The sequence below is a fragment of the Vipera berus genome, assembly GCF_964194415.1.
Source record: "Vipera berus genome assembly, chromosome: 2".
Taxonomy (NCBI): Eukaryota; Metazoa; Chordata; class Lepidosauria; order Squamata; family Viperidae; genus Vipera; species Vipera berus.
The window spans coordinates 113523182-113595270 of record NC_138203.1 but is presented as its reverse complement, the minus strand read 5'-3'; the positions used below and the strand labels follow the sequence as shown (position 1 = coordinate 113595270).

Genomic DNA, 72089 nt, shown 5'->3' with positions numbered 1-72089 from the left:
AAAGTTTGGGATAAGATGTATTATTGGTTAGACTCGAGGAGAAAAAGTCAGAACAAAGAAAGCTCATCTAGAAGACAAAAAGTGTAGATTCTCAACTCCAAAGTGAGCGTAAAATAGAGATCAGAAAGAATATGAAACAAGAATGGAAATGGAAGTTATGTTGTAAATAGATGTAAATATGTATGTAAATATATAACTATGTAAATAGTATAAAATGTAATATGTAAATGATATAAAAGATCAATGACTAGGGAGATATATGGTATATGGTATAGTATGTATGGCAAATAACAGCCAGAAAAGTCACACTGTGTTCAACCTGTTTTTAAATGTTTACTTAATAAAAAATATTTAAAAAAAATTAAAAAGAAGAAACTCATTTTGTTGGATAGGGCCCATTGTTCAAGTTTGTCAAGATCTTTTTGGATCCTGAGTTTGTCTTCTTTGGTGTTGGCTACTCTTGCCAGTTTGGTGTCATCTGCAAATCTGATCAGTTCCTCTTTAATTCCCTCATCTAAGTCATTTATGAAGATATTTAAGAATAATGGGCCTTGTGATATCCCACTGCTTACTTCTCTCCATGTGGATGTAGTGCCATTGAGGACTACTTGTTGAGTACAGTTTGCCAGCCAGCTACAGATCCATCTGGTGGTGATGTTGTCTATTCCATCTTTTTCTAGCTTACCAAGGAGTAGGTTGTGATCTACTTTATCAAATGTCTTACTGAAATCTAAGTATACTATGTCCATAGCATTTCACTGGTCTATTAGTTTAGTCACTTTATCAAAGAATGAAATAACATTGGTTTGGCATGATCTGTTTTTAACAAACCTGTGCTGGCTAATAGTTACAACTTTGTTTGCTTATAGTTGTTCGCAGATCTGTTTTTTTATTATCTTTTCTAGGATCTTCCCAGGTATTTATGTTAAACTGATTGGTCTGTAGTGTCCTGAGTTCGTTTTTTTCCCCTTTCTTGAAGATGGGAACCACATCAGCCCTTTTCCAATCCTCAGGTACTTCCCTGGTGCTCCACGATTAATGAAAAATATGGTGCAATGGTTCTGAGATAACATCTGCCAGCTCCTTCAGAACTCTGGGATGTAATCTGTCAGGCCCTGGTGATATATATTCATCATACTGAATACTATGAGTTAAGAAGGAGGTGGGTGAAGGAGCAAAGTAGCTAAGCCCTTGCTGATTGGACCTTCATTGCTTTTAAACTGCCAGAGGCTGCTGGGAAAAGCTACAATACTGTGAATTAAGAAAGAGGTGGGTGGAGGAGCAAAGTAGCTAAGCCCTTGCTGATTGGACTTTCATTGCTTTTAAACTGCCAGAGGCTGTTGGGAAAAGCTACAATATTGTCAGTTAAGAAGGAGGTGGGTGGAGGAGCAAAGTAACTAAAAATCAAAACAGCGGTGGTACAACAGGTCAAGGTAGTTGTGATGATAACTCAAATAAATGAAAAAAATTACAAAAGAGATGGTTTGCATCCATCCAAGAAAAGGACTGAATTACTTGGCAATAAATTCACAGCTTTTCTGGAGGAATATTTAAACTAAACAATAGGGACAGTGAGCTAATTGATACAGAACATCCCTGTCCCTGGCAATCTAAGAAAATAGGGGAAGTCAGGCACCACACAAGTTATGTAGCAAGTAAACACAGGATCAGTCATAAAGGACTCAAATGTCTATACTCCAATGCACAGGGCATGAACTAGAAATTCAGGTAAATGAGGGCAGATATGATATTGTTGCCATTATGGAAATATGGTGGGATGAAACCCACAAATGGAACACACAGCTAGAGCAGGGCTTTTCAACCAGTAGTACAGGTACCACCTGTGGTACATTGGTACCTGGTAGGTGGTACACGACCATACTAGAAAGGTGGTAGCGGGGGAGGGGAATGAGCTGAACTGGTGGCAGCACCGCTCAGGCCTGAGCAAGAGATAGCTGGAGCTGCAGGGCTGTCAGGGCTCAGTGAAAGCACCAGGATCAGTGCTTCTTCGGGGCTGTCAGGGCTCAGTGGAAGCACCAGGATCAGCAATTGATTCATATTTATGATGGTCACAGTGTCCCAGGGTCATGTGAAGTAACCAAAACCTGCTGCAACCACCCAGCAGGGGGGGGAATAAAAACCAAACACCCCACCCCACCCCACCCCTGCTGCCAATCCTCAACAGAAATGCTCACAACAATGAAAACCTTGGACAGGAGGAAGAGCACCACCGGGCAGGCAGGCAGGTGTCTTGCTTGGCTGTGTCTTGGGGGGCATTTTTTTCAGTGCCATTGTAACTTCAAACAGTCACTAAGTGAACTGTTGTAAGTCGAGGACTACCTGTACTAATTAACATCTCACTAACAGAGATGAAATGATAGAAGGTGTTGAAGCCACAGGAACCTTGTGGGGAAGTGATCATGCAATATTGGAATTCAACATTCTGGAAGCACAAGCAATAGAACAAGTCAAACTAGAGTCTTGGATTTTAAAAGAGCTAATTTCAATAAACTTAGAGAGACCTTGGGAAGAATTCCATGGATGAGAATCCTAAAGGGGGGAAAAAGAAGCTTGGGAAATTTTGAAAAGTGAGATAATAAAGGCCCAGTCTAGCACAATACCAACAAAGAAGAAGAAAAACAGCTCTCAAAAGAAATCAGCATGGCTGCATAAAGAACTCTCTGATAAATTGGAAGATAAAAAGGACAAGTATAAAAAGTGGAAAGAGGGGCACATAACTAAGGCAGAATATCAGCAAATAGCCTGTGCCTGCATAGATGAAGTGAGGAAAACTAAGGCTCAAAATGAACTAAGGCTTGCAACCAAAGTAAAAAATAACAAAAAAAGCTTCTTTCAACATGTAAAAAACAAGAAAAAAGTTAAGGAAATGATTGGTCCATTAGTGGGGGAAAGTGGCAAGAAGGTGACAAGCAACAGGAAGAAAGCAGAACTATTTAACTTGTTTTTTGCATCTGTCTTTACGCAAAGGAAAAAAACAGTGCAACCTATCAAAAATAGTGCCATAAAAAACAGAATAAAAACACAAGTTAAGATAGGCAAGAAAATGGTAAGTGAGCACCTGTCCAGCCTAGATGAGTTCAAATCACCAGGATCAGATGAATTACAACCCAAAGTTTTCAAGGAACTGGTAGATGTGATCTCAGAACCACTGAACTATATTTTTCAAAGATCCTGGAGTACTGGGGAACTACCAGAGGACTGGAAGAGAGCTGATGTAGTTCCCATCTTCAAAAAAGGGAAAAAATAGATCCAGGAAACTACAGACATATCTGTCATGGTTACTATTAATGAGACAGTTCATACAAAATTCAGGCATTTTTTATCTAAAAAGTCTTAACAATGAAACGCAGCATTGGCACTCATGGATGGATGCCAGAATCTGAAATCTCCTCCTCTAAGCCCATCATATCATACACAATTCCCACCCTTATTTACATATCATAAATCACATTATCCAATTAGTTTTACATATGAAGTTTCACTTCCCTTTCTGTGCACGGCTATTTCTTATCTTCTCAAAATAGCTGTTTGACATTTCCCTCCCTTCTGTGATTCAAAGCAAAGCAGTTTAAACAAAAGGCTGCCTTTTATATTGTCAGTGCAAAAACATGTCAATGTTTCAAGCATTGACATCCGCCCCCCCTTACAAAAAGAACAGATCCTGTAATGTAAATAATAATAATAAACCTTTATTGTCAAAGTACAACATGTGTACATTGAGATTAGCTGAGCCTCCCCCTGTGCTCTCTCACCCCAACACACAGTGACAACAAACCCTCCATCCCACCACACTATGTGAACCAACTACACCACACACCGGCCTCCCAAGTCAACTCTGCATAAGATTACATCCCGTTCAAAAGCCTAACAGCCCACGGATAAAAGCTGTTCTTCAGCCTGTTGGTACGGCTGGCTATATTCCTATATCTCCTACCGGATGGTAGGAGAGTAAAGAGATACTGTCCAGGGTGTGAGTCATCCCTGAGAATCTTCCTCACTCTTCCAAGGCAACGAGCCCTGGCGATGTCATCCAGTGGTGTCAGGGAACAGCCCACAATGTCTTGTGCTGTGCTCACTACCCTCTGTAATACTTTCCTATCCGCGGCTGTCAGACCGGCATACCAAACCACAATACCATATGAGAGGACGCTCTCTATGGTAGACCGGTAAAAGAGGGTCATTAGCTGTTGTTCTACCCTGTTCTTCCGCAAGATCCTAAGAAAGTGAAGCCTCTGTTGGGCCTTTCTAGCCACCTGGGTTGTGTTAACTTTCCAGGTCAGATCTTCACAGAGGTAGACTCCCAGAAATTTAAAGGAGGAGAAATTTAAACAAACGGAGAAATTTAAACAAACACAAGTTAAAGAGCCTTGGTGGAGCAGTGGGCTAATGCCTCCTTAAGTAACACCAGCTGCCTGCAATTAGTGCAGGTTCGAGTCCCACCATGCTCAAGCCTTCCATCCTTCCGAGGTAGGTAAAATGAGGACCCAGATTGTTGGGGGCAATAAGCTGACTTTGTAAAAATGCCGCTTGGGGGGGGGAAAGCCCTAATAAGCAGGCATATACATAGAATGAAGGCTATTGCTAAGCACATTGATTTGTGCTTCTTAGATTGTAAGCCACCCTGAGTCTTCGGAGAAGGGCAGGACATAAATGGGATTTAAAAAAAAGTTAGGAGCTGGCTTTTGGTTTGTTGGGGTGTTTCTCATAAAACTTTGATAAGTCTGTCAGCTTTCACATCACTACATTTCACACAAATGGCTTCAGACAATGGGTATCCCTTCCATTGTACTAGGTACTGCAATTTTCCCTTAAAGATTCTAGAGTCAAGAATACGTTTCACTTCATAATAGGTCTGACCCGCTACTATGAGGGGTCCAGGTGCCTTCTTAGGGGGCGGTCTTAAAGTGGAGGCCCGAAAAGGATTCAGTCAGCTACAATGGAAAACCAGGTGAATTTTTCCCAAAGGTCTGGGGAGTTTCAATTTTACTGTGACTGGAGTGATGATTCTCACAATGGGGAAAGGCCCCAAGAATTTCGGTCCCAATTTCTTGCTGAGTAATTTGAGACATAAATATTTAGTTGACAGATAAACCTTTTCCCCAACTTGGAATGTTCTTTGGGGAGCCCTCTTTTTATCAGCCTGTTTTTAATAAGTCTCAGAAGTCTTTTTTTAATGCCATTTTCATGTTTCTCCAAACCTCTTCCCACCCCTCACCCATTGATCAAGTGTCTGAGAGGTGGAGGGCACCTGAGGGTAGTCAGGCATCAGGCTGAACTCTTTTCCTGTGGCTACTCTGAAAAGCATGCAGCCAGTGCTGCTGTGAGCAGTATTATTGTAGGCCACCTTGGCGAAAGGGAGGAGGTCAGTCCAGTTTGTCTGTTGGTAGGAAACATAGCATCTGAGGTATTGCTCCACCATTTTGTTAGTGGATTCTGCAGCCCCATTGGTAGCTGGATGAAAAGCCGATGATAAGCCTTGAGATGATCCAATTAATTTAAGGAAATTCCTCCAAAATTTCGCTGTGAACTGCACTCCTCTATCTGAAATTATTTGCTTAGGGGCTCCATGCAGTCGGTAGATATGTTTCAGGAACAATTCAGTCATTGTGCAGATGGGACTCCTTTACAGGTGATAAAGTGAGCCTGCTTCGAAAGCAGATCAATCGCAGTCCAGATGACAGTATTTCCTCTACTGTTGGGTAGGTCTACAATAAAATACATACTTATTTCTTCCCATGGTTGAGAAAGGTCTGACTGCAGTAGCCCAGGGGTTTTCCCTGGAATTCTTTTCATGGTGGCACATACAGCACAACTCCTGACATAGTTTTCCACATCTCTGTAGGGAAAAGAATTCAGACCTGGGTCGATAGAGATGCTCTGAACCAGCTAGGCAGCCTCGTCTCTCTAAAAAAAACCTGAGCAACTGCCTGCTGAACTTTTATTCACCTCCTTTTTCTGAATACCAAATACAACATTACATAAACCCCATCAATCTCAAAAAAATAGGATACATAGTGATAATTGGATATGTAGTGAGAACTATTCAGGTGCCTATGAGATCATTACAAAAACAAGATACTAAAAGATATATGTGAAAGCTCTATCATAGCGTTTCACAAACCTCCCACATGCCATCCTGTGCGAACCAGGAGCGTGTGCTCATCACTGTAATTCACGTAGAGGCCGATAAGAAACGTTTGGGAAAGTTGAAGATTGGGAGGCCAAAAACTGGCCGTTTCCACATTTCCCCTTTTTTTGTTTAATTACAGAAGCAGAATGTTCGAGATAAGCTTGCATAACGTGTAAATCTTTGGCGTTGAAGGCAGAGCTGTGGGATCGTCTAACAATAAGTGAGCGGCACAATGCTAGCAAAGAGGGAATACATTGGATACAGCAACACAAACTAATCAATATAATTATAGTTAAGATACCATAAACAAATAAATGTTTAAGCCAAGCTAAATCTGGTAGCCAAGATGTAAGCCACTTCCAAATACCCCATCCTTTGTCCTGACGAATTTGGTGAACAAGTGTTTGCAAAGCAGATATATGGTTATGAATGGCATTAAAATTATCAGTTATATTAAAGCACCACATTTCTTCCACTGCTTCACACCCTATATCATGTAAAAGCATAAGATAATCTATAGCAGCCCTATTTTCTAAAATTGCATGGCATAACTCTTCTGTTCATCATTTAATTGTGCAATCCCAGATGAAGTATGGTTCAAAGCTTTAGCTACAAGACATGCAAGAGAATTAATATTTCTGCTATTTCTAGCAGCTAAAGCACGAGGAACAAACAAAGCCAATGCTAAAATTTCCTCCTTGTTGAAAAGGCGTGTGGAAGAATCACAGGTGGAGTCTAACTCATCGCCACTGTACGCACGCCTCTTGACAGGAGATGCTTGCCCGATGGTTTTACTGTCAGGCATGATGAGCGCTAGACGGCTCAAACAACATAAGGTTGGACTGGACAGAATGTGTTCTCTGTCCACATGAAAAAAACCATCCATTGGGAAGAGGAATGTGACCCATAGGATACATTAACCATAGGATACATTAACAATCTGAATCACCAAAATTATAACAGCTACGGGTACAATTAATGATTCTAGCACAAGTGATATTCTCATGATGAATGACATTTGGAGTAATCATAGAAAAAGCATTTTTTCTAAGTCTATAAGTTGGAGAGCCCCAATAATACATAGTATCATAGGTGGTAGATATATTAAAATTGGCAAAAAGAGTATAATTTTGAATAGTAGTAGCTGGAGCACAGACAGGAACAATGCAAGAGCTAGTAACTTCATGAGCAGAGGAAGACATTTTTAAGCAAAAATTACTCTGACCAGAAATATTGGCCAGTTGTATCCACAAATTGAATTGTCCTCTATTTGCTAAATCTTCATGAATTCCTACAGCTGAAGGAATAAAAACCAAAAAACACAGCAACAGTCCAAGTGCTGAATTGGTGTTAAGTCGTGCGATAATTGCCGACAGGAATAGTTCTGGGCTCGGCTCTAGCTGTGCAGTAGTAAGGTCACGAAGGGCATCTACACTGAGTGTTTTTAACATTCCCCATGTCACTGGTGGCTGAGTTCCTGCTGGCCGCGAAGGTCTTTTACGCCTTCGTGGTGTTTCACCCATTGGGTTCGGGTTCAATGTCAGGGCTGGATTGAACTCTGGGAGTGGACTGCTCAGCCTCTGGTGCCAGCTCATGTTTGGCTCGGAATGGCTTCACACACCTGGCAGGCACCCACACCGGTCCTGTAGGAATAAGAACAGATGCATAACCCCTTCCCCAAGTAATCAATTCAGCTGGTCCCTTCCAGGTTGGCTCGGGCAGCTCTTTATATAGCACTTATATAGCACAGGGGAAGCTCCTTACTAAAATGTCTCTCTGCAGGAGTATAAGCTTGATTAGTGATCGTTAAATGATTCAAAGTAAATAACAATACTGGAATCAAAGTTTTAAGATCTGAGGGAGTAATTCCCCTTTCTTTTAAATGTTTAAACAACAAAGTTTTAAATGTACGATGTGCATTTAACCTGTGCAGACTGAAAAACAAAAGGCAATTCCTGAACTTGGCCTGAACTATAGTTCAGCTCGGCCTGAACTATAGTTCAGCTTGGCCTGAACTATTGTATGGAATGCCATGTCGGAGAGAAATATCCCAAGTGCTGCAAAATTGAGAAAAAGCATTAGAAGTATACGCAGGAGCGTTGTCTGTCTTTAAGTGGTCGTCCTATGACAGCCATGGCAGTGAGAAGGTGCTGAATAACATGAGAGGCAGTTTCGCCGCGAAGATGGGTAACCCACACATAGCCAGAATAAGTATCTATGCAAACATGAAGATAAGAAGCTGGAGAAAATTGTGGAACATGTGTAACATCCATCTGCCAGAGAGCATTGGCCTCAGTTCCTCTTGGATTAACAGCATCAAAGGGAAAAGAGAGGAGGGAGGAGGAGCAAGAAGGACAGGCTGAGATAATATCACGAGCCTGAGAAAGTGGAATATTAAAGGTAGCACAAAGAGATTTAGCATTCTGGTGAAAATAGGAATGGCTAGTCAAAGGGTCAGTAAAAAGTGAAGCCACCTTAAAAGAGTGGAGAGCAGCATCTGCTCTGTGGTTGCCATCAGAAATAGTATCAGAAAAACCTGTATGGGAGTGAATGTGAGCAATGAAAAATGGGGCAGTACGGTCACGCAGGAGAGTTTGAAAAGTAAGGAATAGAGAAAGCAAGTTATGGTCCAAAAGTGGGGATAGATAAGCAAATGCAATATGGTTAAATAGATTGTAAACATATTGAGAATCCACAATAAGATTAAAAGGAGTTGTAGCATGTAATTGAAAGGCTAAAATCACTGCAGCAAGTTCAGCACGCTGGGCAGATGTTTGAGAAGCTGTAAACTTAGTTTGCCATTTGCCATTAACTTGCCAAACAACCACCCCACGGGTACGAGACCCATCTGTGAATAATGTAATAGAATTAGGAAGAGGGGTAGAAACCTGTGCAGACTGAAAAACAAAAGGCAATTCCTGTAATAAAACCAAATGTTGGTCCTTGGGGGGGTTAAACAATACAGCTCCCACATAATCTACAAAGGCAATTGCATAAGCATTAGACATTTGCATAAAGAAATCATGCTGATCCTTGGTGCAAGACAAATGAATAACTAAAGGATCAAAGCCAGTTAACTGGAGTGCGCGATGCAGTACCTTCATTAAAAGATCAGAATATAACACATCAATGGGAGACACATTTTTAGCTGGTGTGTGTGGCAAATACAATCATTCTACAATGCATATAGATTTAAGCGTTTCAGGAAAGAATAAGATAGCAGTTGGCTGTAAAGGAGTGTGCAAAAGCGATGCAGAGAACGATCCTAAAAGAGGAGCTCTGTTAACCATAACTTTGCGAAGGGCAGAATTTATTTGATGAAGGCAATGTCGCATTGCCGTGGAGACTGGAATTTTATTGCCAGGCAATAAAAAATGGACGCAACAAAGCAGTAGTTAACCCTAAAAATGGTCTAGCCCAATTAAGATGACCTAAAAAACTTTGCAATTGTACCAGAGTAAAATGAGATGGAATGCGCAAAGCTGGAACAAAAGGAGAAGTAGACTGAAGCATCCGATGACCTAAATATAGGAAGGGAGGTTTTATTTGAACCTGTCATTCTATAGCTCTCTGCAATTTATTAACAAAAGACATATAGGACTCATCTGCTTCCTGGCGAATATTTGCAAATGACCCTAGAGGTGTCCTGCTGTCTGGGATACGATACCAGGCATCTTTGACTATCTGGCCAATTTGTTGAAAGGTGATGGCTGGCATTATGATCTGCTGTGCAGTGGTTGCATATTGTCCCTCCCCAAGCAGCATATCAACATCGATTGCCAGCTGTTGCCCAAGATTTTCCATGGCCTTTATATTAGCCAGGTCACGCCATTCTTGCAAAAATAATACATACTGTGCAGGAGTCATCATAGCAGGAGTCATCATAATCATTTACCATAGATTGCCAATCACAGGGGCACATGTTGTTATTACCTTGCAAGCCATCCAAAAGCCCTCGCATGAAATTGCTTTGCAACCCATTTTCTGAACACTTCTTTTCAGCTCTTTGTAAACTTCAAATGGGACAGACTCATGGACTCGCTGATTTTGAGCGTTTCGGACCACGGGGCAGACAGCCATTAATGGCAATGCCTCCTGGACGTCCTCTGAATTTCCAGAGGCCAATGCAGACCGCACCATTTGCTGAATAGCAGTCTGTGTTTGAGGCTGTTGAGGGTCCAAATTTTGCTGACTCTCAGAGCTCCACTGCCATGAAGAATTATTATAAGACGGCGGTGGCTGAGGGTCTGGGGGGTGCAGGATTGGTGCCTCAGGAGTTATTAATTTTGGAGGGTACAAGAGAGGATTGGACAACTCAGTAATAGCTTTACAGCAGAGTTGCCAAGTGTGTAGTACTGATACTGGAGTGGTTGCAGCCCGATGCAAATTTTGCCCAATTTCTTGCCAATCATTGGGACTAAGAGACCCATCTGCAGGATACCAAGGGCATAACTTACCAATCATCTTAACCAGCTCTTCCACATCCTCTTTATAGACTTTAACTGTTTGCGTAGTCCTTGTCAACAAATAGCAAAGGTCAGATACCTGTTTTTTCTGTCCTGTTGAAAGAGAAGTCCCCATACTTACCTCATTGATTCCTTAATACCGGAATGAATAGTTGAACGTGTTCGTTTAGCTCCTGCTGAGCGAAGGTAAGCCAGATGTTACAGTGCGCCTCACATGGGGCACCATGTTCTGAACCAGCCCTCTTCTAGCAAACCCCTATTCAAAAGAAGAGACTGGAGAGCGTCCAAGGCTAAAAGGCTTCTGCCAAGATTTAATTACGCAGTTAACAAAAACACTAGAGCTTGTCTTCTCAAGCGGAAAAGTTGCTTTCAGCAACCAGCCCCTCCCCAAACACTCCTTTTATAGAGAGCTCAGGGCGTGGTCTCCCTGTGCCTCCTCCCGAGGAGTCCCACATTCTTTCTTTGTTTGTTCCTGCTCGACTGCCTCCTGCGTCGGGCGTCCTTGAACAGGGCCAGCTGTGGGTCATCATCTTCCGCACTATCGGGCTCACGCAGCTGAGAAGAGGGCCCCGGCTGGGAACTCTGCCAAGCCTCCACGCCATCATCAACCGGTTCGTCTCCCACACGGTCCTCCTCCCCCTCATCTGAGTCCTCCGATACATCGGACCCGGCTGTCGGACCCACCGGCTGGCCCTGAGTCACAACACACCAGATGTAGGGATAAGAATTCAGACCTGGGTCGATAGAGATGCTCTGAACCAGCTAGGCAGCCTCGTCTCTCTAAAAAAAACCCTGAGCAACTGCCTGCTGAAATTTTATTCACCTTCTTTTTTCTGAATACCAAATACAACATTACATAAACCCCATCAATCTCAAAAAAATAGGATACATAGTGATAATTGGATATGTAGTGAGAACTACTCAGGTGCCTAAGAGATCATTACAAAAACAAGATACTAAAAGATATATGTGAAAGCTCTATCATAGCGTTTCACAAACCTCCCACATGCCATCCTGTGAGAACCAGGGGTGTGTGCTCATCACTGTAATTCACATAGAGGCTGATAAGAAACGTTTGGGAAAGCTGAAGGTTGGGAGGCCAAAAGTGGCCATTCCCACACATCTCATTTTAGTCCCGGCCACCAAAATTACCGGTGGATGAGGTGTAGTGTTTTTAAATATCCGACGTATCCAGCCTGTTTTACATCATGGCTGTGTCTGAGAGCATTGAGACGGAGGGTTTCAGGTAGATACAATTTTTCCCCCATGTATGCCAAACCATCCCTGCATGTTAGGGAGGTGTGATTATCTTTGAACCATTGATCAGTAAGGAGTTCTCGTTTTATCTTCTTCGCTTCTGGGTCATCAGGATTATGGGTTCTGCGAGATGTGAGTGAGTTGTGCTGCAGGTTGTGAACTGGGGATAATTGCCTCATAGACCTCTTCACATTTGCTTTTGTACTGTGGCAATTGGAATAGCGCATCAGCTAGGAGGTTTTTTCTTCCCGGTATGTAGTTTAAAGTAAAATTAAAACGTTTAAAGTACTGTTCTGTTCCCCCCTCCTGGAGTACAAACAGACAAGACTAGCAAGAGTTAATTCTACAGACTTTAGTTAATTGCCTTATGATAAGGCCTTGGCAGCAAAATAGGCTCGTTACCTCAAACTTCAGCTGGAATGAGATAACATCCAAGTAAACAGTCCAGTAGCAGATGTACAGAAGCATTGCCAAGAATGCAGACCAGGGTTTCAAACATGAAGCAGAGTTCCAAAGATGTTACCAGAAGTTGTTTAAAGTATTGTTCGTCACAAAGTTCTGAGAGCAGCCACACCCCCTTTATACCTTATGGGGTGTGGCTCAATGACTCAGCTACTCCCTGGCCCTCCTACCCAACCTACGTTGCTGCAGACGCTTGGCCCTGCGTCTTTCTCGAGGGTCTAGCCATGACACATCTTCACTAGACTGCTGCAGCTGTTTGAGCACCCTCCCAACCTGGCTGCTCCCCAGCTGTTCCATTCGGCCTCCAGATGGAGATGGAGGCCTTGCCAGAGAGGAGGGCCCCAAAGAGGGAGGCCTTGCCAGCTCCTCCCCATCATCCTCAGAGTCCTCTTCCTCGGTTAGGACAGGCATGGGGGTTGGGGCCACAACAAGTACTGTGCCCATCACACTTGCTTTGGGGGCAATTTGCAGGGAGTTTTTAGTGCCTCTAAATTTTTGTGATCTGTCCATACTTCAAAAGGCACCTTGCTCCCTTCTAAATAGTGTTGCCAGTTTAATAGCCCCCACCTAATTGCGAAGGCCTCCTTCTCCCAGACTGTCCATCTCCTCTTGCCTTCAGTGAATTTCTTAGAGGTGTAGGCACAAGGTTGCAGGACTCCACTTTTATTCTTTTGCAGTAACACAGCTCCGACTGCCACGTCCCTGGCATCTGCTTGAATCACAAAGGGCTCCCCTGGGCAGGGGTGCTTTAGGACTGGCTCAGCTGCAAATAGTCTTTTTAAATTCTCAAAATCTATCTGACAACTCATAGACCATGCTAGTGGTTGGCCAGGTTGTGGTTTTACCCCTCCCTTGCCCATTTTGAGTAGTTATGTAAGGGATAGAGCAATCTCGGCAAAAGAGGGAATGAATTGACGGTAGAAATTGGCAAACCCTTGGAAGCTCTGGAGCTGTTTGAGAGTCTTTGGGGGCTGCCATTCAATTATCGCTTTCACTTTGGGTGGGTCCATTTTAATGCCCTCATTGGAAATTCTATAGCCAAGATAATCTAATCAGGTTTGGTGAAATTCACATGGCATTCAATAATTTCTTTAACACTTTTCTGACCAGTCTTACGTGGTCAGTCATATTCGTACTGTATATCAGAATGTCATCAAGATACATCAGTATAAATGATCATGTAGGACCTCATTAATCAACTGCATAAATACAGCTGAGGCCCCCTGCAGTCCAAAATGGCATGACTTTGAATTGGTAGCTTCCCAAGGGGCAGTTGAGACCATTTTCCACTCATCCCCCTCCTTTATTCTCACCTGGTAATATGCTTATCTCAAGTCTAACTTAGTGAACTTGTCAGTGCAAAAACATGTCAATGTTTGTAGCATTGACACTATCAACCTGATCTCAATACCTGGGAAGATTCTGGAAAAGATAATCAAACAACAAATCAGCGAACACTTAGAGGCAAACAAAGTCATTACTAAAAGCCAACATGGGTTTGTCAAAACAGACCATGCCAGACAAATCTTATTGCATTCTTTGACCAAGTGACAAAATTAGTGGACCAGAGGAATGCTGTGGGTATAATTTACTTGGACTTCAGTAAGGCATTTGATAAATTAGATCACAACCTACTACTTGATAAGATAGAGAAATGTGGGTTAGACAGCATCACCACCAGATGGATTTGTAGCTGGTTGACAGGCCATTATCAGTGTGTGGTCCTCAATGGAACTGCATCTACATGGAAGGAAGTGTGTAGTGGGGTGCCCCAGGGCTCTGTTCTGGGCCCAGTGCTCTTCAACATCTTCATCAATGATTTGAATGAGGGGATAGGTCGGGAACTCATCAAATTTGCAGACGACACCAAGCTGGCAGGAATAGCCAATACTCCAAAAGATAGGTTTAAGATACAGGAGGATCTGGACAGACTTGAACACTGGGTGCTATGTAACAAAATGAAATTCAGCGGTGAAAAAAGTAAGGTTCTACATTTAGGCAAGAAAAACCAAATGCACAAGTATAGTATAGGACAGGGGTGTCAAACTCAATTTCAGCATTGTGGTTGCCCTCGGGGGGCCGGGTGGGTATGGCCAGGGTGGGCGCGGCCTACTGGGTGGGCACAGCTAGAGTGCATATGGCCTACTGGGTGGGCATGGCCAACTCTACATCATTGGCATCAAGGGTGCCTATGGGGGCCTGGGCAGGAGTGGGACAGATCTGGGGGTCTCTGGCAGAAGGAGGGTCTCTGGGCCAGGGCCAAGGCAGTGGGGACCGTTCCCTCACTGTTTCCAGGATGGCTTTGTGGGCCACATAAAACCACTTCGCAGGCTGGATCTGGCCCCCGGGCCTTGTGTTTGACATGTCTGGTATAGGAGGTAACTTGCTCAACAGTAGTAACTGTGAGAGGAATCTTGGAGTCCTAGTGGACAATCACTTAAATATGAGCCAACAGTGTGCTGCAGCTGCCAAAAAGGCCAAGACAGTGCTAGTCTGCATTAATAGAGGGATAGAATCAAGATCACGTGAAGTGTTAATACCACTTTACACTTGGAATACTGCATCCAGTTTTGGTCACCATGATGTAAAAAAGATGTTGAAACTCTAGAAAGAGTACAGAGAAGAGCAACAAAGATGATTAGGGTACTGGAGGCTAAAACATACAAGGAACGGTTGCTGGAATTGAGTATGTCTAGTTTAATGAAGAGAAGGACGAGGTGAGAAATAATAGCAGAGTTCCAATATCTTAGGGGTTGCCACAAAGAAGAGGGAGTCAAGCTATTCTCCAAAGCACCTGAAGGTAAGACAAGAAGCAATGGATGGAAACTAACCAAAGAGAGAAGCAACCTAGAACTAAGGAGAAACTTCCTGACAGAATGTGTAATCAGTGGAACAACCTGCCTCCAGAAACTGTAAATGCTCCAACACTGGAAAGAAGACTTTAAGAGGAAATTGGACAGCCATTTGTCTGAAATGGTATAGGGTTTCCTGTCTAAGCAGGGGGTTGGACTAGATGACCTCCAAGGTCCATTATTATTACTATTATTATTATTATTATTATTATTATTATTATTATTATTATTATTATTATTATTATTATTATTATTATTATTATTATTTATTATTATTTATTATTATTATTATTATTATTATTATTATTATTATTATTATTATTATTATTATTATTATTATTATTATTATTATTATTATTATTATTAATCATTGCACAGTCAGCCAGATGTTCAGACTGGATTTGACATTTTTGTCTACCTATCGAGTCCTTACCAAGGCAGATGTGGATGTTTGATGGTATTACAGATATCGTCGCAGGATGGAAGCAGTTCCTAGTAAGGCCACCATTTGCAACTGACTAATGGTGAATTTGTCAGTGCCAATGGTGTTCAAGTGGTGCTCCAGTTGTTTTGAGATTGCACCCAAGGCACCTATTACTATTGGTACTACCCTTGCTTGCCTTTGCCACAGTCTTTCTATTTCTATTTGTAGATCTTTGTATTTTGTTTTCTCCAGTTCTTTCTCATCTATTCTGCTGTCTCCAGGCACTGCTATGTCCACTACCCAAACTTTTTTGTCTTTCTTATCGAGAATTGTTAAGTCTGGGGTGTTATGTTGCAGGTGCTTGTCTGTTTGAATTCTGAAGTCCCAGAGCAGTTTAACTTTATCATTTTCTATGACTTTCTCTATTTTATGATCCCACCAGTTCTGGCTTACAGGCAAATGATATTTCTTGCAGATCTTGCAGATCAACAATGCACCATTGTTGCTACTTTGTCATGCCGCTGCTTGTAGTTAGTCTGTGCAATCTTCTTGCAGCAGCTTACCAAGTGGTCCACTATTTCTTCAGCTTCTTTGCATAGGAGGCACTTACTGTCTATTGCTGTCTTCTCAATTTTGACTTTGTATGCATTTGTCCTTAAGGCTTGGTGTTGTGTACCCAGAATTAGTCCCTCGGTCTCTTTCTTCAACTTTCCTGCTCTTAGCCATTGCCAAGTCTTGTTATTATCTGCTTTCCCCACTCTTTTTAAAATGTACTTATCATGTAGTGCTTTGCCTTCCCATGCCTTCATTCCGTACTTCATTTGGTCTTGTAGGCCAGTTTGGTTTCTCCAGTATTCAGTAAGCCTTCCTGATATACTAATTTCAGTGCATCTTCATCATTGTCCTTCAGATATCCTTCCAAAGCCATTTTTTTCTTCTTCAACCATCTGATGTACTTGCAGCATTCCACGTCCACCTATTTGCCTTGGTAGATAGAGTCGGTCAATGTCACTGCATGGGTGAAGGGCATGATTCATTGTCATTATTTTTCTGATCTTCCTATCCATTGCTTTTAGTTCTGCTTGAGTCCAGTCCACTATTCCAGCTGTGTATCTAATGCCTGGAATTGCCCAGGTGTTGATTACCTTCATGGTATTTCCTCCATTGAGTTTGGACTTTAAGATCTTCTTCTCTCTCTTGATGTATTCACCTCTAATCTTTTTCTTGACTTCAGTGTGCTTGATGTTGTCAGCTTGAAGGATACCCAAGTATTTGTTGTAATCTTCCTTATCCAGACTTTTAATGTTATTTTTGTGGGGCATCTTGATTCCTTCAGTTTTCACTATTTTTCCTTGTTTGAGAGTAACTGTGGCACATTTGTCCAAGCCAAATTCCATTGCAATATTTTGGCTATATACTGTATATGGATAGTGTTTAGCAGCGATTCTATTTCAGATGATGTTTTTCCATACAGCTTCAGATCATCCATGTAAAGGAGGTGGGATAGTATGGGAGATGTTTTTGATGTTTGATAGCCATGTCCTGAGTTATTCAGTATTGTTGACAGAGGAAACAGTGCAATAACAAATAGTAGTGGTGATAATGAATCTCCTTGAAATATTCCTCTCTTGATATTGACTTCTCCTAGTCTTTCACCATTGACCTGCAACTGTGTCTTCCATTTTGCCATCAATCTTTGCACAAATTTTCTGATGTTTCTACTGACTCCTGTTATTTCTAGGCACTTGATTATCCAATCATGTGGCAGAGAGTTAAATGCCTGTTTGTAGTCAATCCATGCCACATTCAGGTTGGTCCTCCTTTTCTTGCAGTTTTCCAAGATCATTTTGTCTATTAGGAGTTGATCTTTTGTTCCTCTGCTATTGGGGCGGTTTCCTTTCTGCTTGGGTGGAAAGAGATTGTTTTCAACGAGATCAGGGGTCAGCAACCTGAAACAGTGAAAGAGCCACTCGGAACCGGTTCCCTCACAAAAGGAAAACCTGGGAGCCGCAAAAAATGTGTGTACATGCGCGCATGCGCAGAACAGGGTTTGACTGAAGAGTGGAGCCAAGGCGAGATATGCACCTACCCTGCATATTTGAATTGATTGAACTTTTTTAGTCCCACTTTTTTGGGGTGGACTGCACATGGCAGAGGACTGGGAGCCACAGGAGATGGCTGAAAGAGCCGCATGTCGCTCCAGAGCCGCGGGTTGCAGGCCTGTGAACTAGATGCTGTTGTACTGCATCAGCTACCACATCAGTTAGCAATTTGAAAGTTGTTGGTAAGCAGGTAATTGGCTTGTAGTTGCCTGGTGTTGCCCCTTTTACTGCATTTTTCATTATTAGGTAGGTTTTCCCAGTTGTTAGCCAGTTTTCAATTTCTCCTCCTTGTAGTATATTATTGAACTACTTGGCAATGAGTGGGTATATAACAGTTAGATGTTTCAACTAAAGCCCATTGTCAGGACCCACCCCAATCCACATCTTAGGAAAGAAGAACTCTTGGAGACAGGATTGTCCAAACAGGAACTTTTACTAAAACATGGTTGACAGTGGATAATCTATAGAGGATCTGGAAATTGTCGCAGATCGATAATTTTAAAGTATCCCCGAGTAAAACCCCTCCCCTCAGTCCATTTGGTCAGTCCCGGATCAGTTACGTTTCATGTGTCAAAACCCTTTATGGGAAAAGAACTTCCATGCATTTACAACATCGTTGCTTCCTCCCCTTCAAATTCCAATCGGAGATACAAACCAGAATCCCCCCCCTTTTTTTTGTTCTTCTCAGTTCAAAGGTTCTTTCCCTGTTCTTTGATGATGGCCTCCAGGAAGGCTGAATAAACAACCTTGCGTCTAATGGATAGGGATGGCCAATTAACATCTTCTCTTCCCCTCCTTGGGAATGGCAGAATCCAGTAAGGGGGTGAGATTTAGGTTTGCACAGATAGGGAGTTAGGAATGGAATATAAATGGATTCTGACAATCTGCCCTTTTAAAAAAAGATAGGTCCACCTGTACAGTAGAGTAAATAAAATATAAATGTTAGGCTGGTTTGTTAGGATATTCTGTATGAAACTTTTTAAGCAACTTGGGTGCTCTAATGTGATGTTTTTTGACCCACTCATTTTCTGAGGAGGGGAGGTGTTTCCAAGGTACTAGATATTGAATTTCTCCATGGTGTTTCCTAGAATCCAGGATTTCGTTCACTTCAAAGTGTTGTTCTCCGTCCTCCTTGATGGGAGGTGGTGGTGGTGGGGCTTTGTTCGTAGGGGTGACTGTTGTTCTCTTTTTAGTAAACTGCAGTGAAAAATTCGGTGTATCTGCCTAAGATTTTTGGGTAGTCTTAATTCTACTGTTACTGGGTTTATGATTCTTTTACTTGGAAAAGGTCCAATATATTTTGGTCCAAGTTTTTTACAGGTTTGTAGGGATTTAAGATATTTGTGGATAAATATACCATCTCTCCCACCCTGAATGGTTTAGGATTGACTCTTTTTTTGTCCACCTGAGTCTTGTATGCTTGTCTAGCTTCATCTAAAGCTTTCCTAATGATTGGCCAGGTGTTTTGTAATTGTGTAATCCATTCCTTCAGTGCTGGGATTACCAGTTCATTTGGGGTTAGTTCTGGCATGGGGTTGAAACTTTGACTGGTAGCTATTTGGAAAAGAGTGTAACCTGTGCTGGAAGTGGACTGCATTATTATATGCCACTTCTGCGAAAGGTAGTGTTGTGATTCAGGGTCAGCCTGTGGGTTCGGCAGTTGGGTCGGACGATTCAGAGGAGGAGGAGGGGGGTGTTGGAGAGCCTGAAGAGGACAGCCCTGAGGCCCCTCTCATCTGGTTACTACGCAGACCCAGCTGTGTGAGCCTGACAGCGTGGATGAAGATGACCCACAGCTGGCCCTGTTCAAGGATGCCCGACGCAGGAGGCAGTCAATCAGGAGTAAACAGAGGAAGGCAATGGGGCACCTCGGAAGGAGGCAGAGAGAAGCCACGCCTTGAACTGTTTAAAAGGGGAATGTGTGGGAGGGCTGGTTTGCTGAAGGCAACCGTTTGAATAGCTCCTGTTTCATGGTTCGTGTTTTGGTTTTGCTCTGTTTGCTCTGTTTTGTGTCAATAAATTTGGCAGGCTTAGTTCCAGCCTCTTGCTTTTTTGTAAAGGGGTTGTCCCTGCCTTTTCTGCAGGACCGGTAGTAGGCTGGTACAGAACAGGTAGTAAGTCCGTCCAATTTGTTTGCTGGGAATTAATAAAGCATCTTAAATATTGCTCAAGTACTGAGTTTGATTTTTCACATTGACTGTTCCCTTGAGGATGATGACAAAATGTCAGTGCTTGGATGGTTCCTAAAAGGGACAAAAATTCTTTCCAAAATGCTGACGTAGATTGCACCCACCTATCAGATATGATGTGTTGTGGTGCCCCATGCAATCTGTAAATATGCTACATGAAAACTTTCACTAAGGCTTTTGTGGTGGGAATCTTTTGGCAAGGGATGAAGTGCACTTGTTTGGAAAACAAGTCTGTGACTGTCAAGACTACAGTGTTCCAGTTACTTTCTGGTAATTCCACTATAAAATCCATAGCTATTTCTTTCCATGGGGCTGAGGGGTTAGCCACCAGTTGTAACAGTCCTGGCGATTTCCCTTGCAGCCTCTTAGCCATTGCGCAAATTTGGCAGCTGCCCACGTAGCTTTCTATGTCCTTTTTCATGGATGGCCACCAAAATTGCCTTTTAGTTAAGTGTAGGGTTTTTAAAACCCGAAATGTCCTGCTGATTTTGTATCATGGCACAGTTGCATGAAATTGATCCTCTGGATGGCAGGTATGTATAACTTCTCACCCACCCAGGGTAGTCCATCTTTAATTGTGCACACATGTCTATTTTTCTGGAACCATTCATCAGTTTCCAAAGACTTTCAGAATTCTATTTGGCTATCCACCTGCGGCTTCATTTTTGCTTGGGTCCTGGTGGTGACTGGTGCTGCCAGTTATTGTTCGGGCATAAGTGGTTTAGAGTCAGTAACCCGTGTGCTGTTATATTGGGGCATGTGAGATAATGCATCCGCCAAAAAATTCTTTTCCCCCCCCTGGTAAGTGTTTGAGAGTGAAATGGAATTGGTGAAAATGTTGGGACCAGCGGGCTTGCTTAGGACTGAGTTTCCTGGGTGTTTTTAGTGCTTCCAAATTTTTGTGGTCTGTCCAGACCTGGAAGGGGATTTTATTTCCTTCAAGGAACTGGCACAGTGTAAGTAATGACCACTGCACAGAGTAAGCCTCCTTTTCCCACACGGGCCAACATTGTTCTGTCTCTGTGAGTTTCCTGGATGTATATGCACATGGTTGCAATGCCCCCTCATCATTTTCCTGTAATAATACAGCTCCCATTGCCACATTGCTTGTGTCTGCCTGTATTACAAAAGGTTTATCGGGATCTGGGTGTCTCAGGACAGGTTCAGCAGAAAAAAGTCTCTTTAGCCTCTCAAATGCTGTTTGACATTCCGTTGTCCACTTCAGAGGCTGGCTGGGTTTCACTTTGTTTTCAACAGGTTTGTGAGAGGCAGAGCTGTTTGGGCAAACAAAGGGATGAATTGGTGGTAGAAGTTTGCAAACCCCAGGAAACTTAGCAATTGCTTCTGTGTGCGGGGGAGGGGGTACCCATTCTAATACTGCCCTTTCTCAGGGTCCATTTCGATGCCCTCTGGGGATATGCAATACCCCAGGTAGTCTATCCTTTCCTGGTGGAATTCACATTTCGATAGTTTAGCATATAGGTCGGCAGCCTGCAACTTTTTGAGAACTGCTCTGACTAGGGTAATATGTTCCTCTTTGGTCTCAGTGAAAATAAGGATGTCATCTAGGTAAATCAGGACCTCCTTATATAGGTGCTCTCTTAGCATTTCATTAATTAATTGCATAAAAACTGTGGGGGGGCCTTGCAGTCCAAATGGCAGGACTTTGAACTGGTAGCAACCCATTGGGCAATTGAACGGAGTCTTCCATTTGTCTCCTTCCTTAATCCTAATGTGGTAGTATGCTTCTCTCAGGTCTAGCTTGGTAAAAATCTTTCCTCTCGATAGGTGGGATAGCATATCTTTCATTAGGGGTAGGGGATACAGATTACATTCACTAATTATGTTTAGGCTGTGGTAATCTACGCACAAATGAAGCGAGCCATCCTTCTTCTCCCTGAACAGGACTGGGGCGGCCACTTTGGGTTTGGCAGGCTCAATAAATCCCCTTTCTAGGTTTTTTTTAATGAATCTTTCCATCTCCACCGTTTCTTTTGGGCTCATGGCATACATCCTGGGCTTTGGCAGTTTTGCCCTGGGTTTGAATTCTATAGCACAGTTTGTGGGCCAGTGAGGGGGAAACTCATCTGCCCATTCCTCACTGAAAACTTCAGCAAGGTCCCTGTATTCCTCCGGTATTTCTGGTAACCCCTTCTCTTCCCCCAGTGATGCTGTCTCCTCTCTTTGGGTTGGGGGGGTGTTTTGGGGTGTTACGTTGCTATGCTCCCCCTCCAGGAAGTTGACTTCTGCTATCCTCAGGGGTAGCAGAAGTCAACCCAGGGGTTCCATTTCTTCAGCAACTCCAGTCCTAAAATCATTCGGCATTCCATGCTGGGACTGACCAAATGGACTGAGGGGAGGGGTTTTACTCAGGGATATCTTAAAAGTATCGATCTGCGGCACAGTTTCCAGATCCTGTCTAATGTCAGGACCCACCCCAATCCACATCTTAGGAAAGAAAAAGTCTTGGAGACAGGATTGTCCAAACAGAAAGTTCTACTAAAACATGGTGGACAGTGGATAATTTAGACAGGATCTGGAAACTGTGTCGCAGATCGATTATTTTAAAGTATCGCCGAGTAAAACCCCTCCCCTCAGTCCATTTGGTCAGTCCTGGATCAGTTACGTTTCATGTGTCAAAACCCTTCGTGGGAAAAGAGAACTTCCATGCATTTACAATATCGTTGCTTCCTCCCCTTCAAATTCCAATTGAAGATACAAACCAGAATCCCACCCCCCTTTCTTTGTTCTTCTCAGATCAAATGTTCTTTCCCTGGTCTTTGATGATGGCCTTCAGGTAGGCTGAATAAACAACCTTGCATCTAATGGATAGCGATGGCCAATTAACATCTTCCCCTCCTTGGGAATGGCAGAATTCAGTAAGAGGGTGAGATTTAGGTTTGCACAGATAGGGAGTTAGGAATGGAATATAAATGGATTCTGACACCCATGCAGTTCATCTTCACCTAGTGCTGACCAATTTTTGATCTTCCTTGCTCTTTTTTCTACCATTTTTGTTGTTATTACTAGTTCTTTCATTTCAACTTCCGTTTTATTTGCATCCATCTCTTTTAACCAAGCCGCATCCTTGTTGTGTTTCTTTTGGTCATCCCATATCTGCTTCCAGAACTGCACTGGTTTTTTTTTGTCAGGTACTGACTGATTCATTGCAGTTTCTCCATTGATGGATTGGTAGAAATATTTCTGATTGGATTGAAATTGTAGGTTCTGCCTATAATTTGCAATTCGATTTTCGTATCTACTGATTTTCCTGGCTACAGCTGTTATTTGCAGCTTTATTATTTCTAGTGCTTTCTTGATCTTCCTTGTTTCTAAGTAGTATTTCTTGATTAGGCATTCTTTGGACTTCTTGTTCTTCAGCTTCTTTTCTTTCATCTGTTCTAGCTTGCTTGCATGTGATCTTAACTTGCTGATCTTATTTTCTAGTCTAACCTTCCATTTTTGTGGTGCACTGTTTGTTTTTCTTCTTTGTTGATTTTGCATCCCAGGTATTCAGTTATAACTGCAGCTGTGCCGTACATTAGTTGGTTTGTTTCTTGCAGTGAATTGGTGCTTATACTTGATATTGCAGTATTTGCATCTTTTAATGCTTGTGCTAGCTGTTTCTTTGGAACAAGCTTTAATGCAGGCAGCCTTATTCTGTTGTTTTTGTGCTGTTCTAGATGCTCAGTTATTCTATGTTTCAATTCTTTTATTTCTTTAGTTAGAGGGCTTTGTTCTTCCTGAGGAAGAGGTGCCTGGTTTCCAAATGAGAACAGTTGTATATGTCTGCTGGATTCCTTCACTGCCAACTCCCCCTGGCTTGCCTCTACATTCTGAATTACTTCTGGCAAGGCTTTGATTTCTTTGCCCTGGGTAAACCTTTGCAGTTCGTCCTATTCTGATTCTGTGAATACTTTATTTTGTATTATAAATTGGCATTGATCTGCTAGTCTCTGTTCTGTTATTTCTGATTCTGGGTGTTGTTCTTTCCAGAACTGGTGCATTTGTTTTAGATATCCTCTTCTTGTATATTTTGTGAGGGGTAAACACCTTTTCTTCCAGTAGTTCTGCAGCTGCTGGCCCTGGTTGCTCAACCAGCAGTCCTGAGTCCTGTAACCCATTTACATCTCACCATATTTTTTATGGGAGAGAAACTCTTTGTCTGACTCTTCTGATGAGACCTGTCCACTATGATTGAACCTCTGGCATAGCTTTCATCTTCATCAGAGTATACAAGCTCCACAACCACATCAAGGTAGTGCCTCACTGGGGGATGATGATGATGATAATGATATTATTATTATTATTATTATTATTATTATTATTATTATTATTATTATTGTTGTTGTTGTTGTTGTTGTTGTTGTTGTTGTTGGATAGGTGTTCTCTTGCCATTTTCTTGCTTATTTTAATTTTTGCTTCTAGTCTGTCTTTTGCAGTGGGTTTTTTGTTATGTTGGGCTATAGTTTTCTTTTTGTGAAGACTGATGCAAAGAATGAGTTATGCAGCTCTGCTTTCTCCCTGTTGCCTATTATTTCTTTGCCATATTCTCTCTTTAGTGGACCTATAGTTTCCTTGACTTTTTTCTTGTTGTTAATATGCTGGAAGAAACTTTTTTTATTATCCTTGATTGCTGTTGCAAGTCTTTGTTTGCTATGAGCCTTTGCTTTCCTGACTTCATCTTTGCATGTTCTGGCTGTCTGCTGATATTCTGCCTTAGTTATGTTTCTCTTTTTCCATTTTTTACTTCTCCTTTATGTTTTTCAGTTTATCAGAGAGATCTTTGTGTAACCATGCTGATTTCTTCTTGAATTTCTTTTTTTTCTTTTTCAGTGCTATTGTGTTGGTCTTGGCTTTTCTGTTCATATTTTTCAGTTTCCCACACTTCTTGGATTGTTTTCCCCTTTAGGATTTTCATCCATGGGATCTTTCCTAGGTTCTCTCTGAGTTTGTTAAAGTCAGCTCTTTTGAAGTTTAAGACACTGGTTGAATTTTCTTTTTTAAAAAAATGTTTTGATTTTTTGCAATAATAATCCTTACTGCCTAGTGTACAGTGTGTTGTCTTGGTTCATATATTTTGAGAAAAACAGTCAGTAGTAGTTAATTAACAGTCACTAATAATTTGTCAATGCTGCTAACATCAGATGTTCTTGCTTTGACAATATATAAAGATTCAGCCATTTTCTTTTAACCTGTGTGTTACTTTTAGAGTTAGAATTAGATGATGCTGAGGGGGATGGGGAAGAATGTGCATGGGGATTAGTTAGACATAACAACATCGCAGTAGAGTATTCTTCAAGGTTGTTTGAAATAAGAGATGATAAGGAATGGCAGTTAGAGAACTGTAGGGAAGGTTTGCATTTCAAACTAATTGGAGAATGTGATTTATGACTGTCAATTGGAGGAGGGAATTGTGCTTTGATACTATGTGTTTAGGGGAGGGGAATTCAGATTTTGGCTTCGACCATGTACATGCCGATGCCATGTCATTTGAATAAAGATTCCTTAAGGTAAACAATGCCTCAAAGTTCTTTGGAGAGTAACATGTTGGAACCATAAATAATTACTTTTTGTAATTCCATAATTAGTGGAATTACTGATTGGTTCAAAATTGGGAAAGGAGTCCGGCAAGGCTGTATACTGTCGCCTTGCCTATTTAACTTATATGCAGAGCACATCATGAGAAAGGCAGGGCTAGATGAATCAAAAGTTGGAATTAAGATTGCCGGAAGAAACATCAACAACCTAAGATATGCAGATGATACCACTCTAATGGCAGAAAGTGAAGAAGAACTAAAGAGACTCTTGTTGCGGGTGAAGGAGAGTGCAAAACTTGGGTTGAAACTAAACATTAAGAAAACCAAGATCATGGCATCTGGCCCTCTCAATTCCTGGCAAATAGATGGGGAAGAAATGGAGGTAGTGACAGATTTTATTTTCCTGGGCTCCAAGATCACTGCAGATGGGGACTGTAGCCAAGAAATTAAAAGACACTTGCTCCTTGGGAGGAAAGCCATGGCAAATCTAGACAGCACACTAAAAAGCAGAGACATCACCCTGTCAACAAAAGTGCGTATAGTCAAGGCTATGGTCTTCCCAGTTGCAATGTATGGCAGTGAAAGCTGGACCATAAGAAAGGCTGAGCGCCAAAGAATTGAAGCCTTTGAACTATGGTGCTGGAGAAGACTCCTGCGAGTCCCTTGGACTGCAAGGCGATCAAACCGGTCAGTCCTAGAGGAGATCAACCCTGACTGCTCTTTAGAAGGCCAGATCCTGAAGCTAAAACTCAAATACTTTGGCCACCTAATGAGAAGGAAGGACTCACTGGAGAAGAGCCTAATGCTGGGAAAGATTGAGGGCAAGAGAAGAAGGGGACGACAGAGAATGAGGTGGCTGGATGGAGTCACTGAAGCAGTAGGCGTGAGCTTAAATGGACTCCAGAAGATGGTAGAGGACAGGAAGGCCTGGAGGAACATTGTCCATAGGGTCGCGATGGGTCGGACACGACTTCACAACTAACAACAACAACAAATTAGTGTATTAATAGTATATGTCTTTGATATTCCCTTCTCCCAATAGTATTCTCCTTCTTCAACCTTAAACAAGTATAATTCTTAATATTTTCAATTCATAAATATAAACTTTTTTCATGTTTGTACAAATAATGTCCATATGACATTTTTCTTATCAACTTGTGTTTTTATAAAAATCATATTACTAGTTCACCATGTATCCTATTTTCATAATTCTTATTTAAGCTTAATTCCCCTTAATATTCAAACCATTCTTATCAGTCATAATTTTCTCAATATTAATCATCTAAATATCCAGATTTTCCATTTAGATACACCATCCCAATGTTTTCATATTTCATGCATTATAGAAATACTATACTGCTTATAACATCTACCTATCCTATAACATCTTTTTTGATCAGTTTATATTTCACTTATATTTGTAAAGGTTGATTTGTTAAATCATTATATATTTTCTTATTTTCAAAATTCTTATTTAAGCTTAATTTCCCCTCAGTATTTCGATCATTCCTAGTTCTCTTCAACTTAATTTACCTTTAGATTTCAAACTTTTCATTTACATACATCCCAATATTTATACATTTCATATATTATGATACTTACACACACAGACACACATATATATTTTTTCATATATTATGATAAATACTTACTTATATCTCTTATCCCTCTTATTGTAGGGCCCCTTTATATCCAAAGTTATCTGTTCTTTTAACCGTATTCAAACAGGTGTTTGCTCATGTAATACTCCATTTGGTAGGGTGCATCAAATCTCTTGAATCTGTCTCTAGACTTCTTCTTTTCCCAAGTAGCTTTCCAAGTTGATATATTCCACTTGCCAGGAAGTTCTTGTACTTTTGTAAGTATTGTTGGGAGTGAAGAAGACAGAATTCATAGTGGTGGTGAACCTTTTAGAGACCGAGTGCCCAAACTGCAACCCATCGCCAGGTGCCAGGTGGGTGTGGACCGCTGGGTGGCTGTGGCCAGCTGGGTTGGTGTGACCCACTGGGTGGGCGTGGCAACGGTGGTCATGGCAGACTGGGTGGGTGTGGCCCACTGGCTGTGGGGGCGTGGCCCACTGGCTGTTGGGGCCAGGCAGTGTTGGGGGCGTCTCTGGTGGGTGGGACAGTGGGCAGGAGGGCATCTTGCTCAGTGGATGGCTTGGGGGGAAGGGGGTAGCTACACCTCCTCCCAAACACTGCCATCTCATAAAAGCAGGATGAAAACTCCAAAAAGCGACAAGGAAAAAAAGGTAAAACAAGAGTGTTTCAAGATGGTTTTCTTTCCTGGTAGGGGAGGCTTCTGAGCCCTGCAGCTCTTCTGAGGGGGGGAGTGGGACAGTGGGGAGGGTCTGTGCTGGGATCAGGGCTCCTCATGCCTTCCGTTGCCCGCCTGTGCTCTTCTGCCACAGATGCACGGATTGGGCTGCTGGGGCGTTTCAAAATCCGAGCTCCAGAGGCTTGGAAAAGGCCTCTGCCACCCAGATCTGGCAGCTGGGGCACCGCAAAATTGCTCTGCAGGCATACCTAGACTCACACTGGCAGCTGCCTCCACCATCCATCCTGGATCCGCCCAACTCTTGCAGCTGCTCCCTGACTCCCAGTGCAGAGACAAAGAGTGAGAGCGCAGGCACACATAGAGAGGCAGAGGGGAGCAGCTTTGCCCCACCTCCCTCTGGGGTGATGGCGCACGTGCCCAGAGGGACAGCTCTGTGTGCCTCCTCTGGCATGCGTGCTATAGGTTTGCCACCATGGGCATAAAATATATGCTTTTTGTCTCCTGAACTTCTCTTGGCAGTTCTATAGTCCATTTTGTTATATCTTCTTTCTTATCCTCAGGTTTGTTTTGATCTTCTGATCAATCTTTTCCATTTTTATTATGTCAAAATCTTGTAGATTTTTCCTGTTTGTGTTATATTTCTCTTCATTTGTAGCTTTGCTGATTAATTCATTTTCTTCTAGTTTGTGTTCTATTATCTGATTTGTTTATTCTTTACCATCATTTTCTGAGTGTCTTTTGATTGTAGGTTTAGATTGGAGATCTGCTCATTTATGTCATCAAAGTTATTTTTGATCTCCTCATGATTTGAATCCATTGTCATTTGTATCTGTCATAGCATTGCATATATTTCCTCCTGGAAAGTGTCTTGAAATGTTGCTTCTGGGGGTCTTTGATGTTCTAAGCTAGATCCTTGAGGAATTATTAAATGTGGTTTTCTGTCATTTTTTGATAAGTACGCAATATCCATGTTGTCTGCCCCCTTCAAATTGTCTTTCATCAATACCATAGTCTCTATAATTAGCCTTATCCAACCAGTCAAACTCAGAATCTGACCAACCCAATTTTGTATAGTTCTTATCTTTATATATGGTTTTGTAATCCACTGTGTTTCCAATTGTCAAGGCATCAGTAAAATCAGTATTTTATAACAATTCTTTTATTCATGGGTTGGTTATCAACCAGTCAAAATTGCAATTCGGTATATTTAGCCACCTTGAGTCCTTCCTGTAAATTTTGCCCTAAAAGATTAGCCAAGAGTCTTTTTTTTCTTTTCTATAAACAATTCTTGAGTTTAGACAACAGTCAAGAGTATTTCTTTTGCTTCAGACACTTTTTAATCTTATGGCTGTCCCAGTATGTATTCTTTCTTTGTTCCCATCCAGCTGTCTTCTTGAGGGTTATTAAAGTTCAAGGGAACAGATTCTTATTTCTGGGCATCTTGTCAATTTCTGAGTCAGTGTTGTTAATGTTTTAAGTTCTAATTCTCCAATAGGTATCAGTAATTGTTTGTTTTCCAGCTTTTTCAGACAGAAAATTATTCTTACTATTTTTATAGTTTCATCAAAACCCTTTTTTAGTTTCTAGATTTATCCAGATTGTAGTATTTAAAATTTGATTTCAATGTATTTCTTTCCCCCTTAAAGGTTAATTAGCTGCTTCTGTCTATGGGGGAGTGAAACCTCACTTTCAGAGGTTTTCTTACTTTGGGGATCTTTCCCAAGGACTTGGTTACAGAGTAGAAGAGAGAAGATCATTACTCTCACCAGTTCCAAGCACGCTGTTCACCGTTGTTCTGGTTTGTGCTCTTGGATTTTGGTTGCAAGTAGCTTGGGCTAGATGCTGATGTGCAGCTAGCCTTTCTCCTGCCAGGTTGGAGGGCTTCCCCCAGATCAAATGGAACAACCACTGTTGTTCCATGATCATTGGTCACCCCTGTTTCCCCATCGTCTCTTCAGGGTGACTTCAGACCCATTTAGGGTCCCCTGGCAGGGTGAAATCAGCCGTGGGGTGCAGAGCTCCATGATCCTGCAGCCATGCACTATGGCACAAAAACCAGAAGTCTCTGGTTGGATTGTTTTCTATTGCTGTTTGCATTTTATTAAATTTCAGGATGACATAGTCACTTTCCCCCAAGGTTCCAGCAACTTCAACTCCCTCTATCACTTCTTCTCTATTAGTAACAATTAAGTCCAAGTATAGCTTTACGTCTAGTTCCCTCCTTTTCCTTTAGGATGACAAAGTTGTTGGCTAGGTTGTTTATAAATCTATTTGATCTCCTGCTCGCTGCAGAGTTCGTCTCCCCATTATCTGGATAGTTGAAGTCTCCCATTACTGCTATGGTATGCTTCTTACATACGTTTGTTAACTGGATGGCAAAGAGTTCATCTATTTCTTCTGATTGATTGGGTATCCTGTAATATACACCTATGGCAATGTCACATGTTTCTCTTTTATATTGACCCATATGCATATTGTTATGTACTGGGTTCGTTGTGCAGGAATGAAGATGAGGGAAGTGAGTTCAACAAAGATCATGGTTTATTGCTTGCAGGATCTGAATTAAGGAACAGGGCTGCAGATGCAGCAATTTATACCCTAGCCTCTAGGTGGCAACCAATAAGTTTGAAGCAACCTATTGCCACGTAGAGGCAACCAATAGCGGCGCTGGAAATGGGTTGTCTGAGGACCTGGGAGCAGTTAGCCAGCTTCCCTGCTCAAACAGCCTTCCAGCAATTATCACATGGTGTTCCCTTAACAAAGCAAGCCCAATACATTACATCCCTCCCTGCTAGAATGAACAAACATTGTAGCAACAACAGAAAGTAATTACAGCAATACAAATTTACAAAAGGTATAACAATGGTGTGAGTTAACAGGTTTCCTCCTAGCTAGTACAGTGTTTCCTAGCTAGCAGCTCAATAAGGTACATACAACATTATAGCTTCATTATTTCAAGACAAAATCTTGCAGATAAGCAGGAGGTTTGCTAGCCCTTGTGGAATGCCTGGGGGACCCAGGCACTTACTGGCCTACCAGCTTGCCCACCGGGCTGGGTACACCAGTGTCTCTCAGTTCAAGCAATTCAGGATGGCTCGGCGATCTCTAGCTGGCCTTTCCAGGTTGGCCCACCCCAGAGTCAGTTTGTTCAGCAGAGTTAGCACAGTGGCTGTAGAACTCAGGTTGGCTTTCTCCATCAGGGGACCCATGTTGCACTTCCGGGCTTTCCTCTCCTAGGACCATGTCCCCGTTGCTTTGGCTGTTCGAGCCCTCAGAGTCTATGCATGGATCGGCCTGGCTGCCGGTTTGCGGACCTTGGTAAGGACTTATGACAAAGTCCTCGCATTGTGGCTGTGCTGCCACCACGTGGCTGGGTGGAGAAATCACAATGTGGGCAGTCAGACCCTCCTACCATATGATGTATTTCCTTTCCCCTCCCCTTTCTGGGATGGACTTCCTCCTTCCTCTTCCCTAGTGAGCCATGCTTCATTAGCAGAAAACATGCGGTCCCAATATGCAGACCCTGGGAGCATTATCATCTTCTAACCTTGGAGACACCTCGGGAATATCTTGGAAATGCTGTACAATGTCATCTGAATTGCAATAAAGGTATTTCTATATAAAAGGTGTTTCTACGAGTTTAAACTATCTGGAGAGACCTGTTAAAGTTAATTATATCTGCTTACACAGACCATAGAAGTCTTACAAGAGATTAATTAAAGCACAACATCGTCGTTCCAGAATAGTTAGAAGATGATTTTAAATTCCTCTTGTCTGCATGTTGCTCAACAAACAAAAAGTTAGAAAATGTTTCTGCAATCAAGTTTAAAGTAATTTGAATTCCTTCTCTCTGCATCCTTGCTCAGTCAAAAGACAAGTATTAATTTTTACTGCCTGCAGTCCATTGTGTATGCATGTTATCAGCAAAGCTTAAGTGAAAAAAAAATCAGCAATTAATCCTTACTGCCTGCATGTGTTTACCTCAATCAAGTTTAAAGTCCAGTTAGAAATGTGTTTTAATTTCTAAAATCTGCCATTTAAAGTCTGTAACATTTCTACAATCAAGTTTAAACAGTCAGGAAATGCAATCTGAATTCCTTCTCTCTGCATCTCTCATGTGCATGTCGTTTGAGCAAGGCAGAGGTAACAAAGGATTTGTAGATAACATTCTGTGAACTCTTGTTTGAAAAGGCTAGTAAACATCTCATTGCCTCTCTGCCAGTTCTTGCCTGCAATTAGAATGACTGTTTGCACCTTCAAGTTTGTGAAACCAAAAGAAAGCTTAAAGAAATTTCCTGCCTGCATTTCAAATAGTCTTTCTCTAGACGTTTCAGAGATTCACCTTTTGAAAAAGAACTCTGCTTCTCTGGCCAGCTATTAAGTGGTCAGAAGGATAGACAATAAAGTAATTTGTTGTCCTGGTAACCAGCTCTTGGTGGTTAACCCCACCTCAGGAATGCGAGCTGTGCAACAGCTTGTAAGCTTGCATGTTATACAGAGAGAGGCATTCATTGATAGCCATTGTCTTTAAAGTTGAGCTCCAACAAAAAGTTTGCCAGCTAGCAATTTTTTTTCCTCCTTCCTCTCTCTTTTGCAAATAAAGATTGCTGAGAAACACAATAAAAAGGGCCATTAAGCAATTAGTTGCTAAGTGACAGTCCTGAACCTCGTGGCCAATCTGAAACGCTTAAACTGTCTGCAAATTCAAAACGCATCTAAAAGCTTGTATACAGAGAGAGACTTTGATTCACACTTATAGCAAGCTATGCAAGCATTTTAATATGATAGGAAAATGATCTAAAATCCTAAATAGGTGTTTTAAACCTCCAAAAGGAGATCATTCAGCAAGCAAACCATCCTACCCAGCCCACTAGCTTAAACAAAGGAACGAGGGAGCAATTAACCTCTGTCAGTGACAAGTTACAGCCTACGGTTTAGCTCTCAACACGGAGAGGCAGTTCCTCCAAGGGTTTCAAACCGGTTCACAACTTGTGGTCATAGGGCAGAACAGTTGCTTCACTTAATGTCCCAACTTAAGCTAGGGAAGGTACCAGGCTTGCATCCAAACAGCGACCCTAGTGGTCAAGAGGTGAAGTTCATTGAAGTACTCACGTACACAAGCAGCATTCCAGTGGCTGCTCAGCAATTAAAAGGCTTGTCTTCAGGCACGTGTAGAGTGCCCCAGCCCCACTAGCTTAAACAAAGGAATGAGGGAGCAATTAACCTCCATCAGTGACACAAAGTTACAGCCTACGGTTTAGCTCTTAACACGGAGAGAGAGTTCCTCCAAGGGTTTCAAACCGGCTCACAACTTGTGGTCATAAGGAAGAACAGTTGCTTCACTTTATGTTCCAACTCCTAGAGTCAATAGCAGTCTTGCTTCCAAACAGCGACCTCTAGTGGTCAAGAGGTGAAGTTCATTGAAGTACCCACCTACACAAGCAGCATTCCAGTGGCTGCTCAGCAATTAAAAGGCTTGTCCTCAGGCACGTGTAGAGTGCCCCTAGTGGTCAAAGGGTGAACTTTCCTGAAGTCCCTAACCACACAAAAAGTGCCCCTAGTGGCCAACAGGCGAACTTCCCTGAAGTTTCTGACCACACAGAAGGCTCCCCCTGGTGGTCAAATAGCGAAGTTCACCGAATTTAATCAGAAAATATCTAGAAAATTTCTGTATCTGTCTTAGCCATGGCGGAATGTCTCATTGATTTTGAAGAACCGGTTCAGCCAAACAACCCTGAATTGCATCAAGAAGTTGGAAGACCCAAGCGCACAATAAACCTAACCCAGATACTCAGAGAAATTTATGAGACAATGAAAGATGAATTTTCCATTAATCTGTCAAAACGATGGGACAGAACGGCATACGCCATGGGAATTTTGCTCAGTGTTGATGGTAATCCTGCTGTATTAAGAGACTCTATAGATCGCTTATCTGCAGCTTATGAACGTTACCAGCGGCTATCTGCAAAATACACAATTTTCTTAAAGGACTCTAATGAAGATGATTCCTCAGCAGAACTAATTAAAATTGAGGATCTGAACCAGCAAAGAGATCTCCTGGTGCAAGGGGCAAAGTATAAGGCAAAAAAGTGTATTGCTGACCTGCAAGAAACTAGATCTCATAGGTCTACCTCAAGCAGACGCACAGCATGCTCTGCTAGATCCTTTCGCTCCAGAGCTTCAACAATACATGACAAGCTACTAGAGGCTCGTGCGCTTGTAGAAGAAAAGGACGTGCTTCTTTCCTTAACCAGAAAGGAAACTGAAATAGAAGTCCAAAGAAAGGTCCGCCAAGCAAAGGAGGAAGCCCAAAGAAAAATCCTCCAAGCAAAGGAGGAAGCACAGGAAAGAATCCTCCAAGCAAAGATGGAAGCACAGGAGAAAGCCCGTCGAGCAAAGGAGAAAGCCCGTCAAGCAGCGATGGAAGCACAGGAGAAAGCCCATCGAGCAGAGATGGCAGCCAAAATAAAGATTCTGCGAATTGAAGGGAAAGAAGCCGTTGCCCTAGCAAAGCTGAAGGCCTTCGAACAAGCGACACAGGAAGATACCGATGTACAGGGTTCCATTCCAATAGAAGTGGAAGATCCGATGGAACGCACCAGTCAATATGTGTTAAAGCAAAATGTTTGCAATGATGCAGAGCCATCTTCCACACTGCCTACAAAAATCATAGACATCCCAGAACCTCAAAGGCCTGCACTCCTTCAACACTGCAGCATAAGTGCATCTTCTGCACTTCCCACAAACATCATAGAGACCACAGAACTGACACCTCTCCTCCAAAATAACACAGGTGCGTCAGCTGTGCTTCCCACAAACAGCACAGAAGCTCCGCGCCTGACAGAGCCTACACCTCTTCAACAAAGCAACAAAGGTGCGTCAACCGTGCTTCCCATAAAGAGCACAGAAGTCCTGTGCCTGCCAGGGCCAACACCTCTTCAACAAAGCAACACGGGTGCGTCAGCTGTGCTCCCGCCAAACAACACAGAAGCCCCGCGCCTGACAGAGCCTACACCTCTTCTTCAAAGCAACACAGGTACGTCAACCGTGCTTCCCACAAAGAGCACAGAAGTCCCGCGCCTGCAAGGGCCCACACCTCTTCAAAAAAGCAGCACAGGTGCATCAACCGTGCTTCCTACAGACAGCACTGAAGCCCCAAGCCTGCCAAGGCCAGCACCTCTTCAACGCCCAGAAACAGGTGCGCCAACACCTCAAATTGCATTACCTCTTGCCAATGACTACGTAACCACAAGCAATGATCAACGGTTGAATCAACAACCAGCACAAATTTTAGAGATTACACCACAGCTAAATGCTCCTGCAACATCATTTTATCCTGGTGTACCTGATCCTTATTCACCAGAGAACCCTCACACCCAAGAGGTTCCACAAGTTTCTTCGGCATCAAAGAGTGAGAGACCAGACCTCCCTGAGTACGCCAAACACGCGACTCGTCGAGAGCTCACTGCCAATAGCCTCTCAAAGTTTAATGACCATCCAGAAGACTTCAGATCCTGGAAAACAATCTTCAAAGCGGTTGTTGGTGATCTCAACCTTACCGCCAGAAAGGAACTCGACCTACTCTTTTCCTTTCCCCTATTCTCATATTTTTGCAGGTTTATAAGTCATCACGCCTGGACGAACAATGAACCCAGCTTCGACTTCGCTGAATCCAGTGTGCCTGCTCCATCACCATCACCAAGGTATGGTAACACAGCAGTTCAACACAGAGACTCACGTGGAGCTGTGTCTACAAGAAAGATGGACATCTCACTTCCTGTATCATCTCCTCCTCTATGGAGTGATTCAGGTGGTAGCATTTCACCTCCTGTACCATCCTCTCCTCTTTGGAGTGATTCAGGTGGTGGCAACTCACATCCTGTACCACCTCCTCCTAAATGGAGCAATTCAGGTGGTGGGGACGAATACGCTACAGGTGCTGTGCTTCATATGGCCATTTTGCCATTTTGCCAAACATTGAAAAGCCTTTGACAATGCGATAGCGACAAACACGATACAGCTACGCATCCTGATCCACTTCCAGGCAATCCACAGCAACCACCTGTATCCAACCCTGCTTCAAGTTATGGCGGGGAGCAGCATGGCGGGGAGCATCAATGTCATGCTCCAGTCACCAACGTTTCATCTTCACCCAATCTCCAAGCTAGAGACCTTGTTCTGTTTAAGGACCAACGAGCTCAAGAATCGAAAGGCACTAAAACCTCCATAAGACCCTGGAACACTAAACTTGTTGCTTTCCCTGTAGAATCCTGCCTTCAAGAAGAAAAGTGCCTTCAACCTGATCCAGACTATTGAAGCCTGAAATGGCAGTTTATTGTTGCAATATATATGTATGTTCTTTTATATCTTTCAGGTCTTGAACGCAACAAGCAAAACCTCAGCCTGAAATGGCAGTTTTATTATTGCAATATGTATGCATGTTTGCTTATATATCTCAGGTTTTATGTCCTATATGGACGCATGTTTACCTCTTATATCTCTCAGGTTTTATGCCTCATATATCATGTTTATTTTTTATATCCCTCAAGTTTACATTTATATGTATGCATGTTTATTTTTATATAATTTTCTCAGATGTATTACTTATATTTCTTAGGTGTTCTGACAACAACAAACCACAAATGTGTATTTGCATTTGTATAACTACCGTTATGGGATTTATATAGTGGTATTATGAAATACCAGACGGGGAGTGTGCTGCCACCACGTGGCTGGGTGGAGAAATCACAATGTGGGCAGTCAGACCCTCCTACCATATGATGTATTTCCTTTCCCCTCCCCTTTCTGGGATGGACTTCCTCCTTCCTCTTCCCTAGTGAGCCATGCTTCATTAGCAGAAAACATGGGGTCCCAATATGCAGACCCTGGGAGCATTATCATCTTCTAACCTTGGAGACACCTCGGGAATATCTTGGAAATGCTGTACAACGTCATCTGAATTGCAATAAAGGTATTTCTATATAAAAGGTGTTTCTACGAGTTTAAACTATCTGGAGAGACCTGTTAAAGTTAATTATATCTGCTTACACAGACCATAGAAGTCTTACAAGAGATTAATTAAAGCACAACATCGTCGTTCCAGAATAGTGGCCGTTCTGGAAAATGCTTCCTAAGCTGATCGATATGGCAACGGACAACTCACCCGCCCTCTAGGCCCACTTCGTATGAGAAGGACCTGAAGTTTTAGTGACTTTTCCTGGCACCCACAAGTTCCCATGCCCATAGTTCCTGGCCCACACCCCGTCGCCCACTTGCAGCCCCCTCAGGGGTTTTGGGTGAGAGGCTTCTGCTGCCACCCGGTCTGGGTGCAACCTGTCCAGTTTCATGATCAGTCGCCTCCCCCAGCGCAGCTCTGCTGGGCTTTTCCCAGTAGCCGTGCATGACGTGGAATGTTGGCAAAGCAAAAAATCGGCCAGTCTGTGGTGCCAGTCCCCAGTCAGTTTACACCTCAGTGACTCTTTTGTGGTGCAAACCATGCGTTCGGCTTGACCATTAGTAGGTGGGTGAAATGGGGCTGATGTCACATGCCTAATGAGGTTTGCTCTCAGGAACGCCTAAAATTCTGCCGCAGTAAATTGGACCCCGTTATTGGACACTACGACATCCGGCAGCCCGTGTGTGGCAAAGAGTTTCCTAAGCACCTGGATGGTCCTAGCAGTAGTCATGTTTGCAATTGGTATAACTTGTAGCCATTTAGAGTGGCTGTTGACCACTATAAGAAAGAGCTGTCCCTGAAAGGGCCCAGCGAAGTCTATGTGAATCCTAGACCAGGGAGTGTGAGTCTCCTCCCACCTGTGAACTGGAGCATGCAGCATTTTAGGCCTTGATTGCTGGCATGTATAACACACATGCACCTGGGCTCAATGGCTTTATCTAATCCTGGCCACCATAAATAGCTTCTAGCCAAAGCTTTCATGCGAACAACAGCTGGATGGCCTTCATGCAGTGATTGCAAAACCCTGTCTCTTACTGAGGTAGGAACTATGACCCTGTTTCCCCAAAGAATACAAACCCTTGTGAGCTGATAGCTCATGTCTTCTTGTAAAATAGCTCTGAAATTCAGGGCCTGGGCTTTTATCCAGCCACCCTGTGTGTACCCAAGAAAGCACTCTACTTAGTGTCTTATCTGTTGCCGTTTCTGCAGCTATGTCCCCTGCATGGAGGGGAAACTCTGGCAAGTTCTGAATGGACAAAACGCGGGCTGCTGGGGCCGGATCTGGTTCAATTTCTGGCAGTGGAAGCCTGCTCAGGCCATCTGCACGGTCCATATCATTGCCGGGTTTGTGAATCAGCTTAAACATATAAGCTGATAAAAAATGGACCATCTCAGCATTCTAGGGGATAATATGTGGGGTGTCTGTCTGTCTGTAGTGAATAACCCCAATAGCGGTTTATGGTCTGTGAAGACTGTGAACTCCCTGCCATATAAGTAGTCGTGGAATTTTTTAACTCCAGCTACTATGGCCAATGCCTCTTTGTCAATTTGAGCGTAATTACGCTCAGCAGAGGACAGTGTCATTGAATAAAAAGCAATTGGAACTTGAGTTCCATCTTTCTCTAAGTGACTTAAGACTGCACCCACCCTGTATGGGGATGCATCACACGCTAAGCAAACTGGTTAAGACTCCTTGAAATGAGTGATAGTGGAACTGACCGACAGAAGTGCCTTCAATTCCTGAAAACTTTTTCCGTGAACGCTAGTCCACTTCTATGAAGCATTTTTATCTAACAGCCTGTGAAGCAGCTCTGCCACTGCGGCCTTGTTAGGAAGGAACGCGTAGTAAAAAATTGAGGAGGCCCGGGAATGCCTGTAGCTCTCCTTGTTTTAGGGCTAGGTGCCATCTGAATGGCTTTTACTTTAGACTCAGCAGGGTGGATGCCACCAGCATCAATGCGAAACCCCAAGTATTCAGCTGAATGCTTATTTGTATATAAGCATTTAAGACTTTTATGGGTATATTTCCTGCATTTCCTGATTTTTTATTTTTTCTCATCATTGTCTACTTCATTATTTGTTTTCTTGGGATGTATGATTGGTTTTGGGTTCTAGAAATTCTAAAGATTGGTCACCCTTCCCCCTCAATTTTAGTTTGAAGCCCTCCTAATGAGTTGGACCAGTTTCCCCCCCCCAGTACATTTTTCCGTTTTCGTGAGATGCAGCTCTTTCTTTGCCATTCTCCATGACGCTCATTGCCTTTCGCTTTCAAGCAAATGCTTTTAACTTTGAAGGCTCTTTTATGAGAATAGCATTCCCCTCAAATAGAGTGTAACTTATTTCCCAATTAGCGCTCACAAGTTCGCGACAAACGCGTTACAGCTGGTCTTTTTACTCTCTTTGTAACCGTTTTCTTTTGCATCAAAGGAATTCCAAGACACCCCTCCCCCCAGCATTCGGCACGGAATGCTTAAAATCAGCGCGGTGTCACAGTAGCACACCCACGCTTCAAAACGGGAAATAAAATGGAGGCAGAAAAGAGGGCGGAGAGAAAACGAGAGATGCGCTCTCTTAACCCTCTAACGTAAGAAGTTTAATTCACGCCTCTTCTCTCCGCTCTGATTGGAGGAGAAAGCTATCTCTGGATCACATGGGCGAGCGATCTCACTTTCTCCTTTGTGCCACCCCTCCCCTCCACGCTGCAGTTAGAGCTGAACGAAGTTGTCGGTGTCGCCGCTTCTGCGCGGGAACCGACCGCTCGAACGGCTGATCGACGAAACGCTTCGCGTGGAGATACTACCGGTCACCCTCGACGGGCCCTGCCCGGTCGGTAAGTAGAAGACCGCGTAGCGCAGGAAGGCAGCGCTTAAATCCCATGATATCCTCAGGTGAATAGATTGGTCAGACCGGGCATGAAACACGCGTGTAAAAGGGATGGCATAGCGGATAAATGGATGGATGGATCTGCGGGTCGCGGACAACTGCCTACCCCCTGGCTCGCCACGCGCGCGCGCTCCATTGTGTGGAGGCAACAAAATGGCGGCGGATGGGTCAGAAGGCAAGGGGTGGTGAACGAGCGGGGGAGAACAGTAATGGCGCGTGAGCGACTTAACGGGAAGCTGGTAATACTTGAAACTGGGCGCGCTTATCTGGTCTTCTGGTCTTCCAAAACTTGTATCGGTGTTGGAGTGGTATCTCACAATGACGCCTTTGCTCCTCCTGGTTACCGCAGCCTCCACACACATAGACACCCCAGGACATCTTTCTCCGGAGTGCTGCTTCTGCCCTCGAGTTCCTCTTGAAGGCAAAGAGGGTTTAGGGTTGGTTTAGGTATCCAGAAAGAGTGGAACGCTTTCCAGATATCTGGTATCTTGACCCTTCGATTTCGTATGATTGTTCTTCTGGGGCTTCTTGCTTCTCTCTTTCCCCGGAAGCCTTTGCCTTTCTGTGGAGAGTACGCGATATTTTCTCAGATTCGTATCCCCTAAAGTTCCCGTGTGTGTGCGCGCGCGCGCCCTTTGCAACGCTCCTTGTGGGAAGCCACCTTCAAAGACTTAAGGTTCCAAACGCTTGGTGAAAAATTGCGGCATTAACTTGTTCCCTCTTCCCTTGAGGACACGTCGTCTAGGCTCTGACGGATGTATATCGGCGGGCAGGAATAATCTTTTCAGATGGGAAGGTTTTGCCAGTAACCCCAACTCCCTCGTGGGGCAACGGCAGGGCTGGAATTACCTCTTGCATAATGTTTGCTTATAATTATCAATCGAATGATCAGGCAGATTGTTTCGGGATTATTAATACAGTGTGAGATTCTGGTATTTTCTCAGCTGCTTTTGTTTTAATTTTGACCAGATCTCTCAGTTTACAAATAGGGTTTGCTAGGGTATCAAAAGTTGAGACAAGGAAATAGTGATGTTTGAACTTAATAAATTAAGTGTGTTTTGTTGGAGTAGCTACATATAGAATTGTGTGGTAGAAATTCCACTATTGTTTAGAGGGTGCAATCTTTATGATTAGTAAACTTCATATTTTAAATGGTTCCAACCTGCTACTTGTCAAGAGTTCTTTCTGTTAGAAACCACTGAGGCTGATGTACATGATGTGCAGTCATATCTTCACAGGAATATAAATGTTTGATTTTCTACTAAATTATTGCAAACTTTGTTCAATGAAGTTGTTTTTTTAAAAATTCATTTCAGAGTACCTGAACACAGTACTAGTACAGCTTAGAAGAAACATTTTCTTTGGGGAAAAAATCATCAAGGATCTGAAGCAAAATGGTAAGAATTTGCCATTCAGAAATGAGATGAAATGCCATGTATTTTTGTTTTACTTATTTTATGTTTTAAATTTCAGCGGCCAATGCGCATTTTTGTGAATGATGATCGCCATGTCATGGCAAAGCATTCTGCAGTTTATCCAACCCAAGAAGAACTGACAGCAGTTCAAAACATGGTCTCTCACACTGAACGTGCTCTCAAAGCTGTTTCTGACTGGATTAATGAGCAGGAGAAAGGTAATAATGACCAGCCAGAACCTGACACCATGGAGACTGTAGCTGAAGAAGAGAACAAAGAAGGAAGGTATGTAACTTTATTCATAACTTGCTCTTACAGAGGCTGACAAGTTTCTAAAAAGAATTTTCTGTTGTTTTGAGATGCCAATGGCCATTTGCAGTTTACATTTATTTTTTAAAATAGTAATTTTATTAAAAAATAAAATTAAGAGAATAAAATGTAAAAGTAGTGCAGAAAAGAAGGAAAAAAATAAATATAAAAAGTTGACTTTCTTCATAACTGTAAACAATTTTAATTGTTTATCAACTTCACTTAAAACATGAATGATTTCTTTCCAGATTTCATCTCACATCTAGAAACACATTTTTAAAACCTTGTTATTCAGTTCTAGTTTAGCAGTCTTAATCTTTAATGAACTCAAATAACGTCCCAGAACTAGATTTCTTCTTATTTTTTCTTTATCCTTTCTCGCAAAATTCTTCCAAGCTTTAAGAAGCCTCTTATAAAGTTACTCTTTTGCTTTGTTAACATCAGTTTCATTTGTATATATGGATATACAATGCATCTCCTTCAATAGATCCACTTTCAAATCAGTCTTATTTGGTAAATTTTGTTCTTCTCCCATATTTTTAATGGCAGACACTCTTAAAATTAAAATCCCTTGTTCATAAATACCCTTCAATACATCCAATGTTATTTTGTTCTGTTTTGTGTTTGGAAATCAAATCTGGGTGCTCATCTTGTTTAATGTATTCAGTACCTATGCACTTTTCCTGCAGAAATGCAGGACCTTATTTTTCTTATCACTTAACTGCATTTTATTGGATACTTCTGAATCTTGAGTCTATTTTTCAGAATGTTAGCAATTCCCCCCAATTTGGTGTCATCTGCAAATTAGACAAGTTCCCTTTCTTTCTCCTGGTCTAGATTGGGGTCCCCAACCCCTGGGCTGCAGATCAGTACCAATCCATGGCCGGTCAAGAACCAGACTACATAAATGACTGGCGAGCGAAGCTTTATCTGCACATTCCCAGGATCTAGGTTGCATGCAAAATCATCTCCCCTGGTCCATGGCACAAACATCTTCCGTGAAACACATCCCTGATGTCAGGAAGGTTAGGGACTGCTGGTCTAGATGTTTTATGAAGTTGTTGAAGATTACTGGGCCTAAGAAAGAATCTTGTGATATGATTCCCTCCATGTAGATGTAATTTGATTAAGGATTATATGCTGAGGGTGGTTGGTCAGCCAATTTTGAATCCATCTGGTGGTGGTACTGTCTACCCCAAATTTTTCTAACTTAGCAAGAAGTAGATTGTGGTCTACTTTGTTAAATGCCTTACTGAAGTCCAAGTATACTACATCCACAGCATTTTGTAGGTCCACTAATTTAGTCATTTTATCAGGATATAAGATCTGATCTGCTTTTAACAACATGCTGGCTTCTATTAATCACCTTGTTCATTTCACAAATCCTCCATTTGATAATCTTTTCCAGGATTTTCCCAGGTATTAATTTCAAGGTGATTGGCCTATAATTTCCTATATTCATTTTCCCCCCTTTCAAGCTCTTTTTGAGGTCTCGTGCTTCAGAAGCTCCTTCAGAACCCTGAGATGCAAACAATTGACCAGGTGATTTGTACTTGTCCAAGGTGGATAGTTAGATACTCTCTTACTATTTCCTTGCCTATTTTATGTGGCTGATCTATCTCCCACTTGCTTTTCCTCTACTGCTTAATCTGAGAGGAAAGTGTCTTTTCTTATTCTGCATGGGAGAATAAAGGATATCTTCGTAAAAAAAATGGGAATGGTGGTGGAATATTAATAGGAAATTATAGAAATATAAAAATAGGAGTCAAATGGATGGAAATTGGTGAATTGGGAAAAAAGTATGAGCAGAATCATTGTGTTTATGTGAATGCATCTGAGATTGTTGTGATTGGATCCAAAAATGATTACATACGGGTTGAAGGAAGGTTGAAATTTCGAAACAATTCTTCATATGGCTCTATCTCATCAGGGAGGTTGCCTACCCCCAAAAACCGCCTTATAGGGAGAATGAGTTTTCTGATATAAATTAATTGAGGATAATAACTTCTGAAAATAATAATCAAAATTATTTTGATTAGTAAATAAAAGTATTCTCCATTAAAGACTGTCTCTCAGCCTAATACATAAAGCTTCCATTTTGATAGCTAAAGGTAAAGGTTCCCCCGCACGTGCGTGCTAGTCGGCGGTTTTTGGGGGTAGGCAACCTCCCTGATGAGATAGAGCCATATGAAGAATTGTTTCAAAATTTCAACCTTCCTTCAACCCGTATGTAATCATTTTTGGATCCAATCACAACAATCTCAGATGCATTCACATAAACACAATGATTCTGTTCAGACTTTTTTTCTGAAAATAATAATCAAAATTATTTTGATTAGTAAATAAAAGTATTCTCCATTAAAGACTGTCTCTCAGCCTAATACATAAAGCTTCCATTTTGATAGCTAGTGTGTTATAATTTATAAGCTTTTTTTTAAAATTGGTTAACTCCTTAGCTTCTAATAAATAGAATAGGGAGAATGAATTATTTTAATTGATGACCTAGAGAAATCCAGACATCTTTCTATCATGTTGTAACTGCAGGTAGTCCTTTCTTAATGACCATTTGTTTGACTATTCAAAGTTATGGCACTGAATGAATTGTAGTTATATCTTGTCCTTGAAGTTGTAGTCATTGCAAGTCCTTGTCACATGATCAAAATTTGGGTGTTTGGCAGCTCACCTGTGTTTATTTTTTAAAAATATGATTTTTGATTAAACATTTTCATCATATCTAATAATATTTTCCAGGTCTAAAATCTAACAAACATTTCCTTACTGGTTTATTGTTTGTATTCTTTTTAATTTTTAAAACTACAAGTTTCTTTAGTGTATCTAGTAAAGCATCCTTTTCTACGGTAAATGGTTCTTTTGGCCTGTCATTTGTAGTTCCACTTTTGGTACTTACCGTGTCAGATAGTCATTCTTTCATTAACATCTGGACATAGTCTGTACATAGAAATAGACATAATTACTGATAGTGATAATATTGTATTACTAACCTCTGGCTCTATTTTTAAAATATCTCCCTTAATTTTTCAAATATTACATAATACATAGAAAATTTTGTGCCATTTTATGTCAAATAGTAACTGACCACACTTGTATTCTTTTTTTCTGCTTTAAAATCTTTAGTATCCACTAAAGTCCAGTTTCTAAAATTATCTCCAATCATCTTAGGACTCACAGTAACCAGATAATGTATCTGTTTCCTAAGAGAAGCTTAACTTTTATAGTTAATTCCAAAATCCTAGTGTAAAAGTCAATATTCCAAATTCATCTGGACCCTTTGTTTATAAATTTCTTGGATCAAAATTTTATTTAGCTTTTAGCTGTATTTCATTTTTAAAAAATTCTTAAGCTTGTAATTTTTTTAAATTCAGAATTGTGTGAAGACTTTTGAACTTATTTCTTTATTCAATTTCTATAGCCTTATTGTCCTGAAGGGCTTTAATAGCTGTAAAATGGTTAGTAAGCAATTTCTAAAAAGTTATTGGAAAGGGGTTTGCAAACTTAGTGTCCTTTAAAACAGGGCTTTTCAACCTTTTCACCCATTGTACCACTTTTAGGATGTGGCAATCATCATCTTAGGACTCACAGTAACCAGATAATTTTGTTTGCACCTCTGGGCCAAGCACGCAACTCCGAAAACGATCCCACCACTGGCAACTCCCTAGCACCGTAGGCAAAAACTAAAGTCGAAGCCACACCTGACAATCGGGGAGGGGAGGGGAGGGGGGAGGAAGGAGGAAGAAACCAGCGCACCCTTCGCCCTTTTATTGTCGCAATCGAAGAGGCAGGAGAATGCGGGGTGGGGAGGGGAGAGAGAGAGAGAGTAGAAATCCCTATTTTCGGAGCCGAGAAGAGAAGCGCGGCTACAGCAGTCGCTAGAGTTCCCCCCAAGGGGGCGGAGAAAGAAGAACTCTCGGAGCGTTTCTTTCGTAAATACGCGCGCAGGCACACACTCGCCCAGCCGCGCGCTTCGCCCAGCTTCTCGCGGGGAGTTTGCAAGCCCTTCGTTTCTCTTCAGGGCCGTCAGAAGGGCGAGCAAGTCTCTGCCCTGCCCTGCCCTGCCGTGGGGGTGGGGAGCCAAGCGCGCTTGACGTTCCTGGAAACGAGAAGGGCCTGCGGAGACTGACACCAACCCGAGTGCCCAAGCGGGTCTTCTCAGCGTCAGGCAAAGTAGCTCACATGCAAAACAAGCCCGGCAGAGGAGCCGGAGCAGCTCCGCTGCTGGGGGCGCGTCTCGGCCGGGCCTTGCAGGATCTGGGCTGGGCGCCTCTGCTCGCTGCTCCGGCTCCTCTGCCGGGCTTGTTTCGCATGTGATTCCGGGCCAGGTGCTGCTGAGGGCGAGCAGAGGCGCCCGGGCGACCCCAGCAGCGTCAGGCAAAGTAGCTCGACGGCGCGCAAGTCCTCGGTAAGTTCTTTTTTTTTGTTCACTGGAGTATAAGCCGAAGTGGATTTTTTCAGCCCAAAAAGTGGGCTGAAAAATTCGGCTTATACTCAAGTATATACGGTACTTAATCATCGTCGTCCTATGTCCCCACAACAACAACCCTGTGAGATAGGTGACTTACTCAAATTATCCAGCTGGCTTTCATGACTAAGATGAGCATTAGATTAGAACACACAGTCTTCTGGTTTCTAGCCTGGTGCCTTAACACTAGACCAAATAGGCTGTTTATCAATGGGAATTGCAAAAATAGCTGTCGGTAAGTGATGCAGTCATATGATGTGACGCACAACTGCATTACGTAGCAACAGAAATTCTGGTCCCAAAATCTGGTTCCGCCCCAGGCGCCTAATGGACCCGGATCGGTTCCAGAGGGCGCTTGGGCCTATACCTATCACCCTTACCCACAGCCCAGTCTATGCTCTGGTGGAGGCCTGGGAAACGGCTGCCGCCAGGGCACTTGACTGCGTTGTACCCATGCGACCTCTGACCCGGCGCACATCCCGTTGGGCCCCATGGTTCTCTGTGGAGCTCCGGAAGATGAAGCGTCGGAGACGAGGTCTAGAGAGCGGTTGGAGATCCAGCCGATCCGAATCCGACCGATTGCAGTTAAGAACCTTTATAAGGTCTTATCTTGCGGCGATAAGGACGGCGAAGTCTAACTACTTTGCCGCCCTTATCGCGTCCGCAGATAATCGCCCGGCCGCCCTGTTTAGGGTTACTCGCTCCCTCCTTAACCAGGAGGTGAGAGGATCCCTTGCAGGGACGAGCCGAGGAGTTTAGTCATCATCTGGCGGACAAAATCGCTCGGATCCGGACCGGCCTGGACTCTGGGCAGAGTCTGATGTGGAGGAATCAGGCGGTCTTGAGCACGTTATCTGGACTGAGTTCGACCCTGTTTCCCCTGATGATGTGGACAGGATCATGGGGAGACTGAGCACCACCACCTGTTTTTTGGATCCGTGCCCCTCCTGGCTAGCTTATGCGGCTCGGGAGGGAACACGAGGCTGGTTCCATGCAGTAATAACTGCTTCTTTGAAGGAGGGTGTCTTCCCTGCCGCCTTGAAGGAGGCGGTGGTGAGACCCCTTCTCAAGAAGCCTGCTTTGGACCCGGCTGTTTTAAACAACTATCGTCCAGTCTCCAACCTTCGCTTTTTGGCGAAGGTTGTTGAGAGTGTGGTGGCGCATCAGCTCCCTCTGTTCCTGGAGGAAACTGATTATCTGGACCCGTACCAATCGGGTTTCAGGCCCGGACACAGCACGGAGACGGCATTGGTCGCGCTGGTGAATGATCTCTGGAGGGCAAGGGACAGGGGTTGCTCCTCTGTCCTGGTCCTATTAGATCTCTCAGCGGCTTTCGATACCATCGACCATGGTATCCTACTGCGGCGTCTCAGGGGGTTGGGAGTGGGAGGCACCGTTTTACGGTGGTTCTCCTCCTACCTCCAGGGCCGCTCGCAGTCGGTGTTGACAGGAGGGCAGAGATCCGCCCCGAGGCCTCTCATTTGTGGAGTCCCTCAGGGGTCGGTTCTCTCGCCTCTCCTGTTCAACATCTATATGAAGCCGCTGGGCGAGATCATTCGTGGCTTCGGGGTGGGGTATCATCAGTACGCTGATGATACCCAACATTTTCTTTCCACCCCGAACCAACCCAGTGATGCCCTCGCCGTGATGTCCCGGTGCCTGGAGGCGGTTCAGGTCTGAATGGGGAGAAACAGGCTTCATCTCAATCCCGCCAAGACTGAGTGGCTGTGCATATCGGCATCTTGGGCTAACCAGACTATTCCACCTCTAACGATGGGGGGTGAGGTGTTACCCCCCGTTGATAGGGCTCGCAACTTGGGCGTCCTCCTGGATTCACGACTCAATTTTGAAGATCACATAGGAGCCGTGACCAGGGGGGCTTTTGCACAGGTTCGCCTGGTGCGCCAGTTGCGTCCCTATCTGGACCGAGACGCCCTACGCACAGTTACTCATGCGCTCGTGACCTCCCGTTTGGATTACTGTAACGCTCTCTACATGGGGCTGCCCTTGAAGACCACTCGGAGGCTTCAACTGGTGCAGAATGCGGCCGCGCGAGTTGTAATGGGGGTCTCCCGATACTCCCATGTAACACCTCTACTCCGCGAGCTGCATTGGCTTCCGGTTGCCCTCCGGGTGAAATTCAAGGTGCTGGTTATCACCTATAAAGCCCTACATGGCCTGGGTCCGGGGTATTTGAGGGAACACCTGCTGCCGGCATCAAATGCCCTTCACCCAGTGCGCTCCCACAGGGAGGGTCTGCTCAGGGTCCCACCGGTAAGAGATTGCCGGCGGGTGACACCCAGGGATAGGGCCTTCTCAGTGGGGGCGCCTGCCCTCTGGAACCAGCTGCCAGTGGAGCTGAGGACTGCCCCTGACCTCCGATCATTCCGCCGGGGCCTGAAGACCTGGCTCTTCGAACTCTCGGGCCCAGGCTGAGGAGAAATTTATTTTAATTGGGGTTTTTTAATTGTACAGGGTTGGTTTAATCTTTTTTTAATTGGTTTTTTAACTTTTGTATGGTTGATTTTTAACTCCCTGTAAACCGCCCTGAGTCCTCAGGGAAAGGGCGGTATATAAATGCAATAAAATAAAATTAAATAAATACTGTTAACGGAAGACTAGTGATAATGTGGCTTTAGGTAAATCATCTTTTCTCTCAGCTTTTTACTTGATCTCCAGATGTGACAAAATGCTTGGCATGCATTTTGCAGTGGAAGCGAATCATTTAGTACAGGGGTGTCAAACTGCCGGCTGGATGCGTCATGCCGAAACTGCACCCACCCCATTGCCGGCAATGGAAAAAAAAGTTGCGATATGTCGCGACATGTCATGTGACTTTGCGAGTTTGACACCCCTGATTTTAGTGCATGCAGTATCACAAAAGCATATCCCTTTAATCTCAGCCAACATGCCTTTTAAAACAAATATGGGCAAAGAGAATTTTGAATTTTTGCAAGTGGAATATATCTGCTAATCTGTTTCTAGGACTGACCGCTATCCCTTTTGCTTTGATGATACCCAGAAATCACACTGATTACTTGAGTGAGACATGTGTAATTTCTGAATTTCAGCATAACAAATCAGATATGCTATTGGGAGGGGCATTCAGTAGATTGCACATGCACCACCCTCCCCCTATTTGAGATAACCTGTATTTAATAGCATAACTTTTTATGCAGCTTTTTATGGTTTTGGATTAAGGGAATGTATTAATTCTCCATTACATTTTGTTTAATGGACTAGTTTGCTCCTTAACATTTCAAGAAAAAAACAAGCCATGCATTTCAGGAACTGTCCCATCCACTGGCAGCTGCAGTCTTTAGGGAACTGAAAAATAAAATACTGAAATCCAAGGTTATACCCCACCAATACAGAAATGTTTGCCCCTATTCAGACAGATAAATAAGGTTTCCCACCCTGATCCCTGACATCACACAACAATGGGATTGCCTCTCAGCTGTACAAAACAACATGGGAAAGTAGTATGGCTCTTGGTGACAAAAAAAATTAACCATCCCTGTGCTAATATGTCAATGCAATTGCTATAGCTTTTAGTAAATGTTGAAACTGGACAGAGCACCAACTTTCTGTAAAAATTAAAATAAATGTATTTATACACACAAACTAAGTTTTACTAGTTGGGCAGGAAATCTTGTCTTATTCCAGAGAGATCTAATGTTGGAACCTCTAATATGACCAAAGGCCTGCTGGTGCAAGTTCTGGCAAAGCAGAATGTGGGTGCTCAGTTTATTTAAATGTTTGTATCACATTCTATTGTGGTTTCTAGCCAACACGATCCAGTTCAGTGATGAGAAAAGTAAGGTCCTATACTTAGGCAGGAAAAACCAAATGCATAGTTATAGAATAGGTAGTACCTGGCTCATCAGTACTTACAGAGAGGGATCTAGATGTCCTAGTGGACTACCACTTAAGTATGAACCAACAGTGTGCTGCAACTGTCAAAAAAGATAATACGGTCCTAGGTTGCATGAAAAGAGGGATAGTTTCAAGATCACGTGAAGTGATACTAACACACTACCGTATTTTCCGGCGTATAAGATGACTTTTTAACCCATGAAAATCTTCTCAAAAGTCAGGGGTCGTCTTATACTCCGGGTGCTGAAACTTTATGGACAGGGCTGGCTGGAAAACCTGGAGCGGATCTCCCATTTGGTCTTTTTTTTTTAATCCCATTTATATCCCGCCCTTCTCCGAAGACTCAGGGCGGCTTACAATTTAAAGCACAAATCAATGTGCTTAGCAATAGCCTTCATTCTATGTATATGCCTGCTTATTAGAGCTTTCACACCCCCACAAGCAGCATTATTACAAAGTCAGCTTATTGCTCCCAACAATCTGGGTCCTCATTTTACCTACCTCAGAAGGATGGAAGGCTGAGTCAACCTTGAGCCTGGTGGGATGCGAACCTGCACTAATTGCAGGCAGCTGGTGTTACTTAAGGCTCTGCGCAGGGAAAGCTTTAGAGTGAAGTAGGAAAAGTGAAAAAGTGAATTAGGAAAATAGGAAACGGTTGCTGGAATTGGGTATGTGTAGTTTAACGAAGAGAAGGGTGAGGGGTGACATGATAGCAGTGATCCAATATCTCAGGGGCTGCCACAAAGAAGAGGGAGCCAAGCTATTCTCCAAAGCACCTGAAAGCAGGACAAGAAGCAATGGATGGAAACTAGTCAAGGAGAGAAGCAACCTAGAACTAAGGAGAAACTTCCTGACAGTTAGAACAATTAACCAGTGGAACAACCTGCCTCCAGAAGTGGTGAATGCTCCAACACTGGAAGTTTTTAAGAAGAGACTGGACAGCCATTTTTCTGAAATGGTATAGGGTTTCCTGCCTTAGCAGGGGGTTGGACTAGATGACCGCCAAGGTCCCTTGCAACATCATTATTATTATTATTATTATTATTATTATTATTATTATTATTATTATTATTATATTATTATTATTATTATTATTATTATTATTATTATTATTATTATTATTATTATTATTATTATTATTAAGTTTAATCCACTTGCACTGTTTTATGTTTACATGTTTGATGACAAACAGCCTTATGTTTACAAGTGACAGTTTTCCTACTAAGTACCTGCATGTCATAAGCATTTGAATTAAAATTACCATATTAAAATCAAATCTGATGTTTTTTAATTTTTATTTGGTGTGCGTTGGAAGAGGGGTAGTCTTATACGGCGAGTATAGCCCAAACCCTATAATTTAACAGGAAATGTAGGGGGTCGTCTTATACGCCGGAAAATACGGTATGATGAACAGTTGAGGGAACTAGGTATGTCTAGCCTATTGAAGAGGAGGAATGGGGGGCATGATAACTGTCCTCCAGTATTTGAGGGGCTGTCACGAACGGAATTGACATCCTGGGACACCAAAGGGCAGGACAAGAAGTAATGAAGCTTGTCAAAGAGAGATCCAGCCTAGATGTAAGGGGATATTTTCTGACAGAGCAATTAAATAATCTTGCTTCCTGCATTGTGGGTGCTCAATCACTGGAAGTTTTGGGGAATAGACTGCTAGACAACCATTTGTCTGGAATTATATAAGGTTCTTACCATGAGCAGGAAGTTGGACTAGAAAGACCTCCAAAGTCGCTTCCAGCCCTATGATTCTGATTCATGATGGGTTGCAATATTAAGAAAATTATGTATCTCTGAGGCTGACGTTAAAATTCCCCTTTATATCTAAAGATGGTGTTGCTGAGAAACTCTGCTAACATACTTAGTGATCAAAGGGAAATTGCTTTTGGTTTCTTCAGAGAAAAAGAGCTAAACAAATTCAATAGGGTATGTAAATACTGTATCATGTTTAGATGTTTAACTTTGGAGAAGGAAGTCTTGTGGTTACTAACACTCCATTTGAAATCATGAATCTATTGCAGCATGTAATACTATATTTTTTAATGGACATTTCTTTATTCAAACAGCACTGAATACATACAACTTGTGCTAGGGGTAAAGCTACAGTCAAGGGTGCCTGATCATAGCTTCCACATTTGGGGAAATATTTTGCAATTTGAAATTGTTGGCCTAGTAAAATAGATGGTTTATTGGTATAATTTAATAAATATTGGTGCTGAAAATATTACATGATTATTCTACTTGAACATTATTGAACAGAACAGTATTAGCATTGCATAAAGCTTCAGTTGTGTGTTTTTCAGTATAGAAAGGTTCAGCAGCTCTAGACAAAACAGTTTTGCTATAATCCATGTGCAGGATAATTAACAGGAAAAATATTTGGTTGATAAAAATATGAGTGATGGTCTGATTCTAAACGAATGGGTTTGCAAGAACCAATATACACTAATATTGCAGCTTCATCAATTTAGTATCTTTCCTGTTTTTTGCAAATTTGGCTGAATAATATATAAAGGAAGAGTTGATTTATTTTGACAAATATATCTCCTTATAGTGAGCAGAAGACTACAGAGCATTTGACTAGAACACTTCGTGGAGTGATGCGTGTTGGTCTTGTAGCAAAAGGCCTCTTGCTGAAGGGAGACTTGGATCTTGAGCTGGTTCTGTTATGTAAAGAGAAACCCACTATTGGTCTTTTGGAAAAAGTAGCCGACAATCTCAGCACACAGCTTGCTGTGAGTATAAAAATAGGCTTATGTGTACTATCCTAATATTTATATAATGTTTATAATACATACTATTTATAATATGTATATAATGAACTGTTGGTTCTATGTTACTGGACTAACTGTAGTTTGGTATTCCAGCAAGCTTGCAGTATTCCTGCTGTTCATTATCTAGAACCTCTTTAAAGTGTTATGATATTCATACAGCTATTTAGAATACTCCTAATAGTGTTTGTAATATATTCATAATTAAAACTTTCTAGGTGTTTATTTACCACCTGCTTTTTAAATATACTGTTTAAGAAATTGTCCGCTTGTGTTCTCTCTCCTACAGATTTGATTCCATCATATACTAAATAAATGCATTTATTTATAACATGTATGCAAAATGTGCATATATGTATTTGTGCTTCTTAAATATTTGAATGCTTAAATCAGATCATTCAAGTTACTCAGACCAATTGGGGACTTCAGTGTCTGTATAAATAACCCTGTTAACATTATTTTAGAACAATACTTCACAATAGTTTTAGATTGCTTTGGAAATATTCTTTCACAGTTCTCAATAATGGTTGAATTACTACTGTGAATATAAATATAATGTAAATCAGCAGTAATAACAGTTTTTCCAAGTACCTCCTCTTCAGTATTCATTCCATATCTGGAAGATACTTAAAACTCAGGAGAAAAGCTTTTAGTCAGCTTTTCAGTGTTGGCCTGTCCTCAAAACCAACAGGCTTCCCCCCCCCCCGAACCCCACCCCCAGGGTGGAAGAACCTTTTTTTACTAAGGTAGTAAAGTCACAAAGAGTATACTACTTTAAAGATTTGGCTGCTGCTATAGAAGGTGAACATCCCTGAAGTACAATTGATTTTAAATCACTATTGATTGAATTAATTATTCTGAAAGGACTGTTTGGAAGAGACAAAAAGCTAAGAATATAAAGTATTTTCTTGTGTTTCAGGCTATTACTGAAGACAAATATGAAATTATTCAATCTGTCAGTGATGCTGCAATTACAATTAAGAATACCAAAGAACCTCCACTGACACTTACTATTCACTTGACATCTCCTGTTGTCAGAGAAGAAATGGAAAAAATGTTAGCTGGAGGTATGGAAGACTGAAAATTGCTAGCAGCCCCAGAATGAGTTTCCAGACTGACTTTGCTAATTATTGTGATGTACAGTTTCTTGATTAGGCAGAGCAATTTCATGCAAGTCAATTTTGTGTCACAATGTTATACAGTTTCTTGATTATGGATCATCTGACACAGGCTTCTAGAATTTGAGTGATATTTCCAAATGAAATGCTTTTTTAAACATTTAGGCCATTTGGTCTGGCCTAAGCTTTTTTACAAGTGTGTTACTTCACTTGTGCATAATACTGTTTCTTTATCAAATGTGAATATTGATTATAGATGATACATGTGCAAACTAAAATCTCTTAACGTATTGACATTTTAGTTTTTAAAAAATTTGCATGTTCATGAAATTCAGTGTATTACATAAAGCAGTTTGTGTTGCAGCAAAAATGATTATCTTTCTATGTTTTTCTCCTTAATTTTGGCATATTCAGTTGAATTTTACAATACAATGCAGAGTTTTGGATAAAGTTACTGTATTTTTTGTTTTATTTAGATGGGGGCTAATTCACATGTATTTATAATTATAACCATACAATTGCAGTTGAGTTCCAGAAAGCAGTTCACATTTAGTATTTGATACTACAATATTTCTAGTATATAATTTGCTTGCTATTCTATTCCCATGCATGACTTTCACACAATTTAATTGCTGGATCATATGAGGTGGAATTCATACTGACATTTTGATGTGAATTTTAACTGAACTTTTGAATAGCCAAAAGAACCGTGCATACAATAAGCTAAAACATTGAAATCTCTTAAATAATTGAATTTGCTTTATCTAAAACCCAGGCTTTTTCCCTTTCTTTAGTTTTGCTGCAGCACAGACCTGTTATTTGTTCCCTGATTGTTTTATGGTTTGATATCTGACACATCTACCAAGCCTTCTAGTTTATCGATTTTAGGGACGCTGGACCTTTGACCAACAGGACGCACTCTGTCATGGGCTGGGGCCAGGGCAGTCAAGCCTTGTGGGCGGAAGGGGTTCCTTGTAGAAAAGCGCTTAGTTATGTACTACTACTAGATTTAGAATGGGAATCTAATTTTAACCTTCTATTTTGTTGGTTATTCTAGTTCTATAGCCTGGTTACAGTAGTCTAAAAGCTATCCTTTTTTGTAAGGTTTATTTCCCTGTATAAAAATGAGTTAATGCCTCACATTGTTCTCCTTACTTAGTTGTCACTTCATAAGGATGAAAAAAAATATGTATTGAGGCTATAGTTTCAGATACAGGGCTTTAGATCAGAGTTCTGGGAGCCTCAGCTGCCTTTTAGAAAACTGCCTCATCCCCTCTCCACCCGACAGAACCCCCTTGGTCAAACTGTACCTTGTCTTCTTATTCCACCCACGAATAGAAACGCTATCAGTCAACGACTCACCGGACGTTCTGGACAGGCAGAAATGCCTTGCTGCCTTGGCGTCACTCCGACACGCCAAGTGGTTTCAGGTTTGCATTTTGTTCTTATATTTGTCTTTAAGTAGAAAACTTGTAAGTTGTAATTGCCTAACTTTGTTAAAATGTTTTAATGTGAGTTGTCGATGTGCAGAACTTAGCATCTGTTAAATATACAGTTGCTAAAGAAGCACTTGATGAATTTAGTTTTTCAGAGAAATGGCATAGTTCCTAGTTGCTGCTTTGTGCTAAGAGTAAGTTTTCATACATAGTAACAAAAATTTGTAGAAATAAAAAGCTATGGAAATGTATACATCGTTTACCCTTGACAAAGTAGCACTACAAAAATGTATATTTTGTCTCAGATTGATTTTCACGTTCATTACTGACCCCTTCCTGCTTATTAATTTGTTTTAGGCCAGGGCAAATGGCTTGAAATCATGTGTCATAGTCATCAGAGTGCTGAGAGATCTCTGTACCCGTGTTCCTACCTGGGCTCCACTTAGAGGATGGGTAATCTGATAAATTAAATTTCCATTACTGTTTACAAATGTGTAATGATAAAAATGTTCTGTACATAATGGCAGGCTGTTCTATTTTTTAGATAATAAAAGAGCACCTGTAAAGTTAGAGAATCTTAAAATGTCCCTGTTTTTTCAGAGAACTTTAGTGGGACATTGACTGAATGTGGTCTCTGTCAAGAAATTCTTGTGCAGTGCAAAATTCTGTAGATGATGGAAGTTGGGAATTTGTTTCTAGATTTTATCTTCAGTATTCAGAAATACATTGCTTAACTTAAGCAGTCTCAAATATTATTGAACTAGTCCATTAAGGTTCTAGTAAGTGACTGAGTTCTAAACCTGAGGTCCTATGCTTTTAGAAGTGAACAGTCAATAATAAACTAGTAGAATGTTTTTGATTTCTTAATAAAAGTGTTGAATCCTGTAATATTACTATGCTTCTATCTGATGCTGTACATAATGAGGGTGAATCCTGTTAGACATTTTCTCTCTTCCATTTACATACGCATTGCTTACCTACAGGCAAGCTGGTCTGTTGTGCCAAATATATTCACAAATAATAAATTAAATTAAATCCTAATCTTGTTTGCAACGAAATGGGTCTGATTTGAAGACCATGCGCTCATGGTTCACCTCAATGCTGACTGTCAAATTGTTTTTGCTATTTTCTTTTTAAGTTATAAAGAGATTGAATAAAACTCACATACCCAGCTGTGATAGGCAAAGCAGTCCAAAAGTTAATAGTAAATTTTGCAACAGTTTGCAGTTCTCAGATTCTACTTGACAAATGTCTCAACTTTTATTCTGGTAAAATTTAGGCTTTCATAAAAGTAACTTTGCCATCATGGGAAGACTAAATTATTTTGGATACTTATCAATAGAATTTAAACAATGTTAGATATTGCATTCATACTTTCCTATCTGAATATTATGCCAAAGAACTTATTTGGAAGTAGAAATATTATTGAAATACATTTTGCATATTTGACAACATCTCGTTTCTTTCCTAATCTATAATCAGCAAACATCTTAAAGTGCTTAAATAGCAATGCTAATTTAAGAGAAGATCCTGATAGAATTATTCTATTTCTGTCTGCAATCTGATATTTTTCTGTACTTCTAAGTATAAAAATAAAAACAAAATATTGCCATAGAAAAGCAGCACCATTTAGCCTCAGCCTCCCAAGCCTTTTGGAAATGTGTGATTATAGGAAGTTTTTCCCTAGCTATTCTTAACTCTTACTGATAATGTTTGGATCAGACAGTTCTGTAGGCATGATAAGCCATATTCACATGACATGCCATGGATCAGTACCAGCGCCTTAAATTGCATCTTGAATATAATCAGTACAAGTGCAGGGCCTGTAAAATTACTGTTAAATGTCCTCTGAGGTGAGCACTAGGAAACACATTTTTAAGTCCCTGCAGTTTTCTTGGCAAGGTTTTTTAGAAGTGGTTTGCCATTGCCTCCTTCCTAGAGTTGAAAAAAAGTAACTGGACCAAGGCCACTCAGCTGGCTTTGTTCCTAAGGTGGGACTAGAAGTCACAGTCCCCCAGTTTCTACTCTGATGCTTTAACCACCGCATTAAACTGGCTAACAAACATGTAGACCACCATATTTTTGAACAGTTGCTGTTTCCAACTAGACATTAAGGGCATCCCTTAAAGCATAATAGTCAAGGCAGATGGAGATGATGGCATGAGTTACTATAGCCAAGTCCCCTTGCCAAAGATACAGCCACAGTTATTATATCAGCTGAAGTTAGGCATAGGCCCCTCTAGTTACAGTTTCCATGGGTTGATGAAGCAAGAGTTGTCAGTCCAGAAGAACCCCTGAATAACAAATCTTAACTTTCTTCCTTTCTAATCCTTTCTAATTTAAGCCTGGTTGTGGAAAATCTGAAACTTTTTTCATTTAATATGAAATAAAAATGAATATATTAATTCAATATTATTATTATTTTCTAAATGGCACCTGTTCTTATCCCAGACTTTCAAAATTAGCAGAGAAGAAAATAGCATTTTATAGTAGAGGGAGAAAAAATCTGAGTAAGATTCATTTTCTAACTTTAAATTAGATCAATCTGTTTATTACAGCCTTAAGGCCAGACAATTTTAAATTAGAAGTAGTCCTTGTTTAAGTAACCACAATTAGTACTGACAACATGCAGAGTAATTGCTAAGTAATATCACACTTGTGCTTATAAACTTCAGCTTTCCTTTGCTTTACAGACCTTAATATGAAATAAATAAATAAATCAAGGACAGATTGCAAAGTTTCCATAACTGTTGTAATTGCAAACATAGCTAACCAAGGCAACTGCTGAACGAGGACTGCCTGTATATTTTGTAACTGCCTATCGTGGATAACAGAAAGCTATGGTCAGAAAGATCTGTACTTGTATTATAGATTTTGACAATTGTTCTATTTTTATTGTTTCGGAAATTTCTTTTCAGCCTCTAGAGTTGCTTTGTGAGAAATCAATTGGAACAGCCAATCGGCCCATGGGAGCTGGTGAGGCACTGAGAAGAGTTCTTGAATGCCTTGCATCTGGAATAGTTATGCCAGGTTAGATGGTCCTTGGCTGTTGAGAATTTCAATGGATATTTCTTTTCTTAAGTAGTAAAAATTAGATTTGATCTATTTCATTTAAGAGTCTATATTTAGGATATAATATATTGAGTAGATGTTCCTTGGACCCATTATTCCAATTCCATTTTGGAGCATTTTTATACTTTAGCAAGTTTGCCACATTGTTGGGATTAATGGTCTGCAATTTAGAGTAGATCAGATTATCCATTAAGTCAACTTCAGTTGGGCTACTTATGTTATTGAGTGTTAGGTGATATTAAGGGAATATTCAAGTTTACATAAGAGATCCTAGGATAATTCTCTGCATATCTTCCTTGTTTCCTGCCTTCAGATGGTTCTGGTATTTATGATCCTTGTGAAAAAGAAGCCACTGATGCTATTGGGCATCTAGACAGACAACAAAGGGAAGATATCACACAGAGTGCTCAGGTATAGTTTTGATTACAGATGTTACAAAACCGCAATGAGTTCTTAATGGTAGCTAGTAATCTCCATGAGGCTGGCTTTTATTAGAAAAGGGTCCCATTTCACTAATATAGGAGGCTTTTATTGATTGCCAGAAATAAGGTATCAGGTTTTTAACACTTTTCTAGAGTACTTAACTATGATTTTTTTTTAGAACATGTTATGTGAAATACTGGGACTGGGTGTTGTTTTAATAGATGTTGGGAGCAGAGTGACTTTTCAATAACATCCATTATATTTTTCTAGCATGCCCTAAGGCTTGCTGCTTTTGGACAGCTTCACAAAGTCTTGGGAATGGATCCATTGCCATCAAAGATGCCCAAGAAACCAAAAAATGAAAATCCAGTTGACTACACTGGTAAGTTTTGAAACTTGTGAACTTTATTTCTCAGAGATTTTTTGGCCATTTTATTGAAATTTTGAATTCTTTATCCTATCAGTCCAGATCCCCCCTAGCACAACATATGCCATTACTCCTTTAAAACGTCCCATGGAAGAAGATGGAGAAGAGAAATCTCCAAGCAAAAAGAAAAAGAAGATTCAGAAAAAAGGTATTGAGTTGACAAGAGGTAGGTTTGCTTAGTTTTTAGGTGTTCACTAAGATAGTTATTTTGGTTGCAGTGTTATATGTAACTAGATAAATAGTAGAAAGTTCTCAGAAATGACGGGCTTTATGCTTTTGCTTGATAGCAATAAAACCTGCATTTAGCAGTTGGCGGTGTTAACGTATAGGTTCTCATATGAAGATGTTTTTATCTAAAAATAATTTCTTTTCTTCAGAGGAAAAGTCAGATCCTCCACAAGCTATGAATGCTCTTATGAAGCTGAATCAGCTAAAACCTGGACTTCAATATAAGCTAGTATCTCAGACAGGTCCAGTTCATGCTCCTATATTTACTATGTCTGTGGAAGTTGATGGCATCACTTATGAAGCTTCAGGACCTTCCAAAAAAACAGCCAAGTTGCATGTAGCAGTAAAGGTAAAGAGTAATTGTAATAAGTGCCTTTGCTTTTAAACATAGCTTAATTTATTCTCAGAAAATGAATTGTTGTCTCCTTCTTATTTGATTCTTAGCCCAGCTTTATTTTTGGCAATTCAAGGATGCACATGTAGTTTATATTTCTCCTGTTCCCGTTTTCTTTGGACTGGTCCATATCACCCAGCCAGCTTTTATATTTAAGGGAGGACCAGTAGTCTCCTAATTCTAGCCTAGTACCTTAGCCACTAGACCAGGGGTAGGCAACCTTGGCTCTTTTATGACTCGTGGACTTCAATTCCCAGAATTCCTGAACCAGTCACGCTGAGGGAAAAGGGAGAGGATTCCAAGCTGAACCATGCTGGCTCAGGAACTCTGGGAGTTGAAGTCCACGAGTCATAAAAGAGCCAAGATTGCCTACCCCTGCACTAGACTAAGGGTAGGCAACGTCAGCTCTTTTATGACTCATGGACTTCAACTCTCAGAATTCCTGAGTCAGCTATGCTGACTCAGGAATTCTGAGAGTTGAAGTCTATGAGTCATAAAAGAGCCGACGTTGCCTACCCTTGCACTAGACCATTCTGTCTCTCAAATTTCATAAATTAAAAAAGTGTTTTGTATGTGTCTCGGTGTAGCCAGCATATGTTTGTGTTTATTATGATTTGGCATTAGCTGAATTAACAAACTGTTTCCAACTTGGGCCTTGCCTATTGGTGGGGGGCAGTTTTGTAAAAGGAGCCTATTTAGAATCCCTACAACATTTGCTATTAGATTGAATTAATTTTATTGAAAGTGATTATAGGTAGTCCTTGATTTACAACAGTTCATTTAGTGACTGTTTGAAGGTACAATGTCACTGAAAACAGTGGTTTATGACTATTTTTCACAGTACCATGGCAACATCCCCTTGGTCATGTGATCCAAATTCAGGTGCTTGGCAATTGACTCGTATTTATGATGGTTGCAATATCAGGGGTCATGTAATCACCTTTTGCGACTTGACAAGCAAGGTCAATGGGGAAGCCAGATTCACTTAACAATAAAAGTTGTAAAATGGGATAAAATTAACTTAACAACTGTCTCAGCAACAGAAATTATGGGCTTAATTGTTGTAAGTCAAGGAGCAAAAATAATTCAGTGGTTGCAAACCTTTCTGGCTCTATGGACCAACAGCTGGGGGGGGGGAGGGAGTGGATGGTTCTGAGCGAGCACCTGCAGCTCTATTTGCATGAGCGGCAAGCACATGCGTCTGCTTCTCATACAAATAGAACTTTCACAAGTGTGCACTTATCCTCATGCAAGTGGAGCTGTACATGTGCGCTCGCCAGTCATTTCCACAACCTAGTTCCGAATGGGCCCCTGATTTAATTTACTTTCAGTAAAATTTAAATGTAAATTAAATCAAACTTTTTTATTTGCTCCCTTCAACATCTGGATTTGCCTCTTAAAGTCAAATGCTGAACAGCCAACAGATAAAAGATGGATTACTTCTATTTGAGTGTGGGCTGTTCCTTTCAAGATAGGTAATAAGATTGTTTAAAGTTGATAAGCTATACAATAAGTATTGGAACAATTATAGCTAATTTCTTGTTTTTAGGTTCTGCAAGACATGGGACTGCCTACAGGTGTGGAAGGTAGAGAGAGAGGTGATGAATCAGCAGAGGAAACTGATCAGAAACCAGTTGCAGTTGTTGTTCCTCCTGTAGTAGAAATTATTTGTACTCCTAGTGCAGCTTCTCCTTCAGAGCAAACAGAGGTGAACATGGCTTACCATGCTTTTAGGTGCTTCATGTCTAAGTGTTATGTTTCTACTTCACTTTAGAAACTTTAAAATTATCTTTTTCTGTGCTTTGCTTCACTCCACATAGCTCCCCTATAGCTAACATTTTTTGAGGGTGTTCCCCATTGAATCATATTTTCTAGAAAACACCTTTCTGTGTAGTGTTCTATGGTCTGTTTAAGGAAATAATTCTTAAACTATATGTTACTACTGTGTCTCTTATGATATTCTCCAACTACATGCAAATCTTAGTGACCTGTGCCTATATTAGCTTCTGTCCAGAGAATGTTGCCATGCATTGAGGACATTTCTAACAAACTGGCTAAATAAGCTAATAGGCCTGTGCTGGCTTATTTAGGTTCTTTTTTTAATTTAGGGCCAGAATAATACAAGTAATTGGCTAGTGTACATTTACCTTTCTTTAATGTGTAAGTTATAATTTTGAAATATTGGAGGAAATATTAGTGCTTTTTAATGTTTAATCAGACATATTTTCATTGTGATGTTTTTTACTTAGAATGTGAAACAGCAAGGACCAATATTGACCAAGCATGGAAAAAATCCAGTTATGGAACTCAATGAGAAACGGCGTGGCTTAAAATATGAGCTGATTTCAGAAACTGGTGGCAGTCATGACAAACGGTTTGTGATGGAGGTGAGATGATTTGGTCCACAAAACTGTGTTCATGATTGCTGTTATAGTTTATTAAAGTTGCAGCTCTGTTCCTGAAATCATTTCTCATTTTGAAGGTTGAGGTTGATGGCCAGAAGTTCCAAGGAGCTGGTTCAAATAAAAAGGTGGCAAAAGCTTATGCTGCACTGGCTGCATTAGAAAAGCTTTTTCCAGATGCTCCCCTTCCAATGGAGCAGAAGAAAAAAAGAGCCCCTATGCCAGCACGAGGTGGACCCAAATTTCCTGTAAAGGTAGGCATATGCACTACAGTTTATAATTATATCGGAAATAACCCATGCATTTCTTTAAAAACTGAGCGTTAAAGTTTGATCAATATTTTAAAGCACATTTGAATATGCAGTTTTCACATGCTGTAAGTGGCCAGAGCCAGGAATTAATCCTTTTCTTACATTTTTCTAATTTCAACAGCATAATCCAGGCTATGGTATGGGAGGTCCTATGCATGCTGAAGTACCACCTCCTCCAAGCATGCGGGGCCGGGGCAGAGGAGGAAGTATCAGGGGCCGGGGCCGTGGCAGAGGTGGATTTGGTGGTGCCAGTCACGGAGGTTATATGAATGCTGGTGAGTTGCATTACTTTTATTTACCACTGTGACATTTAGAAACAATATGTTGCCTTATGTAACTTAACCTTTGAAATGTTATATCTTATGTTTGAGCTTATTCTATTCATAACGTTTGGAATTTGGCTACTCCATTTGGGGTGGGTGAAATGTTGCTGGGTTTGGGAAATAGTGAATATACTGGGTTCTCTACAAACCACTCTGTGTGTCAAAATACTTAGATATTATGCAAGCATAAAAACTTAATTCTATGTCATTCATTTCTCATACTTCCAATTGTATAATGTTTTTGGAATTTCTCCTAGGGGCTGGATATGGAAGTTATGGCTATGGTGGCAACTCTGCAACAGCAGGCTATAGTAAGTGTTTAATGGGAAAAAGTAGACAACGCTCTGGGATAACAAACTCAGTACTATTTTGCATAGTGAAATGAGCAAATATTTCTTTAAAGTTGATTTTAAATTTCTCTGCTTTAAGCCAAGTGAAGCAATACACCATTCTTGTAAAACAGTTCTCCCTAAAATACACAATTTTGTTTTGAAAGGCCTTTGATGGGGAGGGGGGATGACGGGAGCAGAGAAATAAAAAATAATTTTTAAAAATGTGGCACATTTTGCCATCTTCAAAAATTCTAATTTTTTTTCCTCTGCTCTGTCTCCCCCTTTTGTAGGTGACTTTTTCACAGACTGCTACGGCTATCATGATTTTGGGTCTTCCTAGATCATCTAAAAGTATTGCACATAAAACAACTTTTTACTCCAATTTTCTCGAACTCCAAAACCAATGTGTTCGTGCTGTGTCCCTGTGCTTCACTGGGTTTCTCAACAGTGGCTTTTCACCGCAGCTTTCTGAAACTTAGCCTACAAACAGTGGCAGTTTTAATTGTGACTTGCCTTTGATCATGTGGATGTACACTATTGGGGAGCAAAGGTTCAAGGAATGTCTTTGTGCATTATGCACAATAAGAGCCAACTTTGTTCTGCTCACAAGCAAAAGGCCTTTGTTTGCTTTTTATGGAAAGCATTTTATTTTTACAGAACTTGCAAAAATATGCTACCTTTTTGTCTTAAATTTTCAAGAGATTTTGTACAAATTTTAGTCCCAAAAAGTGGGTAAATGCTTGTAATAAGGCAAAATTCCTTTTAATAATTCTGAAATGACAACAACCTAAATTTTGAGCATGCATATTCTTAACGTGAAAATAATATGTGCTGATTTTAATCTCTACATCCATTGGTTTCTTGTATTAATATAAAATGCAGTACCTGTAGTCTGAGTTACACTTGTTGGGTTGTATTATCTTTAACATTTCAATGGTTTGGTTAACTGCAGTGGGTTTGTTGCAGTTCTTACAGGATGTGGCTCTTTTTTCTTGTTCTCCAGTACATGTTCCCAGAAGATGAAGGTAGTATCACAAGACATGAAAACTACTGAACATTGAAAGACACAGGGAATAAACTAGTTATTAAGATTTCTAATAAATGGATTGTTTGGTTCTCTTTGCTTTAGTAGCCATATTAAATGTGATTAGTCTGATTGCTGCCTTAGGAACAATGTTAAACCTACTAATTTAGTAATTAATGAAATAAGTGCTAGTACAGTGGAGATATGAATTTGGATAAAGGCTCTAAATATAAAAATGACATTTGATATCAATTAAAAAAACTAACATTCATTTTTAAATACTGTTATTCTGAAAGAAGCAGTTCTGAATGTGTTTTAGGAATAATTTGGATTAAGAAGTAAAATTACTCCCAAGTAACAGGTTTACGTTTCTTTGTACATGACCTCTTACTGAACCACAACTGTGAGTTCATTTATAACTACACTTTTTAAGCATGTAGCTTTATATTTTATAAAGCATAACTGGTAACTTGTATGCTAATTATGTGTCAGAGCTGATGTAGTGTCTTATGTTCCTTTAAGAAAAAAAAATCTCTGGTTGTACATGACTTGAGACATAAACTTCAAATTGAATTCAAAGTGGAGAGCCAACCATTTTAAAATGAATAGCAATATGCATTAAATGATTTTTTTCTCCCATGGACAAAATGAGCATGTAGTGGCTCAGAAGTGTACATTTTTATTTTTTCGAGTTTTGACCAGGGCAAAATCGAGAGGGATCTTATCAGAAAGGCTGGAACACTCAGTCCTTGTGCTCTAAGCCAACCTACCAATCTTTCTTTTCATTCCTTCCCATTATTTTGTACATTTCTCCTTGTGTCCTTTGCCTTTACTCTGCTCTCTCCCCACACCAAGAATGTATATGTTTCTGCCTGTGCCATGCAGGGAACAATTGTGCAGAGTATATGCTGTGCACATTATTGTAAGTACTCTGATTTTGTTTCCAGCTGTTACCATCTCTATTTTACATTCTGTCACCAACTGCAATATATAACTATTGGAATAATTTTTAATTCTAATTTAGGAAATTGCTATTTACAAGGGACTCCACATTGTGCAAAACACTATATTAGATTATTTTGAATTACACACAGCTCAACATGGTGGGATTAATTAATATAAAGTATAATGATACACTTCATGCAAGAACTATATACTATATTCAGTCCTTACAATTGTTAACAAGAATTAGGACATTTAATTTGGCAGGTAGGTATTTTTGTTTTTTTATTCTGCAGACAGCCTACTTAATGTTTCTTAATTAAGGGATCACTTCAGAACAATTTCACACACTCATCTTCATGAATATGATATATTGAACATGAGTATTGCCTTTATAGTGGTTGACCCTGCTCTTTTGTCTTTAGGCCAGTTTTACAGTAATGGTGGCCATTCGGGCAATACAGGAGGAGGTGGTTCCTCTGGCTATGGTTCCTATTATCAAGGTGGTGACTACAGTTCTCCTGCTCCTCCTAAGCATGCTGGGAAAAAACAACCACATGGTGGACAGCAGAAGCCTTCTTATGGCTCAGGGTATCAGTCCCATCAAGGCCAACAGCAACAATCATATAACCAAAACCAGTATGGCAATTATGGTCCTCCACAAGGCAAGCAGAAGGGCTATAACCAAGGCAACTATGCTTCTTACTCAAATTCCTATAACACTCCTGGTGGCAGTGCTGGAGGATCAGAGTACAACTATGAAAGTAAATTCAGTGAGTTTCTTGTGGGTGATGGGTTGGAAGTTGAGAACGATTCAAATAGACATCACATAAGCTTACTTCTAGTTTATGCCGAGTAAATATGCTTAAAGCCATAATGTAAAGACAGAGAAAAGATGGGAATAGTTCAAAAAGTAATTGTGGCTTAAGCTCTGCTATTTATGAGTGATTATGTATACAGATAGTCCTCAACTTACGACCACAATTGAGTCCAATTTTTCTGTTGCTTTGTGAGACATTTGTTAAGTGAATTTTGCCTCATTTTATGACCTTTCTTGCCACATTAGTTAAGTAAACCACTGCACTTGTTAAGTTAGTAACATGGTTAAGTAAACCTGTTTTCCCCATTGACTTTGCTTGGCAGAAGGTTGCAAAAGGTGATCATATGACCCTGGGAACTTACTGTCATAAATATGAGCCAGTTGTCAATGTTTGAATTTGGATCACATGACCATGGGGTTGCTGCAACAGCTATATGTGAAAAATGGTCATAAGTCACTTTAAAATGCTGTTGTAACGTTGATCGGTCACTAAACAAACTTGTGTAAGTCGAGGACTACCCGTAATTGTTAGAAGTTGTCTACTATTGCAATGATAAGATAAAGAGCAGTTTAAACTTGTGAAATAGCAGATATTGAGCTGAAAACTAGATGAAGTGATTTAGAAGAATATTTTGAAAGTTTGGTTTAATCAACCTGACAAATTAAACTGAAATGTGCCAATGTGGTAACCTTCCTCAGCCTGCTTCACCCTTGAATCTCAAAATTGCTGGAATAAAACATTAACAAAATCTAGATAAGCACCATTTGGAGAAAGGAAAAAGATGGCCATTGTCAAGTAAACCTGAATAGAATGGAAGTAGTTCTTGAGTTATGACAGGGTCCCCCCCCCCCAGGTACTTATGACCCAGATTTGAAGGTCCTCCCATGTAGTCACATGATCACATTTTATGGCTGCAGTATCTCAGTCACATGACTGCAATTTATGATTATTATTATTTTTGCTGGAAACAGGTGTTCACTTCCAGTTTCTGCAGAAAAACTGTCCATTGAAAACAATAGGTTCATTTAATGCCTGCTATGTTTGTTTTATGACTACTGCATTTGCTTACAAAAAAGTTAAATTAGTCAATCAGTTTGGTGCTTCAACATACAACCATCATGACATGATAGAAATTCTGGGCCCCATGTTAGCTATACAACGAGATATACCTGAAAGAAAAGTATTCATGCATTGCAGTTTCTGGCATCTAGATGCAGAGTAGTTTCTTTGCTGCAGCTACTATGTTTTAGGACTGCATAGAGAAAAGTGAGCATCTTATATATAGAAAGTGGAGACAGCCGATCATTAATCCTGGATATGTTCACAGTAATTTGTATAGGTGACTTAATATGCATTCCTTGATTGCAGATTATGGTGGTGGACGTGGAGGTGGTGGTACAAACAGCTATGGTTCAGGAGGTGCCTCCTACAATACCAGTGGCTATGGGGGAGGAGCTGGGGCAGGAGGGTCATCTTATCAAGGTAAGCAAGGTCAGTATAGAGTTAGACATGCAAACTTAAACACTCGTGTTAGTGAGACAAATTTTCCCCACAGATGTTGCATTGGCTGAATGGCTAACTGTTATCTGTGGATAGTATCAATAGTCTTTGCATCCCTAACTCTAAGATGAATGTAGTAAACTAAAGGGGGAAAGTATTATTTTTTAGCTCTCGGCATTAGAAAAGAAGGAAGGAAAAGGAATGGGATGTTTTGATAATCCTACAAAGCTTGGAGCTAAGGGGTCCTGTTTTCCAAATGTGCATATATGCCAGAGCACTTAGTTACTGAATTGACAAAGTAAAATATTCTTAAGTGGTCTGAAGTCCAGCTTACATGTTGTAGTGTATATGTATGTTTAGTTTGGTGTTCTAAATATTTTTATGCATAATAATTGAAAATGTATAACCGAAGTAGCAATTACAGTGGTACATTAAAGCAACTTCTAATTTTCCTAGGTGGATATTCTCAGTCAAATTACAATTCTCCAGCTTCAAATCAGAATTACAGTGGGCCTCCCAATTCCTATCAACCTCCGCAAACTGGATATGGTAGAAATGACCACAGCATGAACTATCAGTATAGATAAACAAGTTTGTTCTTGATGGGTCTGTATCTTTGTTATCTCTAAAATTTGCATAACCTTTGAATATTAAGTTTTATTGCATCACAGTAAACATGTAAACCCTGTTTTCCATGTTGCAGTGCTCTTTGTGATATCAGTCACTAATGGTTGAGTACATTGTGATTCCATAATTAGCTGTATTTTGGACATTTAATGGTGTATTTAATGGTTTGTTAGTTTGCCATTTCAGTTTTTTTGTCTAAATAGAATTTGAGTTCAACATCCCTTTTTTGTTTAAATTAAATACAGGTATTAACACACAGGATTGCTTTAAATAGATAAGGGATGTCTTCTGCTTTTGTGAAGTGAGTTTAAACAAGCTTTCTGTATTTTAATGCTTAGTGTTTTTCAGTTTTATAAGTGATTTATTTTTAAATTTGTGGGAAAGAGTGGGTTTGTATGTCTGGGTCTTTCAGACAGCTCCTGGATTATGCTGAATGTAGACAAATAAACATAAAATCTTCATGTGTCTGTCTAGAATGTTATTCTGCTCACAAACTATTTTTTAAACAGTAAAAGAATAACACCAATAATTTTTAATTTTAAAGAAATGTTAGCCTGATATATTTTTATTTTATTAAAATACTCTTCACTTGCCATAACCATTATGCCAATAATACTCATGTGCATTTGATTTTCTTCTTTTTGACCTGTTGTGGAGTTGAAGTTTTTATTAACTGTGACATCATCTTAAATCTAATTTCTTTAAAAGATTAGTAATAAATGAGGCGATGTGGTATTAAGGGATTCCTCAATTGTGCATTTTGGGTTTCTGCTGTGGTAGGTTCCTGGATTCTATATTATGTGCAATATGTATTGTGGCTTAAAAGGATATAGGTTGATACCAACAAGGGCAATTATATTAAGTTGTTTACCCCAAAATTTAGCATGTAAACCTGTTGGTATTACTGCTTAGAAATCTGAAAACAGGCATCTTTAAAGTTTGTGACATTTCTCATAAAACTATAGAAATGGGGAGTATATCAAACTGACAAAATACCGTATTTCCCCAAAAATAAGACCTATCCTGAAAATAAACTAGCTTGTATGTCTAATATAAGCCCTACTCCCCTAAATAAGCCCTAGTTAAGGCCCCGTCACACTATCTGGTTGCATGAAATGTGGTGAGATGTATGTGTAAAAATCAAGCTGGGGTGGGAGTGTGGAGTTTCCCCATGGGCTCTACACCTTCTTACCTCAGGACCACTGCAGCCAGGCTTCCCACACCCTGACACGTGCCTTGCCTCACGGTAGTAGCACCAACAGCCCCGTCCAGAAGGAGACCTCATGGCTGCTGACGGCCCACTTCTGCAGCCACTTGTGCACACATTGGTCCCCAGCATCCTTTTCGCCAGCAGAGGCCTTCAGGAAAGGTCTTTGTAGCCCAGAAGGGAATTCTGGGATGACATATGTGTCACCCTCCCCCCGGCCTCCATTTTGCCAGCAAAGGCCTTAAGGAAAGGCCTCTGCAGTCCAGAACAGAGCTCCAGAATGAAGCACTCGTCCCCCCCCCCTGGGCTCCGTTTCACCAGCAGAGGCCTTCAGGGAAAGGCTTCTGCTGGTGAAATGGAGCCCGGATCACAACGCGTGCGTCATCCTGGAGCTCTGTTCTGGGCTGCAGAGACCTTGAAGGCGTTTGCCGGCAAAACAGAGGCTGGGGGTGACAATCAAGTGGTGGTGAGCAGCCATAGAAGTGGGCCAGCGGCAGCCACACAGGCTCCTTCTGGACAGGGATGTTGGTGCCTGGAAAAGAAATCCCCCGAAAATAAGACCTAATGCAATTTTTTGGAGGCAAAAAAAAAATATAAGACTGAGTCTTATTTTCAGGGAAACGCAAGTAAGACTGTTGATAAGTGCATTATCAGAAAATTTAAAGCCATTTTGAAAAATTTGGAGGAAAATACATTTCTTTGAAAAAGATAAGTAATTTAAATCTCTTATCAGGGAAAAAATGGTTCTGAAGTATAAAAAACTACAAAAGTGCTTAAATAGTACTTTTAAGAGTTATTTGGATCCCTAAAAATTACATTTTTTAAAAAAAATGAAGTGAGTATGAATGATTAGTTTTAAGATAAAAGTATTGTAGCTCTTGAATTCTGAATTTAAATTTTACTGATCCATAGCCAAACCACCAGACAAAACATCTATATTGTTTCATCGAAGTATGAGCCAGCAGTATGCTGCATCTGTCAGAAAAAACTAATGCAGTCCTAGGTTGCTTTGAATAGGGTTAGTTTTAAGACCACATGAAGTGGTAGTGACAATGAAGATCCCCAGAGATGGACAATTTCTTATTAGGTTAATGACACCAATTTGAGAAAGGATAACTTCCAAGTTGGAAGAATATCTCAGATATTTGGATTTCCATCAAGCAGAATCTCAGAATCAGCAGGCCTCCAATCATGTCTACTACTTAATGAAATACAAATACTTCACCATCAGACTACAGGCTGCTTAGCCAAATCTCCCCACTTTAATGTGCTTTTTTTTTAAAAAAGACAAATATAAAAACTTGAAAATGTGTTCATTCCTTTGCTATTTGGGAATTAATCTTAATAAAGCTATCAAACTGTTACTAGTTTGGGCTTTTATTAAATAAACTAATATACAGAAATTGTTGGTACCCCAGAAATTTTTCCAGACAAGTATTTCTCACAGAAAAGTATTGCAGGAACACATGTTTTGCTATACACAGGTTTATTCCCTTTGTGTGTATTGGAACACAACAAAAAAAGGGAGGAAAAAAAGCAAATTGGACATAATGTCAAACAAAACTCCAAAAATGGGGTGGACAAAATTATTGGCACCCTTAACTTAATATTTGGTTGCACACCCTTTGGAAAAAATAACTGAAATCAGTTGCTTCCTATAACCATCAATAAGCTTCTTACACCTCTCACCCGGAATTTTGGACCACTCTTCCTTTGCAAAGTGCTCCAGGTTTGGAAGGGTGCCTTTTCCCAACAGCAATTTTAAGATGTGTTCAATGGGATTCAGATCTGGACTCATTGCTGGCCACTTCAGAACTCTCCAGCGCTTTCTTGCCATCCATTTCTGGGTGCTTTGTGACGTATGTTTGGGGTCATTGTCCTGCTGGAAGACCCAAGATCTCAGACGCAAACCCAGCTTTCTGACACTGGGCTCTACAGTGTGACCCAAAATCCTTTGGTAATCCTCAGATTTCATGATGCCTTGCACACATTCAAGGCATCATGATGCCTTGCACACACTCAAGGCAACCCCAAAACCTCCACCATATTTCACTGTAGGTACTTTGTAGGCCTCATTTCGTTTTTGGTAAACAGTAGAATGATGTGCTTTACCAAAAAGCTCTATCTTGGTCTCATCTGTCCGTCCACAAAACGTTTTCCCAGAAGGATTTTGGCTTACTCAAGTACATTTTGGCAAACTGTAATCTTGCTTTTTTATGTCAGCAGTGGGGTCCTCCTGGGTCTCCTGCCATAGCGTTTCATTTCATTTAAATGTTGACGAATAGTTTGCGCCTGACACTGATGCTCCCTGAGCCTGCAGGACAGCTTGCATTCCTTTGGAACTTGTTTGGGGCTGCTTATCCACCATCCAGACTATCCTGCGTTGCAACCTTTCATCAATTTTTCTCTTCTGTCCACGACCAGGGAGATTCGCTACAGTGCCATGGGTTGCAAACTTCTTGATAATGTTGCGCACTGTGGACAAAGGCAAATCTAGATCTCTGGAGATGGACTTGTAACCTTGAGATTGTTGATATTTGTCCACAATTTTGGTTCTCAAGTCCTCAGACAGTTCTCTTCTCTTTCTGTTGTCCATGCTTAGTGTGGCACACACAGACACACAATGCAAAGACTAAGTGAACTCTCCTTTTTATCTGGTTTCAGGTGTAATTTTTATATTTCCCACACCTGTTACTTGCCCCAGGTGAGTTTAAAGGAGCATTACATGCTTGAAACAATCTTGTTTATCCACAATTTTGAAAGGGTGCCAATAGTTTTGTCCAGCCCATTTTTGGAGTTTTGTTTGACATGTCCAATTTGCTTTTTTTCCTCCCTTTTTTGTTGTGTTCCAATACACACAAAGGGAATAAACCTGTGTATAGCAAAACATGTGTTCCTGCAATACTTTTCTGTGAGAAATACTTGATTTTCTGGAAAACTGTCTGGGGTGCCAGCAATTTTGGCCATGACTGTAGCTGTCTAAATATTTTTGCAATTGGTCTAACTAATAAACACTCAACATTTTGATCTAAATTACATTCACAGGGATGAGTCCAACTTTATTAGCTCTCCATTTTACTACA

At 41.1% G+C, this 72089-nt stretch overlaps 1 protein-coding gene across 12 annotated transcripts; it reads left to right on the top strand.

The window, feature by feature from the left end:
• Positions 1 to 39340: 39340 nt before the first annotated feature.
• On the top strand, positions 39341 to 68260 carry ILF3 (interleukin enhancer binding factor 3). 12 transcript variants are annotated; one of them, XM_081318186.1, is made up of 20 exons: positions 39341 to 39506; positions 40876 to 40956; positions 41033 to 41259; positions 52203 to 52383; positions 53339 to 53486; positions 54876 to 54967; positions 55331 to 55426; positions 57892 to 58003; positions 58359 to 58456; positions 58739 to 58850; positions 58933 to 59061; positions 59273 to 59472; positions 61067 to 61225; positions 61767 to 61904; positions 62000 to 62173; positions 62352 to 62505; positions 62811 to 62864; positions 65277 to 65516; positions 67041 to 67163; positions 67629 to 68260. In XM_081318186.1, the coding sequence occupies exons 2-20, from the start codon at positions 40954 to 40956 to the stop codon at positions 67757 to 67759; spliced, it is 2571 nt and encodes an 856-aa protein (XP_081174312.1). In that variant the 5' UTR covers positions 39341 to 39506; positions 40876 to 40953; the 3' UTR covers positions 67760 to 68260. The 12 variants fall into 12 exon arrangements, with proteins under 12 accessions (XP_081174312.1, XP_081174310.1, XP_081174306.1 ...); XM_081318184.1 differs by having other exon boundaries at positions 65277 to 65540; XM_081318180.1 differs by having other exon boundaries at positions 65277 to 65615.
• Positions 68261 to 72089: the final 3829 nt, after the last annotated feature.

Coding starts and splice junctions, on each gene's coding strand:
- ILF3 (XM_081318175.1), top strand. Junction 52,384..53,338: donor ATCTCAGCACACAGCTTGCT/GTGAGTATAAAA, acceptor CTTGTGTTTCAG/GCTATTACTGAAGACAAATA. Junction 55,427..57,891: donor GGGCTCCACTTAGAGGATGG/GTAATCTGATAA, acceptor ATTTCTTTTCAG/CCTCTAGAGTTGCTTTGTGA.